The following is a 72,089-nucleotide window of genomic DNA, read 5'->3' as shown; positions in this document are numbered from 1 at the left end:
AGTCCTGAAATAACTACTTCCTGGTTCTATTTTCAGCTGAGGTCAGCGGCGGAGGAGTACGCCACGCTGAGAGGTGTGATGTGGCTCTGTTGGTTTGACCCACACCTGCTGCGTATCCTTCACTCAAACACTGGAGGGTGAGTGTTTCAGTGTGTGTTTGTGTGTGTGTGAGGCTACATGCATATATGCAACACATGTGTCCAAATACAAACAGGTAACTGTTAGAGTGTGTCGACTGAGTGTGTGTGTGTGCGTGTGTGTGTGTGCGTGTGTGTGTGTGTGTGTGTGTGTGTGTGTGTGTGTGTGCGTGTGTGAGTGTGTGTGTGTGTGTGTTTGTTTGTGTGGATGACCTTGACTGGAAGTCCAAACACGCACAGTCGTGCCTCACTGGAAACACACATCTGTTTGTGTTTTGTTTTCTCTTCCACACTCGCAAACACAAAAATACTCTAGTTGCTCTCAAACTGTTTTGGACACATAGCGTTTGGTAAACTGACCACACACACACACACACACACACACACACACACACCTCACACTTTAAACACGTGCTAATAACTTTTGCATCGTTCCACACCTCACACACACACATATGTAAACAGAAATACAGAAATGGTTTAACCTTGCAAACCAACACTAACATATTCTCTTTCTCTCTTTGACAGACACACACACACACACACACACACACACACACACACACAGTGAGGCTTTAGTATAGCATTGAGTCATCACACTGCGTGCGCGAAACCCCTCTTCCCTTCCCTGCTGGGTCTATAGTACTGGAAGTGAAGGTCACACAAACATAAACCTTCATGAAGACGACCATGCTCAAACACAGTGTACATGCACTACATGTGTACTGTACTGTAAACACAAGAATGTGTACACATATGATCATCAATACAAATGGAAGTTAGTTTTTGATATATTTTATATTTTGTATATTTTTGTATGCCAAAGTGTGTGTGTGTGTGTGTGTGTGTGTGTGTGTGTGTGCATCTGACTTTTCAATTGTATGCCGGTAGTATATAACTGTGTGTGTGTGTGTGTGTGTGTGTGGCTGTAAGGGGCCTGGTTTTTCCCCTGCAGGCTGGTTTGAATCGATAGCGCTGGAAAGTGCTGAAATAGCAGCCTGACACACACACACACACATACACACAGGGTGACTCACTGGAGCTGAAAACATGAACAAGAATGCTGACTTCTGAAACAAGGAAAACAGAGAGAGAGAGACGGAGCCATAGAGAAAGAAACAGGGTGACATGGAAAGAAGGAAAGAATGAGAAAGAAAGGAGAGAAGAGACTACAGCGCAGCTTCCACTTCACTCTCATTTATGCTTAGTTGTGCGTAGCGGTGAAATTCAGCATTGCTGCATTCAAAATGCAGTGTACTGTACTGTATGTGTGTGTGTGAGTGAGTGCATGTGTGTGTGTGTGTGTGTGTGTGTGTGTATGAGACAGGGGAAGATGTGTGTGTGTTGGGGAGTAGCCGCACATTATCCTGCTAATCCTTTCGTCCTGTTTTCCATATTCTTCATGCTGCATGTTGCTCTCACCTCTCTCTGTCTTTGACCTTGCCTCAACACTAACAAACATTCATGTGACCTTGGAACCAAAACTTTACATTTATGTAAAATGACTAATGCTGTTGACGGCTAAATGCAACTAATTTTCCCTCTTCCCCATTAATATCTTTGCTATTTATTATATATTTTTTTACTTTTTAGGTATTAGGGCTACGTGCAAGGCAAGATGCATTTTATATTCTTAAAAATGGGTACTCCCAATATCATAAAATTACCATTGCTGGTATTTAATAAATGTAATGTGTATTGATTATTGTGCATTTAAAATAGCACTTTATATTTACTGTAAAATCGGGCAATCTGCAATATAATTATGCACCTAACACTTTAACACTTAAGCACTCTGCACTTTAATCAACCCTTTGATATAATAAACATAGCGTTTAACACTAGTAAAATACGTTTGGTCTCCTGACCCCTGACCCCTGACCTTTGACCCCTGGCCCCTGGCCTGTATGTTCCATGATCCACTATACTTTTCATTGTTCTTGCTTTTTTTTTTCTTTTCTGTTCTATTGTGCTCAAGGACACGTTTTCTCTCCTCCTGCTCATTCTGGCCATGAAGGCCAACGTCCAACTTGTTGTTATCGATGTTTTATTGATTTTATTGTTATAGTTATGGTATTGACATCAACCTGCCAAAGGGACTAAAGATGAAAATTAGCTGTTGGCTATAATCTTGCATATTTACATGTATATGTTCATTAATATGTATTGTCCCTGTTTTAAATAAATAAACTCAAACTCAAAATAAAAAACATGTTTTGTTACCAAATCCTGGACTTCAACTTCAAGCCTAATCTTATTCATTGTAGCTGTAAATTAGTAGATGAAGTTGATCTCTGACCTCAAATCAAATAGAGTTACATAATGTTTACTGAAGCACATATAATAAGGTTAAACAATATGGAAATATATAGGGATAGCAGGCTATCATGCTGTGTTTCAGGTTAACTGTTGAGGCAACCTTTTCTGTATCTGAATGTATGTACTGAGGGATCTTTTAGGTTTTAATATGTTTCCTATACACTGTCAAAAAAAATCTGTTAAATTTACGGTAAAATACCGGCAGCTGTGGTTGCCAGAATTTCACCATAAAAATTACAGTGAGTGGGTTTTCTACTGTAAATTTAAATGTAAATATCATCAAAAACTTTAATTTTGACTGAACAGTCCCTTTATTTTTAGGGTAATTGGGTCCAAGTGAAAATATGGTATTTCTCCTTTAATTTTACATGAAAGAAACTGTAGGTTTTCTACACTTTAAACGTTTTGTACTATTCCTTGATTTACGGTAATTAAAAGCATCTACTACAGTGATATTTAATTTTACGTCTACACTGTGATCTAAAAAAAATCTGTTTAATTTATGGTAAAATACCGGCAGCTATGGTTGCAAGAACTTCACTGTAAAATTACAGTCAGTGAGTTTTCTACTGTTAATGTATATGTGAATATCAGCAAAAACTGTAATTTAGTAGTCACTTTATTTTTAGGGTAATTGTGTCCTTGTGACAATATGGTATTTCTCCATTAATTTTACATGAATTTTTTTATATTTTTACAGTAAAACTGTGTTTTCAAAAGTTTTTATGCTATTCCTTGATTTACGGTAATTAAAAGTGTCTATTATGGTGATTTGCAATTTTTTATTTTAAGCCCTATTTCTCATGCAATTTGACTCATTGTATTTCGAGTGTTATACTGTAATTTCTAAAAAAAAAATTTTACAGTGTATTTTTCAACAGACTGGGCCACAACTTGTTGAAACTAAATTCACCTTGATTGTGCAAATGAACAGGATTTCAGGGAAGTCTTGATGAAAATACAGTAATATAGTTTTATTTGTGAGGAAATTATTTTCTGTAATGTTGAAACAGCATAGTGAAGCTCCACATGTTGATTACAGTATGTGAGAAAGGAAAAGCGGAAATCTGCTGAGATTTCAGATTGTGAAGTCTTTCTTAAATGTGATGTAAACACTAACCACTACGGATGCATGTGTTTATTTGTTGATTCTGTTATTATTCTGGACATGACACCTGTGTATTAAAAGAAAAGAGGAAGGGGGTCATATTTTTTTTTACAGAAATCAAATTAGAACATGCCCATGTAAATAACAACATTGGAAAAGCACATTTTCTGTATAAAAATGTTCTGTTTTTCTATGAATAAACGTTGATTGTTATTGCTATGGAAGCTATTTATTTGTCATTGTATGTTGATAGTGTGTTTTAAAACTACAAATACTGCTATCAAATGTCTTATATATATTGCCCACCCACAGGATCATATGTGAAGTGGTTCTCCAACAGAGAACAATGTCATAAAGCGACAATAATTTCTGGTCTAATTATATGCTTTGTTAATTTCAGTGTAATCACTGTTGTAGTATACATTAGTGATGCTCCGATTGTGAAATAATTCTGTGCCGACTCCGGTGAAAGAAATCATTATCATTATCATTATAAAAAATGTTGGACTGTTTTGTCCAAGTCTGACTGCTAATTACCATTTAGACAGCACAACATTGATGCAACTCATCAGATAAAATCAGCCACAACCATCAGTGAATGTCATCTTATTGCTGATAGGCCGATTGGGGTCAACAAGGTAAACCTCAGCCCATACTGATGTAAGGCCAACACATAGGTGCATCTCCAGGAAACATTTAATGTTTTGGGGTGCTTGTGAACAGAGTCACTTAAAGACAGAACAGGTTGTAGTAAGGCTTGGGTACCATTTACATTTGGACATCCAATGGCCATCTATACTGAGACATCCAATAGCAGTCCAGGCCTAGATGTAGACGTCCAGTAGCTGTCTCTACCTAGAAGTAGACATCCGATAGCCGTCTCTACCTAGACGTAGACGTCCAGTAGCTGTCTCTACTTAGAAATAGACATCCGATAGCCGCCTCTATCTAGATGTAGACGTCCAGTAGCTGTCTCTACCTAGAAATAGACATCCGATAGCCATCTCTACCTAGACGTAGACGTCCAGTAGCTGTCTCTACCTAGAAGTAGACATCCGATAGCCGTCTCTACCTAGATGTAGACGTCCAGTAGCTGTCTCTACCTAGAATTAGACATCCGATAGCCGTCTCTACCTAGACGTAGACGTCCAGTAGCTGTCTCTACCTAGAAGTAGACATCCGATAGCCGTCTCTACCTAGACGTAGACGTCCAGTAGCTGTCTCTACCTAGAAGTAGACATCCGATAGCCGTCTCTACCTAGACGTAGACGTCCAGTAGCTGTCTCTACCTAGAAGTAGACATCCGATAGCCGTCTCTACCTAGACGTAGACGTCCAGTAGCTGTCTCTACCTAGAAGTAGACATCCGATAGCCGTCTCTACCTAGACGTAGACGTCCAGTAGCTGTCTCTACCTAGAAGTAGACATCCGATAGCCGTCTCTACCTAGATGTAGACGTCCAGTAGCTGTCTCTACCTAGAAGTAGACATCCGATAGCCGTCTCTACCTAGATGTAGACGTCCAGTAGCTGTCTCTACCTAGAAGTAGACATCCGATAGCCGTCTCTACCTAGATGTAGACGTCCAGTAGCTGTCTCTACCTAGAAGTAGACATCCGATAGCCGTCTCTACCTAGGTGTAGACGTCCAGTAGCTGTCTCTACCTAGAAGTAGACATCCGATAGCCCTCTCTACCTAGATGTAGACGTCCAGTAGCTGTCTCTACCTAGAAGTAGACATCCGATAGCCGTCTCTACCTAGATGTAGACGTCCAGTAGCTGTCTCTACCTAGAAGTAGACATCCGATAGCCGTCTCTACCTAGACGTAGACGTTCAGTAGCTGTCTCTACCTAGAAGTAGACATCCGATAGCCATCTCTACCTACACGTAGACATCCAGCAACTGTCTCTACTTAGAAATAGGCACCGATAGCCGTCTCTACCTAGACGTAGACATACATCAGCCATATGTATAGAAGTCCAATAGCGGTCTCTACCAATACGTAGACATCCAATAGCCTTTCTAACTAGACGTCCAATAGCCGTTTATATGTAGACATCCAATAGCTATCTCTACCTAGACATAGACGTCCAATAGCAGTCTAGACCTAGATGTAAACATACATACATAGACGGCTTTTGGACCCTTAAAGGTACAGAGTTCGGTACCCAACCAGATGTGTAGTGGCTACTGCAACACTAATGCAGTATTGATGAGAGACTGAACAGCATCCACTCAAGTGCTGCTGCAGGACAGATGAATCCTGTTCATTGATTTCATCAAGGTTGTCAAGGGATTTAAGACATTTTTAATGAATTGGCAAACATTAGAGGACTGAACTTTTGCCAATATCATATTGTGTGTGCGGTTGTAATTTTGTTATTCGCTGAGTTTGTAGCATAGACTGTATAAATGGTTTGTAGCTAATGTATTGCTGATACAGGGTTAATAGGTACTTGCTGTAATGCTGCAGATGGTGGATTGAGTAATTCCACATTGACTATCAGTGTCATGCTGATGCAGAACAGAAAGCATTTTTCTCCGATGGCCGTACTCGCTGTGCATCACCAGTAAATCCAGTGCATGGCTGGACTGTGCTTTTTATTCCGGTTACATAGATAATCACATCAGCGCCACAGTAATTCAACAGGCCTGAGCTGAACTCCAGCAACAAGAGTCCCAGTCAACAGTGTCTGTGTGTGTGTGTGGGGGTGGATGGATCTGTGTGTGTGTGTGTGTGTGTGTGTGTGTGTGTGTGAGCATGTATGTGTGTGTCAGCATGCAAGTGGTTGGCGCTATTAAACATTCACCGGCTCACTCAGCTGCTGCTGCTGTTAGGCTCCCAATCTGGGTCAAGTCTCCCTCCTCTCCTCCCTGAGCTACCTCTATCCCTCCATCCTCTCCTCCTCCTTCTCTCTCTCTCTCTCTCTCTTGCCCACTCACTCCGTCTCTCTCTTTCTACTCAACTCCCTAAGTGCTCTCTCTCCCTCTCTATCTCTCTTTGTCTGTCTCATTTCCTTTTATCCCTCTTTTCTCCTCCCACCTTTTCTCTTTCTATCTCTTCCCCCACCTCTCTGTTTTATCCCCCATTCTTTTTCATTCTCCCCCTCTCTCTCTCTCTCCCTCTCTCTCTGAGTATTTGCTTAGCTACAGAGCTCAGAGGCAGGCCCGTCCTCTCATACAGTGTCCAAGTCAAATAAAGATGCCTATAAATTTTTGAGAGACACGATGAATAATTTCTGTTATTTTTTGCGTTTGTGTGTGTGCGTAATGCAATGACCTTCATGACTCAAACTAAACCTACTAAGTGTTAACATTGTGTTGTTGTCTTTGGCACTTCTTTTCTAATGGAGCGTTGTGTTAGTTTAGGCAGAACAACTGCATGAGCTGATTGGCTCATTCATCAGCTGCTTGGCTACCAGCGGACTAGTAACATCCAATTATACTCATACAGGTGTACCTGGCAGTATCTGCTGCATGCCAACAAGGTTTGGTACGACTCCACTAAGGTTTACTGCTCATGTGTGTGTTTTTTACGGGGGATTAATATGGCTTCGCTCGCTTCGTTTTCCCTATTTTATCCTCTATTTCTGATTCTGCTAACATGAAGAGAATGGCAACAGTGATGGGCTCTATTGAGTAGTGTTTATTTGAACATGGTCTCACAGGAATCCATGAAATAGCCACGGATTTCCTTAACTCAAAATCCGTGGAATAGCCACGGAGTCACTCAAATTTCCGTGAAACTGACACGGATTTCGCTACAATGCAAGTTAATGACAGTCATATCCCGTGGCTATTCCAACATACAAAGTGATTATGTACATTCACTGAGTTAATATTTAGAAAATAAAACATATATTTCTGGCTAGAAATTTAATCAAAATCCTTTTTTATACAAACACTAAGTCAAAATATTGATTTTTTCACTAAAAATGAGAGAACTGTCCGCCATGTTTTTTGTTCTGACCGCCGGAACCTTGAAAGTCACGTGACTTGGAACAAACCAATAGGAACAAATATCCATGGAATAGCCACGGGATATGACTGTCATTAACTTGCATTGTAGCGAAATCTGTGTCAGTTTCACGGAAATTTGAGTGATTCCGTGGCTATTCCACGGATTCCTGTGAGACCAGGTTCAAATAAACAAATTTTTCGCTCATCTTAAACCATTTCAACTCAGCCGAATGTGCATCTACAGTATACGTGTCTCTGCATTGACTTTGTATGAAATGGCACTGCATGAGAAATTTACTTAATTTTTGGTCTAAACAGACCTTAACAAGTGTCACATGCGTTATGTATTATGAATGCATGTTGGGGCTCCTCCCACAGTGCATGCAGCTTAGGGTTAATTGGTGACTCTAAATTGCCCATAGGAGTGAATGAGAGGGTGAAGAGGTTTCTGTGTCTATGTGTGAGCCCTGTGATAGACTGGCGACCTGTCCAGGCTGTACCCCGACTCTCATCATATGCGAGCTGGGATAAGCGGTTAAGGATGAATTACATAAATTTAACAGAATTACTTAATAGATTAGCATCGTTATTTTTATTCAGACAGAAGCAGACTTCTAAAACTGAATGAGACAAAAGCAATAAACCTTTATCTTAATTGATTTGCTCTGAACATACTGTAGTTTGGAACATCAGAGACTATAGATTTTTTTCTTTGTTTGTAGGTTTCTGCAACAGAATGAAGGAAACTTCACAACAGGCCACTAAACAATAAATAAAACACATCAGCATCTTCTGTCACTGTGAGCGCAGGTAGCTCTGCTGCTGACGCTTCAAGTCTGCTGCCTGCAGTGCACTACAGAAGTATCAAATTAGGAGCACAGGTAAATGTGTGTGCATGAGAGATAGAGTCTGTGTGCTTCTTTTTTATCTTAGTCTATCTATATGACTGTCCCCAAAATACCAAAATAACACATGCTTCATAAATGACAAAACTGTTTGCAGGACAAATTATGTGTTTTTGCTTTTTCAACTCGTCTGTTTCCTGGCCCTGCAGCTGGCCTTGGAGCGGCTCTGTCCTCTTGCTCACCTACAGTGACTCATCAGCTCTAGGTGAGCTATATCGCCTTTAGCCAAACTCTGATTAACACACATGGATGCATGCACGCAACGCACACACATTTGAAGAAACACATGCACAGGTGCAATTAGGGTATTCCTACTCATGCTCTCATTCACATCTGTCTATCTTATCGCAGCACTTGTCATCTTGTCATCACGGGTAACAGACTGAAAAGAAAACAGTTTAGAAGCTCCACTATAGAAAGCCTGTTGCTACACAAGTTACATGTGGCTGCTATTTTTATGGTGAGACATAGTGCATAGAGCTTTGACATCTTTTTAATGTGTCATATCCAGAGGAAGGGATTCTATGGCTGTTAGGTTTCTTTGCAACAACTGTGCTATTTTCTCCTGCAAAAACTCTTCTGTAAATGTGAAAACTGTTGCTTTATGACAACACATATTACTGGAATAAATGCCAGCACAGCATGTTAGCTGTCTGGAAAAAAGTAAGTGCTACTGTGTGTATGAAAATAAGAGAAACGAAGAAAGGAATTAATTGTTCTCAAATTGCCGTCTTGTTATTGTGCAGATCAATATCAACTCTTGTACTACATGCATAATTGCACATTGCATATTGAGTAAGTTGTACCAGATGAATGCATTTTGCGGCCGTGCATTTCATTACGAAATGATAAATTGTTAATTGAGAAGACGAGCCACTTGCAAATCTGACTGTTAATCTTCTAGCTCAGGGGTGTCAAACTCAAATACACAATGGGCCAAAATGTAAAACTTGAATAAAATTGCGGGCCAACATTGAACAAATAAACCTTTTAATATATACCAAACATGTTTTGCTTTAACATTAAATATGGAACCAGCAACGCTTTTAAACATACAATATATAACTAAATAGTGCAGACATGCAAAATCAAATTTCAAATAAAAAACACATCAATGTCATTAATTTATTAAATAAAAAATAAATAAAAATCGTATGCCTCTTTTCTATTTGCATCCTTCTGATTTAAATATCAAAATAAACTTTTTCAACAGGTTAATAAATTCTGCCTTTCTTTTCTCCATTTTTGGGAAGGGGTAGCTGGGAGACAGCTCTAGCTTGAGGTTGCTATGACGACTGTCACAGAGGAGCGTTTCTGGGTCCTGTCCTGATTGACGTGCCAAAACAACAGCAGGGCATTGTGGGATTTGTAGTATTAGCTGTAAATGCGCCGTATAATACCGTCGGGTCAGCTTTTATAGTACAATAATAAGATAATAATTTGGTATTGCGGAGCAATATGGAACCAGCAACGCTTATAAACATACAATATATAACTAAATAGTGCAGACATGCAAATTCAAATTTCATATAAAAAACACATCAGTGTCATTAATTTATTAAATAAAAATTAAATAAAAATCGCATGCCTCTTTTCTATTTGCATCCTTCTGATTTAAATATCAAAATAAAGTTTTTCAACAGGTTAATACATTTAAAGACAAAATAACAATAATAAATCTAGTATTAGCGGTAAATGCGCCGTATAATACCGGCGGGTCAGCTTTTATAGTACAATAATAATATAATAATTTGATATTGGCTCACGGGCCAAATAAAATTACACTGCGGGCCAAATTTGGCCCGCGGGCCAGAGTTTGACACCTCTGTTCTAGCTCAACATGTCTCCCCATCATTCCACACCTCCACCTACCAGAGTTGTGAACAGCATTTGTCTTCAGCCCGTTGATGTTTCTGATGACAGCTGCCATCTCTACAAATAGCCTGGGATGTGGTGAGAACATTCACACCCCTGTCCTACACTGCTTCGCTCTCAACATCAAGCACGTCTGGAGTGGGAGTTGAAGATGTGGCTACACTGATACAGATATTTTACCATTCACTGTTCGGCTGCAGATAAACAAGGATACAAGTAAAATATGTACAGTAGATGCACATACTGTTTTATTTACCCGTGGCCTCATGGGATCATGCTGATGCAACATCCCTTTTTTATTATAGGAGTAGCTCTGGGAGGTTTTTGAAAGAATACGTGCTGTCTGTATCTGCACATTCTGTTACTGGAGTGCTGAAGATGCTGTAAAACTTTCCTCCCTTCTTGTCCGTAGTATTTACACTGATGCATGGATATATTATTGTTTTATAGACAGCTTGTGTCTACTTTAAAACTGCAATCATTGATTTTTCAGGCCACTTGTGGCCAACAGAAACAACACTGACATATCACATTTGGAGTTAATATGATATATATATATTGATATAATTCCAGAAGTTACTGAGCAACATTATGAGAGCAGGTAGTGATCTCTGGGTTTTTAGAGGTTTTTCAGTGAAAATAGCTGCCTGCTGCAGCCAGAAACTGTGCTATGAGAGCAGTTAAAATGAACTAAAAGCAGACAGCTAAATAATGAGCTGGAACTCATTTGTAAAGCTCTGTAAAGCCAAAGGAGCTGCAGATTCAAGTGATGATTCTCTGCAGGTTCAGCATTATATGAAAGCCCTTTCCCATTGTCTCTTGATACATTGTTATTATAAAAACATTGGTTAGGTTCCTATATCTACATATCAGCTGTCAACAGTACAAACACGCCTTTTAGGCAAAGAAAAATACACATGTAAACAGTTTTAATTTACCAAAAATTCATGTGGTGTTTGGGAAACAATGATATCTTCTTAATTTGCGAATGCCTATTGTTGTGTGTAATGAGCATCTGTAAGAAACAACAACAATGGTGAATTACCGGAGTAGCAACTCCATCTCGGTCCAGTTTCACCATAGCACCTTGGGGCCGTGTTCCAGAAAGTTGTTTAATGAATAGGTGTTGAATATGTACACTGCAAAAAAGCCAACTCGTGTTTTTTGGACTAAAACAGTGATTTAAATTGGTAAAACTTGGAAATATAAATTACTGACATTTAGGGCAATAATGTAAGTTAGCACAACAAAGGAAGCCAGTTGTCTGCTCAAAAACAAGTTGGTGAGTTGTTGTTACTTATATCTTTACGTTGGGGTTCACAACAAGGGACAATAGTTCTGATAACTCTTATTTCTTTGTTGTGAAATTCGGTCATCAGCGAAAGATAGCGGCTAACTGATGCTAGCGGCTAACTGATGCTAGCGGCTAAGTGATGCTAGCGGCTAACTGATGCTAGCGGCGCTGCTTGTTACAGCTACAAGAGTAGCCATTAGCGTATCAATGCTAACTCAAAATTGTGGTCGCAACATTAGCTAACATTTCATAGCGGCGTTGCAATCGTGCCAATTCAGCACATTGCAGAAGTTAGCAGGAGTAAGGATTAAAAGTTATTACAATGTAAAATTATAAATTAGTACAACTTACAGTTGAGTTGACAAAATTGAATTCAGAGTTGAGCAAACCCAAAAACAAAACTTAAAATATTTAGTTTAATTGTCCAACTTAAAAATGTACCGAAGTTTGTTGCCTTGAAATTTTGAGTTCACCCAACTTTTCTTTTTTTGCAGTGTATATATATATATATTTTCTTTTTTTTAAGTATTTGTAAATACTGCTGAAGGAAACTAAGCTCACAGTGCACGCTCAGAATCTTCTTCTGTGGTATCTGGTGTTTCGTGATGTAGCCACCTAATGGCCCGGTAAGTGTTTTGAAGTAGTTTTTTCTAGTGTGGAAGAAGATATTTTGGAAAGCAAAGCATGTTCAGATTTTTATTGTTTGTTTAATGGAGGAGAAAATATCTGTAAAATTAACTGTATACTCGTAGACAGGGGCTAAAGTTGCTTAAACTACTTTTATTTAAAGAATAAAAAAAGAGTGTATCACATTCCATTGAGTAACATACAATAAGATATAACATACAATATGATGACTTAATATTTTATTAATCCCATGATGGGAAATTGCACAAATACTTGTATGTTTTGGTACAAGAAAATTAAATGCATATTGAACGTACAGTATTAGCTATCTAGCCCACAAGCTGATGTTATCAATGCAATTTTTCCAGGTTATTTTCTTTGTTTGCTCTCTTGTTCAACAAGCTAAAGGCAAAGACAAAATTCTGCTTTACCTATAGTAAAACATTGACTTTACTGCTTTATGCAAGGAAGTGATTGGCTGTATCCAAATAAGATGTTTGCCTGCACACACAGCTAAATTTAACACTTTTTCTGAGTTTCTACAGTTCTCAGATTCTGAGTTAAAATTACACTTTGAAAAGTGTTAATATTCTAACTCTTTAATAGTGTTAAATTTAAAGTTTATGACACCACATTAGTGCACTTTTAACTCCAAATCATGTTATTCCCTTTCACTGAGTGTTAATTGTGTTACTTTGACACATTAAAGTGTATTTCTAACCCATTTCTAACCATGTTATTTCCTTTCACTCATGTGATAATTAACATTCATTGTTTTGTTTTACGACACATTAAAAGAGCACTCTGTCTTTAGCCGAACATACAAGTCACAAAATCTGAAAATCAACTCCAGCTGAAGTGAATCTAACTCAGTTGTTAACATGTAACTCGCTTTTTGATCACTACAAGTTTTAAAACAACTCCAAAATCATCAAATTATTAACACTGAAAAAACAACACTACAGATTTTGCTGTGTAGTCGTACCTAACGTTGCCAACCTATTCAGTTTCATTCTGTGAAATTAATGCACAACTATGGGGCAAGGTTATAATAGTTTGGGATTTTTCATTAGTTTTAGTTTTAATTTCGTTGTGAATTTTTGTCTTCAAATTCAGTTAGTTTTAGTTAGTTTTTAGAGTGAGTTTTCTAGTTTTAGTTTAGTTTTTATTAGTTTTAGTGTTAGTTTTAGTTTTTTTGTAATGGGCTATGTGTTGGCTGCTAGATTTGAAGAGGTCATAATAAATTTTGCGTTTATTTCCTTTGGTTTATCATCTCAGCCCCAATAAGGTTATTAACTCTTACAGTTCTGGGTGTTTTGAATTTTGGTTGTAGTGTAAACATCCCAGTCTCAGTAAACATATTCACCATGTGTTGCATGTTCAAATAAATACACTGAATTATGAATGAAAAAAGCTGACAAAAAGTTTTTAGTTTTGTAACCACAAAATACAGTTTCAGTTAGTTATCGTTTTTTTAAAAACTCTAGTTTTTATTTTTATTTCAGTTAACGAAAATATTTTTTTAAATTCTAGTTTTCGTTATTTCGTTAGTTTTCGTTAACTATAATAACCTTGGTCTCTGCATCATCATCTGGATGTTTTCTCATCAATTTTCAGTCTAATCCCAAACTATAAGATTGTCCAGGCTTTCCTCAGTCTGAAACTATTTCAGATAATTAAGTTACATTGACCTCAGAGAGAGTCAGAGTTTTAGTTAACTATAATAACCTTGCTATGGGGTGCCATCATGTAACCAAAAATGTAAACAATCCCTCCATATTTTTCTCACAGGAGAACAGGACAAGTGGTTCACAGAGCAGATACGTTTGCTGTAGCAGACAAAAAAATGCAATTTAATATTAGTTGGACTTGTCTAAATTGATATGTGCTATCCCAGCACAGCATGGCACGACTTAGTTCATAAAGCACATAATGATGCCTGCTTTGACAGATGACATCATAGATCCCATAGGAAGCTGGACTTATTACTGCTCTGCCTAATATCAGAGAGGCTGGGTGGAGGAGGAGTGACATGAATGAGAGGAGACACAACGAGGGGAGAGGGAACGGGAAGAATGAGAGACACGATGAGTGATGTGCTCATTAAATTTCTGCTTCCTCAACCTGCAAAACATTTCCCACAGCTGATCACAGACACATCTGAGGTCATCATTATCAGCCATGACATCACGTTGTTAAACATCTGCTCTCTGACACCTGATGTGAGCCTGAAAACCCGGTGTGTCACTGGGGACGGCCCGTTTGGCCTGAATGAGCCGGGGAAGTTGCAGAGTTTTGCTTTCTTTAACTCAAGAGGGTTCACAAAATTGGGTCATTTTTGTCGTGAAGACACTTCTACTGTAAGTGTTTATTTATGTCTCAATTACACCTCACTATAATTCTCTGTACACCTGCATCAGCAAAACCTCCAAAACAAGCTTTTACTTACAGCAGCATGCCCACAGTAGTTACATCACTGGTCTTTTAACTCCTTATAAGCTCTTGTGCAGTCTCTGCCAAGGTTATAATAGTTTTGGATTTTTCATTAGTTTTAGTTTTAATTTCGTTGTAATTTTTTGTTTTCAAATTCAGTTAGTTTTAGTTCGTTTTTAGAGTGAGTTTTCTAGTTTTAGTTTAGTTTTTATTTTTTGAAAATGCTTAGTTTTAGTTTAGTTTTAGTGTTAGTTTTAGTTTTTTTGTAATGGGCTATGTGTTGGGTGCCAGATTCAAAGAGGTCATAATAAATGTTTCCTTTATTTCCTTTGGTTTATCCATCTCAGCCCCAATAAGGTTATTAACTCTTACAGTTCCAGTTGTTTTGAATTTTGGTTCTAGTGTAAACATCCCAGTCTCAGTAAACATATTTACCATGTGTTCCTGCATGCTGAAATAGAAACACTGAATTATGAATGAAAAAAGTTGACAAAAACGAAAAACTAAGGACATTTTAACTATAATTTTAGTTAGTTTTAGTTAGTTTTGTAACCACACAATACAGTTTCAGTTAGGTATCGTTTTTTTAAAAACTCTCGTTTTTATTTTTATTTCAGTTAACGAAAATCTTTTTTCAATTCGAGTTTTCGTTATTTCGTTAGTTTTCGTTAACTATAATAACCTTGGTCTCTGCATCATCATCTGGATGTTTTCTCATCAATTTTCAGTCTAATCCCAAACTATAAGATTGTCCAGGCTTTCCTCAGTCTGAAACTATTTCAGATAATTAAGTTACATTGACCTCAGAGATGCCAAATTCTTCAACAGTAAAATCTCACTGCATTCCACTTGCTTTTTAATGAGTACAGAGGTATAAGTTCATCAATCAATTTTACAAGTTTTTCTTTTGAAGTTCTCTTAATTTAGCATAATGCTAAAAATGTTCAAGAAGGATTACATTGTTTCTTTTTTTAAACTCCCCTAGCATATAATATTCTGAGAGGTGGTTTTGACCATTTTTATCAATTGTTGATATTTAAAAAATGGTCTAATTCAGCAGAATATGTGCTGTACAAATGGTATCAAGCCAAAGATTGTTGAATCTATATATGGAGCATGTTTGATTTTGGAAATGGACACCAGAAAGTCATACAGTTATGTTGTCAACCCCTATACATCTTTATAGGTTCAATTAAATTGATTAATTTAGTAATTTTATTGTAAATTTATGAGCAGAAGAACTTGACACATAGTGCTGAGCGTTTCAAATTAATCTAACGTTCACAGCTTTCACATGATTTTATGTGGCGTCTACTGTTGACCTGCTGTCTCCCCCTAAAAACCCACTGCCCACAACCTCCTATTCTCTATGAAGGGGTTAATGCCATCTTTAAAATGTAAGTCATCTACTGAGCTTCATGGTGATACTGTATATATAAGTTAAATTCTTTACATTTTTTTAATTCTGAGGGTTTTTACTGAGGGGTTTCATAGCATCATTCTTAGCCAGATTTATGTAACATTTTATTCCCAATAATTTTTTATGGCTGTGGAGAGTATTTTATGGTTTGTGGAGTAACAAAATTAAATACAAGGTTTCTGGAAATGTATGCAAATTAGCACATATTTAATAAGAATGAATGCCTCATTTGCATATTTAAAAATAACATTTCAGAAAACTTGTAATACATTTAAAAAAACTGTCTTTAAGTAAGTCATCAAGAAGGGGAGTTAAATGGTCATATATGTGGGACCCATCATGTTAATGAACAGTTAAAAGAGTACACCCCCCATTATAATGTTAATGTACTATTCTATTCTCTGAATTTAATTCATTTGTTCCTGATTTTATTTTTGTCATATTTAATTTAATTAACTCATGCACTATGACCTTTCACATTAGAAGCTAGTTTTGATCAGGTAAAGTTAGGGTGTCTATAAATGAAGTTTATACAGGCACTGTGGGCAGCACAGGGGTCCAGGAGAAGAGTCAAGAAGACTGTGCATGTGAGATGAAAATGTAAACAGTTAGCAGCATCATGCTAATGTGCTTGTGTATATGTGCAGAGGAAACCGAACCCAAGTAAACTTTATTTTTTAACTTATGCATGCCTGGAAATCCCTTTTTGTGTCCAAGTGTGCAACATATATATCAGAATAGAGGAAACATGAGAGGAGGACAGGTGGAGCAGATGAATAGGAGACAAAGCTTTCTTTGGGAATATCAAAGCTGATCAAAATTAAAGTCAGCGTGAGGTTAAATAAAGAGTTTTATGTCACAATTGTGACTGTTAAATCACAACTTTTTCCACCGGACACATTCACTAAGAGAAGCCAACCCTTAAGGCTGGTTTGATTTTATTTTGCACTCTCAGCAATCTCTCAATCCCAGTAATGAGTAGTCGTTGATACACACACACGCTCAAACACACACACACACACACACACACACACACACACACACACAATAGCAGTGTTAATTTGACTTGCCAGGAAGGAAATAGTGTGATTCGCCTGAGTAGGTCCCTGGACATGAATCTAAAGACAGTAGGGAGCGTGCAGAGCAATCAAGTGATAAAGCTTATTATCTGAGAGGAGCTATATTCTAAGACTTATTATCTACCAGGAGTTAAATGACTTTCAGGTCCTCAAAGGCCTGATGGCCTGGTTTGACTTGGCAGGAGAAAGAAAGAAGAGGTGGCTGGAGGGAGAGCGGTGGAGGAGGAGGAGGGAAGAGAGATCGGAGGAAGGAGCAGGCAGGTGAAGGAGATGGAGGAGGAGAGGAGAGGAGAGGAGAGGAGAGGAAATCAGAGGTAGAAAGATGAGAGAAAACAGAGAGACGAGGAGAAAAGGACAAATTTGAAGACAGGAGAGAGGAAAAGGTGATTCATAGACGTGGGCAGACACATTTCTGTCTTTTTGCAACTGCTGTGAAACCAATTTTCTGGTTAGGGTTGGGAAATATACTGTACTTCATAAAGCTGCAGAGTGCTGCATTGTGTCTTTGTTGAGGCCGTTCAGATGGTTTACTACTATAGATACTGTAGATAGTTTATTGCCTTGGATACCAAGTGTTGGCATAGCAACAATAGATTTTGACTGTCTGTGCACACAAGGAGCTAAAAGCCAGACTGAACTGTAACTCCACAGCGTGATATGATGTAACAGGTGGTCACACAAACTGATTTCAGAATAAGATAATATACTAGTTATGAATGGCTTCAGTAAAAGTTGGCTTGATGACAACAAAATGAAAAGAAAAGAGACAAAATATGTTGTGTACCCATGCAGAAAGCTGTCAAATTGTCTTGCACTCAATAACTAGCACTACAGCTTTTGCAGTGAGACTTTCCAAATTGCCAATTATACAAAAAGTTGTTGCTTTGAGGCGAGGTCCAGCTGAAACGATGCCTGCTCAGGTCACCTTTAATTCAAAGTCACTGCAAGATAAAGGTTAGTTGGTCAGTGTCCTCTGCTGCATGTCTGCAATGTCACTGGAAGCCCACAGAGCACCTGTGGTATCTTTCTCTACGATTTATCACAAAAACAATGTGACCCTCTGCCAGTGCACAAATACATCATCAGGCCCTTGGTTTTCTATTTCTATTTTTTTATTTTTGAAAAAAAGGTTTTGAATTTCAGTCCAGCAAGTGTTCAATTTCAGCTCTCCTTCTTGTTTAACCCTCTATGGCAGTAGTTCTCAACCTTTTTGAGTCGCGACCCCCAATTTAACATGCATGTTGTCTGCGACCCCCGCTCACTGAACACAATCTCACACGCACAGTTCAGATCACCCAAAAAAGAAACAAAATGACCAAAAGAGACACAAAATGACCACAAAATGATCAAACAAGACACAAAATGACCAAAAAAAGACACAAAATGACCAAAAAAAACACAAAATGGCCAAAAAAAGACACAAAATGACCACAAAATGACCAAACAAGACACAAAATGACAAAAAAAGACACAAAATGACAAAAAAAAACACAAAATGACCAAAAAAAGACACAAAATGACTAAAAAAAACACAAAATGGCCAAAAAAAGACATTAAACGACCAAAAAGACTAAAACACATGAATACTTTAACACAGTGGAGACAGAGCTGACTTCCAAAATGATTTGGCGACCCCCAGAAACCATCTCGCAACCCCAATTGGGGTCGGGACCCCAAGGTTGAGAATAGCTGCTCTATGGTACGCATTATGATGCCAGTTAGGAAAAGAATGTTTGGAGTGGGGTTTTTTTTGTCTAAAAATAGACTAAATAAACATAACCTGAAGAAATGTTATAATTCTTTTTTTTTTGTGGAAGTTTTTGGGGTTTATTGCCCATAGGCAATATTTTACCATAAAGTGAAAAAGAAAGTTTTTAAAATTAATTTTAACATCATTTATTTAATAAACATGTGTAAAAGATTCAGTAGCTTCAACAGGGTACAATACAAAACATTTTAAATTTAAAAACATTATAAAAGGAACTTTTTTAACCGGTTTCTTGTCTGAATGTTGCCTGTAGGCAACATTGTACCATTGAACCAACGATGCATTAAAATGAATGTCTGGAACAGTCTAAGTGTATGAAACTATCAAAAATGAAGGTTTACTCACCTATTAGTAGGACTATTTTTTTTCCAGATGGAAAAGGGCTAGGAAATGATGTTTTGAGTGATTTTTTGTGGCGCAAAATGGCAAAACTGTCCCTATACTCTTTCCTCTTTTTTTAAAGTGGCATTGTAGAAATTTGACAGGCCATAAATAGGACAACACCGTACCATAGAGGGTTAATATTAGGAAAAAATAAAAGGGTCAGGCTTGAAATCACTGAACTGGAAGTGGTTATGGCAATGACCTAGAACATGAGTAACATTTTTCAATGGGACAAGAACAGGACACAAACACTGTAGCTGGATGGAGATTATTGGAAACTTTTAGGAGCTGCTGGTGGCAAAAAAGTGTAGAATTACAGACATCTGTACAACTCATTAATAAAAGATCATCGTGACAGCCAGACGGCTAAAATTTCACTCTCACAAGTGTGTAGTACTCCCCCTCGTCTTACCTTGGTTTATTTAATGGCCATACATACTATCTCCTCCTCTTTTTTTATCTGGCATAGCAGGGATAAACACAGCAGTTCCTCCTTTTGGGTACGGCCAAAAAGGGGATTATTTTCACCCTCTAAAGTCAGCTTTATTAGCAAAGTGCACCGTTACAATTAACAAAAGGGGCAATATAGACATATTACAGAAACTAGAAAATTCCTAAAGAAATTTTGATTGTGTGCTTGCCTCTGGACCGTGACTCTCGTGGCTTATCAAAAGGGGCACGGATTAAACAGGGACTTTCTGCTGAGTACACTCACACCTCATACAAGTCTCTAGGACAAACGGTTCACTAGTTAGTAAAATGGGCGTGGCTTATCAAAAGGGGCGGGGTTATCAATCACCAGTTAAACGGACTCTATGCTGAGTAATCTGACATCTTATACAAGTTTCTAGGACAAACGGTTCATTAGTTAGTAAAAGGGGGCGTGGCTAATAAAAAGGGCGGGAATTTATGAATTATTGTTATGTAGAACTGAAAAGTGATGAACCATCATCATGCATGACAAGTTTGAGGCAGATTGGACAATGTATGGTCAAGTTATAAGGTCTCGTGTTTTATGAAGAAAGCCATGTCTGTTTACTTAGAGTAAACTGACAGTTATCAGTTAGAATGTCTGTGTTGGAGGAGGGGGGGGCTTTGGTAGCTAAGCAACCACGTGGCCAGGTGGAGTCGACCAATCAGAGCAGAGCAATCAACTGAAATTAACTGACGATGGAGACAATTCCATCAAAGTGAGCAGACAGAGGTCGACAAACTTGAAATTCTGGCCTCGAACAGAAAGCATTTTCGGCAAAACCATAATACCTATCATTGATCCGACTTCACTTTGAGCGTCCTGAGTTCTTCCTGAACATCTACATATGTTTTTTTTTAAGAAAAATGAAAAAATAGCTTTGTTAGAGCGATTTTAAAAAACTGTTAATTTTTTTTTTTGAGAAATCTTCCTTCATTTTTAATATGGGAGCCGATGCGGCAGTTGGTGCATTTTGTTTGAGCATCTGTGCGTCCTGCGCCCAAACTATAACTCTGACAGCTTTACCAGAGGATTGTGAGTGAGAGGACAAATTTTCCTACGTTTCTATGTATAAATTATTTCTGTAGAGTGAAATTTGCGGCCTGGAGCGCAGTTTTCAAATTTATTTTTTGACAATTCTTTCTCTCCCTCTACACTCTGTTTGATGACTTCCCCACTCTAGACTCTCCATAGGGTTACATTGGGGGGATTTTTTGACGTGTTTTTGCCCAATAATTTGAAAACCATTTGTCGAAACCCTTATAAAAGTCATAGCACACTTGTCATGGGCGAGCCGGTCGATTTGATACCTTTTTTGTGTATGTGCGACCAAAACTCTGGGAGGAGTAGTCGACCGAAAAATGACACGGAAGAAACGGAAGAATAACTAGAAAATTTCTAAAGAAATTTTGATTGTGTGCTTGCCTTTGGACCGTGACTCTCGTGGCTTATCAAAAGGGGCAGGGATTAAACAGGGACTTTCTGCTGAGTGCACTGACACCTCATACAAGTCTCTAGGACAAACGGTTCACTAGTTAGTAAAAGGGGGCGTGGCTAATAAAAAGGGCGGGAATTTATGAAACATTGTTATGTATAAGTGGTCAGTGATGAACCATCATCATGCTTGACAAGTTTGAGGAAGATTGGACAATGTATGGTCAAGTTATTAGGTCTGTTTACTTAGAGTAAACTGACAGTTATCAGTTAGAATGTCTGTGTTGGAGGAGGGAGGGGGGAGGGGGGAGGCTTTGGTAGCTAAGCAACCACGTGGCCAGGTGGAGTCGACCAATCAGAGCAGAGCAATCAACTGAAATTAACTGCTGCTTCCGCAGACAGAGGTGGACAAACTGAAAATTCTGGCCTCGAACAGAAAGCATTTTTGGCAAAACCATAATACCTATCATTGATCCGACTTCACTTTGAGCGTCCTGAGTTCTTCCTCAACGTCTACATATATTTTTTTTTAAGAAAAATGAAAAAATAGCTTTGTTAGAGCGATTTTAAAAAACTGTTAAATTTTTAATTTTGAGAAATCTTCCTGCATTTTTAATATGGGAGCCAATGAGGCGGTTGGTGCGTTTTGTTTGTGCATCTGTGCGTCCTACGCCCAAACTATAACTCTGACAGCTTTACCAGAGGATTGTGAGTGAAAGGACAAATTTTCCTACGTTTCTATGTATAAATTATTTCTGTAGAGTGAAATTTGCGGCCTGGAGCGCAGTTTTCAAATTTATTTTTTGACAATTCGTTCTCTCCCTCTACACTCTGTTTGATGACTTCTCCACTCTAGACTCTCCATAGGGTAACATTGGGGGGATTTTTTGACGTGTTTTTGCCCAATAATTTGAAAACCGTTTGTCGAAACCCTTATAAAAGTCATAGCACACTTGTCATGGGCGAGCCGGTCGATTTCATACCTTTTTTGTGTATGTGTGACCAAAACTCTGGGAGGAGTAGTCGACCGAAAAAACACCACGGAAGAAACGGAAGATTAAAAATAAGAACTAGAAACAAAATTCCAGGGAAATTTTGGAGTGCCACGGGGCTACTGCCGGATGATTCTCGTGGTTTAAATCAGCAGTTAAACAGGGACTCTGTCCTGAGTTCACAGACACCTCATACAAGTTTGTAGGACAAACGGTTCAGTAGTTAGTAAAAAGGGGCGTGGCTACTCAAAGGGGGCGTGGCTTTAATCACCATTCACACAGGGACTCTGTCCTGAGTTCACAGACACCTCATACGAGTCTGTACGACAAACGGTTCACAAGTTAGTAAAAAGGGGCGTGGCTACTCAAGGGGGCGTGCCTTCAATCACCAGTAAAACAGGGGCTCCATCCTGAGTTCACAGACACCTCATACAAGTCTGTAGCACAAACGGTTCACTAGTTAGTAAAAAGGGGCGTGGCTACTAAAAGGGGCGTGGCTTCAATCACCAGTAAAACAGGGGCTCTGTCCTGAGTTCACAGACATCTCATACAAGTCTGTAGGACAACCGGTTCACAAGTTAGTAAAAGGGGGCGTGGTTACTCAATGGGGGCGTGGCTTCAATCAGCAATTAAACAGGGACTCTGTCCTGAGTTCACAGACACTTCATACAAGTCTGTAGGACAAACGGTTCATTAGTTAGTAAAAGGGGGCGTGGCTAATCAAAAGGGGCGGGAATTTATGAAATATTGTTATGAAGACAATCAGTGATGAGCCATCATCATGTATGACAAGTTTGAGGCAGATTGGACAATGTATGGTCAAGTTAAAAGAGTTAACTGTTTTCAGTTAAAATGTCTGTGTTGGAGGAGGGGAGAGGGAGGGGGGAAGCTTTGGTAGCTAAGCAACCACGTGGCCAGGTGGAGTCGACCAATCAGAGCAGAGCAATCAACAGAAACTAACTGTCACTGACAATGCTTTGCTAAAGTGAGCAGCCAGAGGTGGACAAACTGAAAATTCTGGCCTCGAACAGAAAGCATTTTCGGCAAAACCATAATACCTATCACTGATCCGACTTCACTTTGAGCGTCCTGAGTTCTTCCTGAACATCTACATATATTTTTTTTTAAGAAAAATGAAAAAATAGCTTTGTTAGAGCGATCTAAAAAAACTCTTAAATCTGATTATTTCAAAAATCCGCCTGTGTTTTTAATATGGGACTCAATGGGGCAGTTGTTGCGTTTTGGTGGCACTTCTCTGTGTCCTGCGCCCAAACTAAAACTCTGACAGCTTTACCAGAGGATTGTGAGTGAGACCACAAATTTTCCTACGTTTCTATGTATAAATTATTTCTGTAGAGTGAAATTTGCGGCCTGGAGCGCAGTTTTCAAATTTATTTTGTGACAACTCCTTCTCTGCCTCTACACTCTGCTTGATGACATCACCAGTCTAGATTCTGAACATTCCGCGCAATACACACACATGGGAAAATCGCCGTCCCCATTAGTTTGGAAAAATGGAAATGTTTTCGCACTTCGTGCGAAAACTATACGTGCAATCGCTTTGAAATTTCACAGGACTAGAGTTAAATTCAGGCCCTACAACTTTCTAAATTGGTTCGGAATTTTACGAGCAACGGTTTGCGAATGGTGAGGCCCCAAAGTTTGCGCAATGCGTTCCGGATGGGCCGAAAAGTGCACGTTTGTGCACGTTGTGCGAAAACGTGCACGGCGATCGCTAAAAAAAGTCATTCCACACGATTCCCGATTAGGGCGCAACTTTTGACGTTTTTACTTTTCGCGATTTCTCAAAGCTGCGGGACTAGTTACGCGCCAAAGTTTTTACGGAAGAATAATCTATATATAATAATAATAACTAGAAACAAAATTCCAGGGAAATTTTGGAGTGCCACGGGGCTACTGCCGGATGATTCTCGTGGTTTAAATCAGCAGTTAAACAGGGACTCTGTCCTGAGTTCACAGACACCTCATACAAGTTTGTAGGACAAACGGTTCAGTAGTTAGTAAAAAGGGGCGTGGCTACTCAAAGGGGGCGTGGCTTTAATCACCATTCACACAGGGACTCTGTCCTGAGTTCACAGACACCTCATACGAGTCTGTACGACAAACGGTTCACAAGTTAGTAAAAAGGGGCGTGGCTACTCAAGGGGGCGTGCCTTCAATCACCAGTAAAACAGGGGCTCCATCCTGAGTTCACAGACACCTCATACAAGTCTGTAGCACAAACGGTTCACTAGTTAGTAAAAAGGGGCGTGGCTACTAAAAGGGGCGTGGCTTCAATCACCAGTAAAACAGGGGCTCTGTCCTGAGTTCACAGACATCTCATACAAGTCTGTAGGACAACCGGTTCACAAGTTAGTAAAAGGGGGCGTGGTTACTCAATGGGGGCGTGGCTTCAATCAGCAATTAAACAGGGACTCTGTCCTGAGTTCACAGACACTTCATACAAGTCTGTAGGACAAACGGTTCATTAGTTAGTAAAAGGGGGCGTGGCTAATCAAAAGGGGCGGGAATTTATGAAATATTGTTATGAAGACAATCAGTGATGAGCCATCATCATGTATGACAAGTTTGAGGCAGATTGGACAATGTATGGTCAAGTTAAAAGAGTTAACTGTTTTCAGTTAAAATGTCTGTGTTGGAGGAGGGGAGAGGGAGGGGGGAAGCTTTGGTAGCTAAGCAACCACGTGGCCAGGTGGAGTCGACCAATCAGAGCAGAGCAATCAACAGAAACTAACTGTCACTGACAATGCTTTGCTAAAGTGAGCAGCCAGAGGTGGACAAACTGAAAATTCTGGCCTCGAACAGAAAGCATTTCCGGCAAAACCATAATACCTATCAGTGATCCGACTTCACTTTGAGCGTCCTGAGTTCTTCCTGAACATCTACATATATTTTTTTTTAAGAAAAATGAAAAAATAGCTTTGTTAGAGCGATCTAAAAAAACTCTTAAATCTGATTTTTTCAAAAATCCTCACGTGTTTTTAATATGGGACTCAATGGGGCAGTTGATGCGTTTTGGTGGCACTTCTCTGTGTCCTGCGCCCAAACTAAAACTCTGACAGCTTTACCAGAGGATTGTGAGTGAGACCACAAATTTTCCTACGTTTCTATGTATAAATTATTTCTGTAGAGTGAAATTTGCGGCCTGGAGCGCAGTTTTCAAATTTATTTTGTGACAACTCCTTCTCTGCCTCTACACTCTGCTTGATGACATCACCAGTCTAGATTCTGAACATTCCGCGCAATACACACACATGGGAAAATCGCCGTCCCCATTAGTTTGGAAAAATGGAAATGTTTTCGCACTTCGTGCGAAAACTATACGTGCAATCGCTCTGAAATTTCACAGGACTAGAGTTAAATTCAGGCCCTACAACTTTCTAAATCGGTTCGGAATTTTACGAGCAACGGTTTGCGAATGGTGAGGCCCCAAAGTTTGCGCAATGCGTTCCGGATGGGCCGAAAAGTGCACGTTTGTGCACGTTGTGCGAAAACGTGCGCGCCGATCGCTAATAAAAGTCATTCCACACGATTCCCGATTAGGGCTCAACTTTTGACGTTTTTACTTTTTGCGATTTCTCAAAGCTGTGGGACTAGTTACGCGCCAAAGTTTTTACGGAAGAATAATCTATAATAAATAATAAACATGAGCAATAATAAGAGATGCCTCGTGCTTCGCACGAGGCACTCATCCTCACTGCTTGCAGTGAAGATGAGTGCCTCGCTGCTCAGCCGTGGCACTAACTAGAAAATTCCTAAAGAAATTTTGATTGTGTGCTTGCCTCTGGACTGTGACTCTCGTGGCTTATCAAAAGGGGCACGGATTAAACAGGGACTTTCTGCTGAGTACACTCACACCTCATACAAGTCTCTAGGACAAACGGTTCACTAGTTAGTAAAAGGGGGCGTGGCTAATAAAAAGGGCGGGAATTTATGAATTATTGTTATGTAGAACTGAAAAGTGATGAACCATCATCATGCATGACAAGTTTGAGGCAGATTGGACAATGTATGGTCAAGTTATAAGGTCTTGTGTTTTATGAAGAAAGCCATGTCTGTTTACTTAGAGTAAACTGACAGTTATCAGTTAGAATGTCTGTGTTGGAGGAGGGGGGGGCTTTGGTAGCTAAGCAACCACGTGGCCAGGTGGAGTCGACCAATCAGAGCAGAGCAATCAACTGAAATTAACTGACGATGGAGACAGTTCCGCAGACAGAGGTCGACAAACTTGAAATTCTGGCCTCGAACAGAAAGCATTTTTGGCAAAACCATAATACCTATCATTGATCCGACTTCACTTTGAGCGTCCTGAGTTCTTCCTGAACATCTACATATGTTTTTTTTTAATAAAAATGAAAAAATAGCTTTGTTAGAGCGATTTTAAAAAACTGTTAAATTTTTTTTTTGAGAAATCTTCCTTTATTTTTAATATGGGAGCCGATGCGGCAGTTGGTGCATTTTGTTTGAGCATCTGTGCGTCCTGCGCCCAAACTATAACTCTGACAGCTTTACCAGAGGATTGTGAGTGAGAGGACAAATTTTCCTACGTTTCTATCTATAAATTATTTCTGTAGAGTGAAATTTGCGGCCTGGAGCGCAGTTTTCAAATGTATTTTTTGACAATTCGTTCTCTCCCTCTACACTCTGTTTGATTTCATCACCACTCTAGACTCTCCATAGGGTTACATTGGGGGGATTTTCTGATGTGTTTTTGCCCAATAATTTGAAAACCGTTTGTCGAAACCCTTATAAAAGTCATAGCACACTTGTCATGGACGAGCCGGTCGGTTTGATACCTTTTTTGTGTATGTGCGACCAAAACTCTGGGAGGAGTAGTCGACCGAAAAATGACACGGAAGAAACGGAAGAATAAAAATAAATATAATAAGCCCACGGAATAACAATTAGTGTGCTTTTGCAAGAAAAGCACACAAAACTAGAAACAAAATTCCAGGGAAATTTTGGAGTGCCACGGGACTACTGCCGGATGATTCTCGTGGTTTAAATCAGCAGTTAAACAGGGACTCTGTCCTGAATTCACAGACACCTCATACAAGTCTGTAGGACAAACGGTTCACTAGTTAGTAAAAAGGGGCGTGGCTACTCAAAGGGGGCGTGGCTTCAATGACCAGTCAAACAGGGACTCTGTCCTGAGTTCACAGACACCTCATACAAGTCTGTAGGACAAACGGTTCACTAGTTAGTAAAAGGGGCGTGGCCTATCAAAAGGGGCGGGGTTATCAATCACCAGTTAAACAGGGACGCCATGCTGAGTAATCTGACACCTCATACAAATTTCTAGGACAAACGGTTCATTAGTTAAGAAAGGGGGCGTGGCTAATCAAAAAGGGCGGGAATTTATGAAATATTGTTATGTAGACAATCAGTGATGAGCCATCATCATGTATGACAAGTTTGAGGCAGATTGGACAATGTATGGTCAAGTTAAAAGAGTTAACTGTTTTCAGTTAAAATGTCTGTGTTGGAGGAGGGGAGAGGGAGGGGGAGCGGGCTTTGGTAGCTAAGCAACCACGTGGCCAGGTGGAGTCGACCAATCAGAGCAGAGCAATCAACAGAAACTAACTGTCACTGACAATGCTTTGCTAAAGTGAGCAGCCAGAGGTGGACCAACTGAAAATACTGGCCTCGAACAGAAAGCATTTTCGGAAAAACCATAATACCTATCACTGATATGACTTCACTTTGAGCATCCTGAGTTCTTCCTGAACATCTACATATATTTTTTTTTAAGAAAAATGAAAAAATAGCTTTGTTAGAGCGATCTAAAAAAATGGTAAAATCTGATTATTTCAAAAATCCTCGTGTGTTTTTAATATGGGACTCAATGGGGCTGTTGTTGCGTTTTGGTGGCACTTCTCTGTGTCCTGCGCCCAAACTAAAACACTGACAGCTTTACCAGAGGATTGTGAGTGAGAAGACAAATTTTCCTACGTTTCTATGTATAAATTATTTCTGTAGGGTGGATTTTGCGGCCTGGAGCGCAGTTTTCAAATTTATTTTCTGACAATTCCTTCTCTCCCTCTACACTCTGCGTGATGACATCACCGCTGTAGTTTCTGAACATTCCGCGCAATACACACACATGGGAAAATCGCCGTCCCCATTAGTTTGGAAAAATGGAAATGTTTTCGCACTTCGTGCGAAAACTATACGTGCAATCGCTCTGAAATTTCACAGGACTAGAGTTAAATTCAGGCCCTACAACTTTCTAAATCGGTTCGGAATTTTACGAGCAACGGTTTGCGAATGGTGAGGCCCCAAAGTTTGCGCAATGCGTTCCGGATGGGCCGAAAAGTGCACGTTTGTGCACGTTGTGCGAAAACGTGCGCGCCGATCGCTAATAAAAGTCATTCCACACGATTCCCGATTAGGCCGCAACTTTTGACGTTTTTACTTTTCGCGATTTCTCAAAGCTGCGAGACTAGTTACGCGCCAAAGTTTTTACGGAAGAATAATCTATAACTAGAAAATTTCTAAAGAAATTTTGATTGTGTGCTTGCCTCTGGACCGTCATTCTCGTGGCTCAAATCAACAGTCAAACTGGGACTCTGTCCTGAGTTCACAGACACCTCATACAAGTCTGTAGGACAAACGGTTCACAAGTTAGTAAAAGGGGGCGTGGTCACTCAAAGGGGGCGTGGCTTGAATCAGCAGTTAAAAAGGGACTCTGTCCTGAGTTCACAGACACCTCATACAAGTATCTAGGAGAAACGGTTCATTAGTTATGAAAGGGGGCGTGGCTAATCAAAAGGGGCGGGGTTATCAACCACCAGTTAAACAGGGACTTCATGCCGAGTAATCTGACACCTTATACAAGTTTCTAGGACAAACGGTTCATTAGTTATGAAAGGGGGCGTGGCTAATCAAAAAGGGCGGGAATTTATGAAATATTGTTATGTATAAGTGGTCAGTGATGAACCATCATCATGCTTGGCAAGTTTGAGGAAGATTGGACAATGTATGGTCAAGTTATTAGGTCTGTTCACTTAGAGTAAACTGACAGTTATCAGTTAGAATGTCTGTGTTGGAGGAGGGAGGGTGAGCATAGATATATATATAAACACTAGATGGCTCACGCTCGCTGTTAGCCAACGGAGACCGACGTCCGTACACGGCGGCCATCTTACCACAGGCAGCTCGCCCACTCTTAACATCAGTCATGGTGCACGTAGCATTTAAATAACCATAGTTTGCTTAATTTGAACCGATTTTCAAACGGTTTGGTTTGTTATAAACCTCAGAGTTGTGGTTATGTGCCTGCATACTGAAGAATAATTTTAACCATGGACTTTCATAAAAAAACATTAAGCAGATAGGTAGAGTAATAGCTATAGGCCTACACACACAAGGGAGTTAGCCTATATTAAATCATTTATAAAACATTTAATCATTCCATGTATATTATGTTAGTAATATTTCTTTTATAATAACAATAATGACACATAAAATTAACATATATGTATTTATTTTCATTATAAATATGTCTTATGCCTTCCTGTATATCCATATACATAAACACACACATACATATATATGTATACACACACACACACACACACACACACACACACATATATATCTCACAGAACGGATATAAAGAAAGGTACATGTATATCCGTATCCAGGGCCGGAGTGGGGCCACTTTTCAGCCCGGGAACCACTTTTTCCATGGTAGTGGAAATTGGATAAATGAAGCAACAGTTCAGCTCTTACTATCCTGTAGTTTTTTTTTTATTAATACCATGGTTCAACAGATAATGTAAAGGTTAAATAATAATCCACTTAAGATGAGAAGTTAACAAAAAATATTTCACTATTCCACAAGGATACAGTAGGTTGATAAATTAACAAAAGCATAAAATAAATAAAGCATTTGAAACATATCCCACTCTTCAATAAAGATGCATATTGAACTACTGTTTACAGTTCAACTCACAGTAGCTACACTATTTCTTACATTAAATAACTTTAATTCATATTGTTTACTCTGTTATCTTCTCTACCTGTCCCTGTAGTCATGGCCTCCTCATTGCAGCAGGAGACTGGCTTATCTGCTGCTCAGAAGCTACAAAGAAAAAATCATTTCACTGCATAGCCTACACAGATCAAGTTTGAGTTTTGTTATCAATATTTTCATAATATTTGCAAAGTCTATGAATCGCCATATATCAGGTGATATAAAAAGGCGTATATTTTAATTCAATTCAATATTTTGCTTGCGAATAGGTTGACAACGCTTCAACGATATTAACCACGTTAGCCGAACAGTTACGTTGCATTAAGCCTATGTCTCTCTTTACCAGTTGCCACTTGTGTTTGTCCTCTCGAAAATAAATGTGTAAGCTTGGCACATTTGGCAGCATCCTCCTCCAATGCCTTTCTTTTCTTCAACCTGGTTTTTTCAGCCCTCCTGGCCTCTTCCTCCCATCCATCCTCCCCGACGTGTATCGTTGAGATAGGGCTGGCCCAGCTATCGGTAGCCTACCTGAGAAAACTTTTTTTGGAAAGACGGCTATGGACCCAACCAACTTTATTTGGGAGGGGAGAACTCCCTCGCATGGTACAACCCATGCTGAGGCTGCGGTGTCAGAATGCAAAACGTGTTTAGCGTACTTTAAGAGGAGATGGACTAACGTGAAAAATGTCAAATAAATAAATAAATAAATTATCGGCCGGCCCAAAAGTGAAGCGGCCCACCGGGAACTCTCCCGATTCTCCCGATTACCCACCCCGGCCTGTCCGTATCCAGACATGTGTGTGTGTGTGTGTGTGTGTTTATGTATATGGATATACAGGAAGGCATATTTACACACATTTATTTAGACATATTTATATTGAAAATAACAACTCTGAGGTTTATAACAAACCAAACCGTTTGAAAATCGGTTCAAATTAAGCAAACTATGGTTATTTAAATGCTACGTGCACCATGACTGATGTTAAGAGTGGGCGAGCTGCCTGTGGTAAGATGGCCGCCGTGTACGGACGCTGGTGACTCCGCCTCGAGCCATCTAGCCTTTCTTATATATATCTATGAGGGTGAGGGGGGAGGCTTTGGTAGCTAAGCAACCACGTGGCCAGGTGGAGTCGACCAATAAGAGCAGAGCAATCAACTGAAATTAACTGCTGTTGAGACAGTTCTGTAGACAGAGGTGGACAAACTGAAAATTCTGGCCTCGAACAGAAAGCATTTTTGGCAAAACCATAATACCTATCATTGATCCGACTTCACTTTGAGCGTCCTGAGTTCTTCCTCAACATCTACATATGTTTTTTTTTAAGAAAGATGAAAAAATAGCTTTGTTAGAGCGATTTAAAAAAACTGTTAAATTTTTTTTTTGAGAAATCTTCCTTCATTTTTAATATGGGAGCCGATGCGGCAGTTGGTGCATTTTGTTTGAGCATCTGTGCGTCCTGCGCCCAAACTATAACTCTGACAGCTTTACCAGAGGATTGTGAGTGAGAGGACAAATTTTCCTACGTTTCTATGTATAAATTATTTCTGTAGAGTGAAATTTGCGGCCTGGAGCGCAGTTTTCAAATTTATTTTTTGACAATTCTTTCTCTCCCTCTACACTCTGTTTGATGACTTCCCCACTCTAGACTCTCCATAGGGTTACATTGGGGGGATTTTTTGACGTGTTTTTGCCCAATAATTTGAAAACCGTTTCTCGAAACCCTTCTAAAAGTCATAGCACACTTGTCATGGGCGAGCCGGTCGATTTGATACCTTTTTTGTGTATGTGCGGCCAAAACTCTGGGAGGAGTAGTCGACCGAAAAATGACACGGAAGAAACGTAAGAATAAAAATAAGAACTAGAAACAAAATTCCAGGGAAATTTTGGAGTGCCACGGGACTACTGCCGGATGATTGTGATGACATACTTGATAGAGGATTGTGTTTGTTTTCTTGAAGAGTTCATGCACACTGTTAGAGTTCGTTTTTTTGCAGAACAGATGAGAGGAGAGTAAAATCCTTTTGACTATTTATTTAAGACAATAATGAAAGAGTAAATGATGTACATCGACCATCTCTGTTCAGAAATCACAGGTTAGTTGTAACCACCTCCCAGAAAAGGATGCCTAACTTACTTTTACACAGAGTTTTATAATATGAATGTGCAACTTTCTGATTGGGCAAAAACTGTTGGGGCAGCACCATGGTTTAGACTCAGCCCGCCCATTACGTTGGCACGCAGGCTAGTCCTAGCCTCTTGGTGCTTCAGCTTCCGGTCTCTGCCCTGTGGAAGGAAACTACTGTATCTTGTCTAGTGTTTGTCAGTATCAGTCTCCACCTGGGCCCCTGGCCTTGAATTGGTACATACAAGTCATGTGTGTGTGAGAGAGAGAGAGAGAGAGAGAGAGAGAGAGAGAGAGAGAGAGAGAGAGAGAGAGAGAGAGAGACTATGCATGTCCTATACATGTCGAGTAAAAACTGTGGGAGTATGATGTTAATGTATGGAGGAAAGTGGATAAATCTCGAAGGCTTGGAGCTAAAGTGGGTGATGACATGGCTGGGACAGTGGATGACAGGCACAAGGGTTTATCCACACAGTGGTGGACCTGATGCTGTGTCTCTGGGGCCCACTGCGGCTCCGAGATCCCCTGCGGTTTAGCCTGGGACCGTGAGGTACCCAGTTCCCGTGTGTGGCCCCGGGGAGGCACTGCAGGAGTCTTGGTAGTGGAGAGGCTTTGTACTGGCAGGAGGAAGCTAACAAAGTCAGCTTCTTCTTTTCACCCTCCATTCAGAAGGCTAGCCAGCGGCAGAAGCAGTAAGCAGAGAGCAGCACAATGCAGCAACAATGCACTAGCTCTAAGCACTGCACTACTGCACTAGACGCTTCACACATACCCTGTGTTAGCACACAACAGTGTGTACAAACACACACACACACACACACACACACTAGTCTCACGGACACACACAATCACAGACAGACACTCTCACACACACTTGCTCACACACACACACTCAGACAGACACAGACTCACTCTCACTCAGACACACAATCACAGACAGAAACAGTCACTCACACACAGACAGACACACAGACAGAAACAGTCACTCACACATACAGACAGACACACACACACACACACACACACTCAGACAGACAGACACAGACTCACTCTCACTCAGACACACAATCACAGACAGAAACAGTCACTCACACATAGACAGACACACAGACAGAAACAGTCACTCACACACACACACACACACACACACACACACACACACTCAGACAGACAGACACACACACTCTCACACAGACACACAATCACAGACACACTCACTCACACACACCCAGACACAGACGCACTCGCTCACACACACACCCTGACAGACGCACACGCTCTCACACACACACACACACACACACAAGTCTCACAGACACACACACACACACACACTAGTCTCACAGACACACACAATCACAGACAGACACTCTCACACACACTTGCTCTCACACACACACACACACACACACACACACACACACTCAGACAGACAGACACAGACTCACTCTCACTCAGACACACAATCACAGACAGAAACTGTCACTCACACACAGACAGACACACAGACAGAAACAGTCACTCACTCACACACACAGACAGACACACATACTCTCACACAGACACACAATCACAGACACACTCACACACACACACCCAGACAGACGCACTCGCTCTCACACACACACACACACACACACACACACTCAGACAGACAGACAGACACAGACTCACTCTCACTCAGACACACAATCACAGACAGAAACAGTCACTCACACACAGACAGACACACAGACAGAAACAGTCACTCACACACACAGACAGACACACATACTCTCACACAGACACACAATCACAGACACACTCACTCACACACACACCCAGACAGACGCACTCGCTCTCTCACACACACACACACACACACACACAGACAGACAGACACAGACTCACTCTCACTCAGACACACAATCACAGACAGAAACAGTCACTCACACACAGACAGACACACTCTCACACAGACACACAATCAGAGACACACTCACTCACACACACCCAGACAGACGCACTCGCTCTCACACACACACACACAGACAAAAACAGATGACAGATATACACACAGACCGATAACAGAGAGTGGGTGCTCGGGAGATGAAAATACTTACCATATACCTACTGTATACCTACCTTTTCATCTGGGCTGGTCACCTTTTCAGAATGCAACAACATACCTACAAGGACTATTTTACACAATAAAGACCACAAGAGGAAACCTTTCTCAACCAAAACCACCATGAGTTGGACCCCAGGCCATATTCACCATTGGCATCCAGATACCAAGGACGACATTCCAATGAAAATACTTACCATATACCTACCGTATACCTTCCTTTTCATCTAGGCTGGTCACCTTTTCCAGAGCAACAACATACCTACCAGGACTCTTTTACACAATAAAGACCACAAGAGTAAAATCTTTCTCAACCAAAACCACCATGAGTTGGACCCCAGGCCATATTCACCATAGGCATCCAGATACCAAGGACGACATTTCAATGAAAATACTTACCATATACCTACCGTATACCTACCTTTTCATCTGGGCTGGTCACCTTTTCCGATTGCAACAACATACCTACAAGGACTCTTTTACACAATAAAGACCACAAGAAGAAACCTTTCTCAAGCAAAACCACCATGAGTTGGACCCCAGGCCATATTCACCATAGGCATCCAGATACCAAGGACGACATTTCAATGAAAATACTTACCATATACCTACCGTATACCTACCTTTTCATCTGGGCTGGTCACCTTTTCAGAATGCAACAACATACCTACCAGGACTCTTACACAATAAAGACCACAAGAGGAAACTTTTCTCAACCAAAACCACAATGAGTTGGACCCCAGGCCATATTCACCATAGGCATCCAGATACCAAGGACGACATTTCAATGAAAATACTTACCATATACCTACCTTTTCATCTGGGCTGGCCACCTTTTACCGAATGCAACAACATACCTACCAGGACTCTTTTACACAATAAAGACCACAAGAGGAAACCTTTCTCAACCAAAACCACCATGAGTTGGACCCTAGGCCATATTCACCATAGGCATCCAGATATCAAGGACGACATTTCAATGAAAATACTTACCATATACCTACCTTTTCATCTGGGCTGGCCACCTTTTCCGAATGCAACAACATACCTACCGCTTAAGGTGAAGTCAAAACGCAGTACACTGGATCATGATAACTGTAATACGATTGCAGCACACCTGATTGAAGGCAACATTCTGGTTGCGATATGTAAATATGATCAATCAGTGTCTGCTTTTCGGTCGTTGCAGTGGAAACAAGCTGGCTATAGCCTCTGGACAGAAACAACTCCTGTATGGCTTTCTTCCCTTTGGAAAGCAAGTCTTCATTAAAGTCTCCACAAACCACTACAGGCTGGCAACCCATCATCTCTAAAGAGTCCAAGAGGCTTTGCATGTTTTGAAGAAACATGTCAAGATGGATATTTGGTGGTCTGTACACAGTGGCTATCAATGCTCTGACAGGGCCCTCAACCTTGACGACGGCGAATTCAAGGTCGGGCACATTTTGAAAGTACCTCCTGGACTCTGCTTGCAGACTGTTCCTGTAATACACCGCAACTCCACCTCCATCTTTCATAGCCATATCCGCTCTGTTTGAATATGAGACATTTCTGTTGCGCGCAAACATCTCATATCCCTCCAGCTGGAAGTCTGGAGAAACAAATGATCCCGACAGATGGGATTCAGTGATGCACAGGACATCGGCAAGTCTGAATTCATGGTGGGTCCTGATGTCATCCATGTGCGACGGAAGTCCCTGACAATTATGATGGACTATTTTTAAAGTTGGACCGGTGTGGTCTGCGGTTTTGACATAGTGCAACAGCGGTCTTGCACTCTCGAACGAGGCGTGACTCATAGTCTCCATTGCTGTGGTGATTTTAGGGTCGGCATAGATCTTCTGTTCTTCATAGTTTATGATCCTTAGTCCTTGAAGTGAGGTCGTCCTGCTCAGGGCGACATAGGCCATTCCGGGTTCAAAAATGCGCTTTAAGGACACCACAGCAGAATCCACAGTCATTCCTTGCACTTTATGAGCTGTACAGCCGAAGGCCAGCTTCATTGGAAACTGCCGTCGAACCACCCCTCTTCTGCTCATGCTTTCCTCGAACCTTTCCACGTACACCAAGTTATCCTCTGCCCCTTGAATCTTCTTGCGGAATTTCTGGCCTGCCTTGTGATTATCCAATTCGAGTCCGATGACCTTGACCACGGTCTGTCCGTGTTCGGTGGTGGTGACAATATTGCCGATTGTTCCAAAAGTGCCGTTTACCATCCCGTCCTCAATATCGAGATTCCTGATCACCATGACTCGTGCTCCTTGTGCTGCTTGCAGGTTGTCAGGTAAATCCCTTTTATTGCCTTTCATGAGACCAGTCGCCAATTCCATTTCTCCGGTTCGCAGATCTTTTGTGTAGTCCTGTGCTGGAATGTTTACAACTTGTAACTTTAAGGCGGTTAAAGTTGCAACGTTGTGCTCGTCGACCTCTTTGTTGGTGGCAAAGATATGAAGGGCGTCGGACGGACAATCTCCAACTTCCACGACGGCCTGTGCGAGCAGAGCTTCATCATCTGCGCTGAGAGGATCCTTCTTATTCCTGGTTCTAATCCTGTTCAAGAGCTCTGCAAAAGTGCGATCGTCTTTCTGCCGCATTATCTCCGTCAGGTTGACCAACTTGAAATCTTGCCAGAGGTTGAGCACATCATCCTCCAAGACGCATAGTGGTTTGGCTCTACCAAGGGGCGGCAATTGATAGAAGTCTCCAACTGCAAGGACAGACATCCCTCCAAATGGTCTCCTGTTTCCTTTGATTTGCTGGAATCTCCAGTGGACATAAGAAAAGAGCTCCTTAGATACCATGGATATTTCGTCGATGATCAAGATCTCCGCATTGGACAGTGCTGCCCTCACGTCATCCAGTGTGTTTCCGAGTCCTTGATACGGAGGTTTCAGACTTCTCGGCAGCTTCAACAGTGAGTGCAGTGTTTTGCCAGAGATGTTAAAAGCGGCGGTGCCAGTAAACGCTGCCAACAGCACTGAAGGCTGAGACATGTCGCCTTCATTGCGGAACCTGGGAAGTTGGCGCAGAATCTTGGTGGCCTCTTGATACGCACACTTGATCAGATGGGACTTGCCACAACCAGCTCCCCCAGAGATGAAGTAAAAAAATGGTTCAGGATACTTACCCCAGACGCGTTTCCAACACCATTCGCGGATGGCGTAGAAGGCAGACGATTGCGTCTCGTTGAGGCTTCGAAACATGTTCCTCACGAAGTCGGGGCTCAATTCCGGCGCCTGGATTCCTGGCATGGCTCCACTGCTCCCACCTTGGAGTTGAAAATCTGGAAGCTGCTCTTGTTCCTCCTCGTCACGGCTTATGGCTTCTCGCTGGGCGACACACTCCAAACGATCCAATTCAACCTCCGGTGCAAAACTGTTCCACGCGTTGATGACGGGTCCCTCCTTTTGAAGCCGTTCGATGGCTTTGTCGATTTTCTTCCCTTCTCCTTCATAGCGCTTCCTGTTAAAGTCGACGTACCCTTTCACTGGCAATTGCCCCAGACAGCCACTTTTATAATATGCTTCGTAGGTCGGGTGGCGTTCCGTCTTCAGATCGGCATCTTCTCTGTGTGGGCAGTACAGTTTTAGGAGCCGTCTGTAAAACTTTTCGGGATGTTTCTTCTCTGAGAAACGAGTAAATCGGATGATGGCAGGTTTTCCCGATGTCCTCTTCTGGATAAATCCGTGGTCCTTCTGGAGGGGAATGGCATTAGCTGATTCACGTTGCCGGCCGTAGAGGACCCTGTACTCCGACGCAAATTCAGCCAGACACATGTACTCAAACTGGCGTGCATCAGGCCTCATCGCGTATTTCTCCGGCAATCCTGACATCCATACGTCCTCTTCGTCTGCAGCCATGTTCTGCAGCCTGCTCATCGGGTGACTCATTCTCATACCGTCCTCATCAGTCTGTATGAAAATAACCGAACGTGAGCACTTTTTCAGTGGTAGGCTGCATACCCTTGCCACAGACTCCTGAGCGCTGACCTCTCGATGTTTTGCGTACGCCTGCATAATCTGGTTCATCTCATCCTGTTTGTTGACGTCCGATTTCCGTACTTCCTGAACGACAGAGTTAAGGAACTCTGTCATCTCATGCTCCGGCTTGGAGACATATGACATCATGTACATGATGCAACTGAAATCGTCAATAACGTACTGGATGTCCATGTTGGCGTTCCACGCTCGCAGCAGATCGGGGTTGTATCCATTGACCCAGCAGTCCTTGGGGTCACGCTTGTTGACGACCACCATTCCAGTGGTGAGGCATCCAACGTTGTATCTGTATTCTTCATGGAGCATGTTACATTTCTCCAACAATTCCGTCAGGTCCTTAAAAGAGGCATTTGGGTCCATGAGAAGGTCTCTCACCGGTTTCAGCTTTTCCTTGGCGATCCGTTGCTGCTTTGCTATGAATTTCTTCTGTGACTTCTTCTGACTCTTCCTGGAATCCTTGGATTTTTCCCCACATTTTTTCTGTCCATCAACATCGTTTTTTCCACAGTCTTGGTCTTTTTTCTTGGCATCATCTTTCTTCTCATCATCATCATCATCATCATCAGCCTCCCAGGGTGCACAGGCGATTATCGTTTTTTCCATGGGCAGTTTTGGAAAACCAAATCGGCATGATACATTACCTTTCCTGCATGTTTTGGAGTGGTTGCGGCTGTGAACTTGAACCTCAGACACTATTTTGTGGAGCTCTGGGTCCGATTCCTCATCAGGCATCTGGCAGCATATGTAACGGTCGATGAAGTTGACGACTTCTGGGCAGCACTCAGGATCCTCTATCTCGGGGGCATCTTTTATCCAAACTAGCATATGAATATGTGGACTTCCTCTGGCTTGAAACTCCACCCGATAAAAGTAATCTTCCACTGGACCGATGGGTTGTGCAGGTGACAGGAGCAGATCTGTCATGAGCGCGTCCACTCGCTTCTCAAACAGGCGCATCACAGTTACAGGATTGCTGTGGAGAATCTCGCATTTCTCATTCCAGTCCAGCTGTGAGAAGTCCCCTTCCTCTCCTTGTTGAGCTTTGATTATGTTAATGACTTCAGGCCATCTCATTTCCGCGGCGGAAAAGGTGATGAAAAACGTCGGCTTGCCCAACTGTCTGACCATGGCGTGAAGATCTCGTAGCGTTTTCTCCCAGTACGCTGGAGTGCCTCTGAGGGGTTGCATGAAACGGGTCGCCTCCTTCGTTTGGATTAGTTGTTCCAGCTCGTCTTTGTCCTGAAGCATCTTGTTAGAAATTTTCCTCCCATCTTTGGTGAATTTTTTCCCCTTGCGCGTTTGAATGGACATGCTGTTCCTAGCCATGTGGGTTTCCGTTACAAATTGTGAAAAAAACAGGTAACTCTGGTCCCTTGCAAACCGGATATCCACACAGAGAAGCCTTGTGTTGAAGTAAGCGCTTGGGGACAGAAGGATTCTTCTGCGCTCATCCAAGGTGTTCTCTCCAGTTGGGAACTGAACAGGAAAGGCCATGGCTTCAAGCTTCGGAATGGCAAAGAAACCGACGGGTTTGTTTCCTTGGGCAGGAGCAATGCTAAATATGCCATCCCCATATGACAGAACCTCCTGCGCTATGTCAGGAGGCTGCATGCACGTGTCCAAGGCCAGACCAGGCCTGAGGTCCTCCTTTTCCTTATCCTTGTCCACATCCTTGGGCTGCTTTTCACGAGATGTGCCTGCAACGGGTTCCATGTCTTCTTCTCCTCTTCTGCTCTTCTGCTCCTCGGGCTGTGCAGCATCTGGGGCTTCCTGTGGTTCCTCTTCGTCAACTGGCAGGTCTTCGAGACTTTCAAATTCAGCGCAGTCATCTATCTCAATGTTGGTGTATTCTGAGTGAGTCTCTTTCAGTATCCTTAGCCCTGCTAGCACATTCTTCATGTTGACTGTGAAGAAGTGCTGATAGCCCTTGTATTTGATGTTGCGCTTCAACTTTACTTGTAACAGCTGGGCTTCGGCGCTCGGCCTCGGAAGAGCATTGACTGTGGCTTCCAGCTCTGATGGTACACACACAACTGCTCCGTGTACTGCTCTTTGACGTCCTTTGGGCAAGGCAACTATCTTCGCAAACGGTAAAATCTTTGCAATCAATTGTCTCTCCAGCACATTCAGGTCTTCGAGCTCCGGGGGAATGGGTGCAAGCTCCAGGTTGTTCGCAGCTGCCATGGACGGCATTCTTCCTCTAGACAAGTGGCTGTGACAGGTGTGGCAGATCCATTCACGCATCCTGTCTTGTGGAACGGTGCATGGGGCTGAGCATTCAGTGTCACATACGTGGACATACTTACCTGTCAAGCAAGCAGCCACCACGCAAATGTTTTTGACATATTTGGCTCTGTTGCAATGCCTTACCTGATTGGGGAACAGAGCTCTGTGACACACTGTGCAGACATGTGTGGGCCCATGTCGAATCCTTTCCCGGAATGTAGATATGGCTTCTTCCATCACAGGGTTGACCACAGGGTGTGGAGTTTCCTGGCGGTGGTTTACGATGTCCATGTATTTCCTCTTGATCCTGAGTGCACACTGCAACTTGTAGCGAATACGAAGTGCAGCATTTTTAGCCAGTCTGTCCCTTCTGTTGCGACTGCAGTGTTGTAGGTGATGCAGTCTGAAGTCTGGGTTGTTGCGATATTTTTCTCTCACATACTTTTTCTGTTGACTCTGAAAATCCAGATCAGTGCTGTACCTGTCCTTGACGTAGTCCTTTTGTTTGCATTTGAAATCCAGATCAGCACGGTACCTGTCCTTGATGTAGTCCTTCATGTAGTCCTTTTGTTTGCATTTGAAATCCAGATCAGCACGGTACCTGTCCTTCATGTAGTCCTTTTGTTTGCATTTGAAATTCGAATCGGTGCTGTACCTGTCCCTCAAGTACTTTTGCATTTGAATTTTCCGTTTGCTTCTTAAATCAGGATTGCTGCTGCACCTCTCCTTCAGGTACTGTTTTTGTTTTCTCTGAAAATCAGGATCCATGTTGTATCTTCTTTTGATGTACTGCTTCTTTAGTTTGCGGTGATGACGTTCTTTCGCATACTTATTCTTCATTGCCTGCACTTTTGTCAGCCGAAACTTTAAACTGCTGGCATATTTCTCCTTTTCATGTTGCACTCTTTTAGTGCTGCTTGTGTCATCTCCTAGTGGTACATTTTGCTTTTTGCCCCCAGTTTCTCTACGCATAGCCTTTCTTCGCCTCTCTTTGGTCAGTCTGGAAAAATCCGTCTCCGTTTTTGTTGTGCACTTTGTTGTGTTGACTCGCTGACTCAAGTCCAGATTTTTTGGCTGTCTGTTATAGGCTTCCTCAAAGATTTTCACTTCTGGTACTGCTGTTGTAGGTTGCCTGATGGTCACATCCTCTGACTGCCCAGGCATCTCACTGACACTGTGGTCACTTACAAAGGAAACTGGCATGAACTCATAGCTGCCATAAGAACCACGGTCTTTAAAAAGCACAAGCAAATGATCAACCATGTCACTCAAATTAGAGAAAGTCAGCATGATCGCCTTTCCATCATGGTGAGGCAAACCTCTTGCAGACCTTGAGTGGGAATCAAACAACCCGTAGTGTCCGAACCTGTCACGAAACACTGCAATGCACTCAGGAGTGACAATGAGAAAAGCACAGCTGACACCTTGAGAGAGGCTCTCCAGTTGTTCAGCAAGGCACATTCCTCTTCTGCTTCGAGGACTTCCATCGACGACATTCAAGAAACCAACTCTCAAGTCCGACATGTCCAAGAGAACATCGTAGGTGTTTGAAACAGTAAAAACCTGTTTTGGCATCTCCTCTATGGTCAAGTGGTTGCTTTGGAACCTTTTGTCCAACAGAAGCTGCTGTTTGATACCTTCATAGAGTGCATTCCCCTGTTGAAGTACTCTATCAAGTGAGACCCTGTCAAAATCAACCCCCTCATGGTGGTAGGCAAGAAAGGTGAGAGCCATGCAAGTACATTGGTGATTGCGAGAAAAGGTTCCATACCTCTTATCCTTCTGGGAATGCGACGCCCTCACCGATTGAGTGCGATGGCTCGGACCGACGGCAGGATCCTGAAATTATTTTAAGGAATGTTGTCATTTTTATCATGATATATCATTTTTCTTTATAAGTGACAGTTCAATCATTATCAATCTCATCATTAATCAATTCGTTTCATTCATCATCATCATTAATCTTATATTCTTTAACATACCTTACATGCCTCCAACATATAGCAGTGTGTGGAGAAAGTATTAACATCCAAGTACCAAGACAACAATGTAAAAATGCTCCATTACAAGTAAAAGTCCTGCATGGCAAATACTGAATAAATAAAAAAGGCACATAAGTATTAGCAGCAAAATATATTTAAGTATTAAAAATAAAACTACTGAGTCCAGTGGTTCACAACCCTGGGTCAGAAAGTGTGTGTGTGAGAGAGTGAGTGCAGACAGAGGTGCAGCAGTTAAATGATGCAAATTACCTGGCTGGGACGTTCCTGGAAGGTGGACTCCTGTGGCTGGGCAGGGCCAGACGCACCAGGCTCCTCAGTCACCACCGCTCTCCTAGGACTGCGAGGCGCTGGCTTGGAGGACTCCTCCACGGGCGGTGCCTCCACCTACAACAAGAAATAAATAACTGTGTGAACTGCATTAACAAAATTATAACATGTATTTTAATACTGTGTAACAATTATTCACTAAATATGACATACATGTAAAAATGTTTTTGTCTACTAGTGTGTCTACTCTAAATACACAACAAACAAATCCAAATAAGTCAAGTATTACTCAAATAATCAGACATAATATGACAAACCTGCTGCTTCTGCGGTGTCCTCTTGGAGGCATCACGTCTCTCCTGGCGCTCCACGGTCGACTTCTGGTGGAACAAAAATCATACAGACTTTCTTCACACCATATTTGTGGCTTAGCTCAAAGACAATATAAACAGGAAGAGGGAAACACTTTTTAAAGACGCCTCAATGAAAAGATGACATTTGCATCAACATTACCTTCCTGCCGTCCGGACGAGCTGCGCACTCCACAGCACTGGGAAGGTGGGCTGGAACGGCCTTCTCCATCACATCCAAGATCGCCGGACTAAACCACACAGGATTTAGCGGGATTGGATGCACCCCCACGTCCACCTGTGAAGACAGCATACAGAAAGAGTCGTTGACCATCAAATCATAGACCTCAATAATCATCTGTTAATTGTTTAACATGAAGCAAATTATAAACAGGACGAACATGCTGTGCAGGCTCCGCTGGCTGGTCCATCTGTAATGAGAAATGCCAGTTTTTTTTTTTAATTGATACTATTTAACAGAAACAAATGCAAAATGTTTACAGAACATCCCTTTTGACAATGTTTCAACCATACAGGTACAGGGTGCAATCTATTACCTTCTTGGTCTGCCCAACACATGTCCACTCAAAAGGGCTGGATGGACGTGGCGCGGTGACCACGCCCTTCACAACCACTTTTGGTGAGACACGTCTGGCAGGAGGCGGCGTCCTGGGAGGTGTCTGGGCCCTCGGGACTGTGGACTCCAGCAGCTGCTGGTAAGGGGCCCACCGCAGCAACTCCGCAAGCCTCACCATCCCGTCGTCACTGAGGTGGACCTGACAAACATGATCAAAAGTGATTTAGCAGACAATTTCACAGTAAACCTGTACCTGAACTTTTCCTATCATCTACCAAAAATATGCACATCACATTTTTTCACATCTTAGAGTGTAACATATTGTACTTACACCGTCAGGACACCACAGGTCAAGTTGTGTCAGCGGAAAGCGGTCGGTGGCAGAGACGTACCTGACACCTAAAGTAAAATACAAAAAAAAACAACATCATGACTTATTGAATTATTGACTCATTGATACATACATATTTTGAGCCAAATCAATTAGGAGTGAAATTTGGCACTGCCACTTTTATATCAACAAACACTGTTATACATGTTACTGTCCCTTTTTTTTGTTTACATACCCATACGTGCAGCCACACGGTGGTACTCCTGGCGCAGAAGGTCCTGCAGGGCCAGCTCCACGGTCAGACGGGGAGGGAAGTCCAGAACACAGACCTATAGAGAGAGAAACATGTTATTTCTCAGAAATTACATTGTCCCTTTCAAAATGTCAAAGAAATTAAAGTTACACTCACAAAACCAAGTATATATTCAAACATATTATCAAGATAATAACAATATAAAAATACTCACGTTGGGCCAGATAGCACAGGCAGTCAGCAGGAGCTTACCAAACGCGACCCCTGCCTCAGTGATGGTCCTGCTGGCAGTCAAGTCGTTACTGGGTGCTAAAATGCAGACTGCCTCGGGTGAGCGAGGCAGCACAGCATTCAGTACCTCAGTACGCAACTCAACTGCCGACGCCCCAGGGACGGACAGGACGCCAAAGGACAGCAGTTGGTCTGGCATCCTCACAAACCCGTCGGCGATGGCCCGAAGGTGGGAGTCACCAACAAGCAGGACGAACTGCATAAGACATTTTTTTTTTTTTTTTTTTTTTTTTTAAAATCAACTTGCAAAGATCTCCCATTACTACAACAATCAGATTTTACTCAATGGAATCCAAGAGTATTATACCTTCTTGTCGGGTGACTCTGCTGGGATGACCAACTTCCGGAATCGGCCAGTAAATGTGGACTTCTCCCACAGCAGCATGCGATGGCGACGACCCGTACCGCGGCCTAGGTGCAAGCACAGACACAAAAACTGTCAAAGCTGCTTAAAACAAAGTCAACACCTTTACATTATAAAACCTGTAAAAAGCTCAGGGATAACCTGTTTACAATTAAACAACAAGAATATACAATTTACATGTAATGAAAAACAAACAGTGGGCTACATACCTGGACGGAAGTCAGAGGGGGGCAGACGCACCTGGTGGTGGGACAGAGACAAAGTATTACATCACTACTCACACTTGTGGTACACTGAGAACTTGTGTAGTTGTGGAGCACTGTACTGCAAATACCCTGTGTGTGTGTGTGTGTGTGTGTGTGTGTTAGTTGTAAAAGAAATAAAAATACCTGTCCAGGCTGGTAAGGGGAGCAGGAGGGTGAGGTCGGCAGAGGGATGTGGAGCTTGGCCATCTGACACACAGAAATCAAGTTACTAAAACTGAACACTTTGAATTACACAGTGTATTTCAATACTAATTGATAATAAGCATGGAGTGAGCACTATACCTTCTGAGCAGGAGACTGGGAGGGGCTGGGTCCATCCTTCTGGGTCCAGAAAGGCTGGGCTGGCGGCGGCGTCTCCAGCTGGGTCACCTCAAAACACAAAACCAATCAAATGCAGTCAATAAGTGACACATTGCAGTCACTTGACAGAAGAAGCACTAATTTTCCTCACGTCTACTTTAATGGTTTGCAGCCTGTTGTAACATATAGCCCTAAAGCTATCTATTATGTAGTTTGCTTGTTGGGTGACAGTGGATGGGCTGAGCTGCAGTGTCTACCTGGTCCGGCTTGCTCCATCGCTGCTTCTGGGCCCTGCAACGCTTCCCCTTCCGCGGCATCTCGTCCTACACCAAGCTGTAAACACTCAAGAAGAAATACTCCAAAACACGGTTATCTCACAGACGTACACAATGCAGTGTAAAAGTGTGAAATTTGAACAAACACAATATCAACAATCACTGGAACAATAAACAATGCAAAGAGTGTGTGTGTGTGTGTGTGTGTGTGTGTGTGTGTGTGTGTGTGTGTCTGTGAGAATTAATTTATGGTCAGTATAGGTCTATGTATTTTATGTTGTGTGCTGTGTTTGTGTTCTATGTGATTCTCAGTATGTGATTCTCAATTTAAGATCAAGAATGAATGAAGTGTGGTGTGTGTGGGGTCTTGCTCTCAGAAGCCTCTGAGTGGGAAGCTGCAAAAAAGAAAACAATAGTTTTAGACTGTGGTTTATATGAAATTACAGAAAAGAGAAAAGAATACAGACTGGGAAGAGTGATGTCATTCTTGACAGACACACACAGAAACACACACACATAACACACTGACAAACATACAGACAAAAGCACAGAAACATACATATGACAGAAATGGAGGCAGACAGAAACACAGAGAGACAGACAGAAACAGAGACAGCCAAACACATACAGGGATGCAATAGGTATGGTGAAAAAAGAGAGAGCCTCCGAAGCACCAATAAACAATAAGCAGAATCATCTGCTCTGAAATGCTGGAGGTGTGCTGGAGATACTGAACTCTGTCCAGCTGCCTGCAGAACTCCCTTATAAAAAATACACTATTCACAACAACCCTTGTTTAGAGGAGTTTAGGATAAACATGGATGATATTGAGAAAACACTCATTTAGCCACTTCAATGTAATTTGGCACACATTTTGTAGATAAAATTGGACTCATTTCAGTAACAATGTAAAATGTTAAACAATGTTAAATGACCAGTTACCAGGTGATCCGTCACAATCATCGTTGTGTAAATTAGAAGGTTTTTTTCAATGGAGGTCAGTATTAACGTTACTCACTTGAAACAAAATTCACATCAAACTATCAAACTAGTCAGTGCTGATCAAATCACAGCGGGGGCTACAGCCCGACCTGTCCGCAGAGAGACAGGCGCACAGACAGGTTGAGACAGGTAGCCCATCCCCCCCACATGTCGCCCTTGCCAGCCTGTGCCGTGCGGATGTGCAGTCACAAAACAGAGCACACATCTAAAAAGGCATAAATACTGCAGCGACATTATTGATTATACACAGATATCCATGTCACTTTAACATTATAAACTGACCGGATATAAGAAGTTTTGAGAGGCGAAAATAAAGATTAATTCATGTTTTCAGTCCCCAAACGTTTCTAAAACAAACTCCCGTTGCTCATAAACGTCCCCCCCAAAAAATAAAACTCATCGGATCTACACAATTTGCACAAGTCACCCAAACACCCGTGAAAAAAGCGAGAATCGCCGAAAAGCGACTTGTTTGCATCCCTGCACATACAGACAGTAAGAGAGACAGACAGCAAAAACACATACAGACAGAAACACACAGAGACAGACAGAAACACAGAATCACACACACACAGTACAGTAGCCACGGCGGGCGATGATGTCACAATAAACAGCTTAATCAGTCAACTGAAAACCATATTCACATATCTGATAACAGTGAGCTATAAGTGATCAATACACACTGCAACACTCTAACATAAGCCAACATGCAGACAGCCACGGCGGGCCACGAGGTCACATGACAAACATAGACAGACACACACAGAAACACAAACATGATAGACAGGCAGACTCTTCTACACACTCACTATCAGACAGACACACAGAAACACAAATGACAGACAAACAGACACACACTCCCACACACACAGTAGCCACAGCGGGCGGTGATGTCACAATAAACAGCTTTTTCAGTTAACTGAAAACCATATTCACACATCTGATAATAGCTGATCAATAGTGGCATATACAAAGTGCATTACACCAACATCAGCTTTAACATCCATAGAGAATATATATCCAGTAACACACAATAGCATACATGTAATTCAAGTTATTTTTTGTACCAACAAATAACAAATGTTATTTATGATTAAATAATAATAAAATAATGATGAAATTAAATGGTCAATAAATGATTAAATAAATAATTGTATAAAAATAATAATATAAAATGCTTTTGTGCGTCCTCAGTAAATTCATATGCATCTATAATCATATATGTACACAATGGTCGTACATTCAGCAGTTTTCTCTGTCTGTCTCTATGTACTGCATGTATTTAGGCACTCACAGACAAGTGTGTCAGTTTCTGCCCAGCGACAGATGACATCACTACCTGTGGCGCGAAACTTGACAATGGGGTTGAATTGAGGCATCTCAACCTAGCTTCTGTCTCCTCTCATGCTCAACATGTCATGTTTAGCTATTTATCTGCCTCCTTTACTAATAATGGTACATTTAATAAATGTAGTTTATTTGTTGTGAATGGAGGCAGGCTAAATTACTAGCACAGCTCCAAAGCTATTTTTAGCACAGCCGGACTTTAGCCTACAGCTAATACAGCTATGATGTTACACCCCCACACACCAGTGTACACAAACACAATGCTCTGATTAAAATTATCTTTCTTAATTCATTAAAATATCATTTAATGTTCAGCATTATTACCGAATGTTTGCCTAGGTAGCTAGGCCTTTTGCCTGGTTGAGACACTGCACAAGGGCCTTATTGTTTGCCTAGCTAGCTAATGTTGCTACTTGAGTTCCGGCCCTGCTAACCAGCTATTCCCCGCCCACCAGTGTAGACACACAATGCTGTTATTAAAATTATCTTTCTTAATTCATTAAAATATAATTTATAGGTCAGCATTATTACTGAGTGTTAGGCTAGGTAGCTTATGTTGCTAGGTTGAGACACTGCACACAAGACATACTGTTTAATTTTTTTCTTGATGAAACACAGCGCAGAGAGCATAAAAAGCATGAAATTTAATATATCTTACCTTTGAAAACAAGTCCACGTAGATCCGCCAAGCAGGTAGTCCAACAGGTAATCCAAAAGTAATCCAAATGGTTGTCCAAAAGCAGGTTAAAGCCAAGCAAAAGTCCGTATTTCTCTCACTCACTGTGCGTCCGCTCAGTGTGGGTGTGTCTGAAACACGGGAAGGAGGAAAGCCCGCGAAAGAACTTTATAGTGCCAAGTCAAGTGATGTCTGGTCCAATAGAATTGCGTGATCAATCTGCCTGTCTGCCTGTCACTCAAACACACGTGGGGCTGTTTCTGATTTTGTGTGTGTGTGTGTGTGTGTGTGTGCGTGTGCGTGTGCGTGTGCGTGTGTGTGTGAGAAAGTGAATTTAATTTTTAAAGTGTCTTTTTGAGTTACAAGGTGCAATGCAGTAAAATCATTGAATGAGGAATAAAAGTTAAAAATAAAACAGATAAAATATAAAATAACTTGTATAAGGGTTATTTAAATACATACATATCCCATTGATTCATTATATTAATTTCATTATTCATTATTATAATATTCATGATTAAATGCTTAAATAATTATACAATCAAATGTTCATATGAATGGTTAAATAAATACATAATGCAATGCGATTTGGCTAAACCAAAGGAGGGGGGGGGGGTGTAATCTGACACCTTATACAAATTTCTAGGTCAAACGGTTCATTAGTTAAGAAAGGGGGCGTGGCTAATCAAAAAGGGCGGGAATTTACTAAGTATTGTTATTTAGAACTGGTCAGCCAATACAGCCAGAGGTGGAGAGACTGGAATTTCTGGCCTCGAACAGAAAGCATTTTCGGCAAAACCATAATACCTATCACTGATCTGACTTCACTTTGAGCGTCCTGAGTTCTTCCTGAACGTCTACATATATTTTTTTTTAAGAAAAATGAAAAAATAGCTTTGTTAGAGCGATCTAAAAAAACGGTAAAATCTGATTATTTCAAAAATCCTCCTGTGTTTTTAATATGGGACTCAATGGGGCAGTTGTTGCGTTTTGGTGGCACTTCTCTGTGTCCTGCGCCCAAACTAAAACTCTGACAGCTTTACCAGAGGATTGTGAGTGAGACTACAAATTTTCCTACGTTTCTATGTATAAATTATTACTGTAGAGTGAAATTTGCGGCCTGGAGCGCAGTTTTCAAATTTATTTTGTGACAACTCCTTCTCTGCCTCTACACTCTGCTTGATGACATCACCAGTCTAGATTCTGAACATTCCGCGCAATACACACACATGGGAAAATCACCGTCCCCATTAGTTTGGAAAAATGGAAATGTTTTCGCACTTCGTGCGAAAACTATACGTGCAATCGCTCTGAAATTTCACAGGACTAGAGTTAAATTCAGGCCCTACAACTTTCTAAATCGGTTCGGAATTTTACGAGCAACGGTTTGCGAATGGTGAGGCCCCAAAGTTTGCGCAATGCGTTCCGGATGGGCCAAAAAGTGCACGTTTGTGCACGTTGTGCGAAAACGTGCACGCCGATCGCTAATAAAAGTCATTCCACACGATTCCCGATTAGGGCGAAACTTTTGACGTTTTTACTTTTTGCGATTTCTCAAAGCTGTGGGACTAGTTACGCGCCAAAGTTTTTACGGAAGAATAATCTATAATATATAATAATAAACATGAGCAATAATAAGAGATGCCTCGTGCTTCGCACGAGGCACTCATCCTCACTGCTTGCAGTGAAGATGAGTGCCTCGCTGCTCAGCCGTGGCACTAAATAGTCCCGGTGAATAGTAGTTAGTGTGCTTTTGCAAGCAAGCACACAAAATAACTAGAAACAAAATTCCAGGGAAATTTTGGAGTGCCACGGGACTACTGCCGGATGATTCTCGTGGTTTAAATCACCAGTCAAACAGGGACTCTGTCCTGAGTCCACAGACACCTCATACAAGGCTATAGGACAAACGGTTCACTAGTTAGTAAAAAGGGGCGTGGCTACTCAAAGGGGGCGTGGCTTCAATCACCAGTAAAACAAGGGCTCTGTCCTGAGTTAGCAGACACCTCATACAAGTTTCTAGGACAAACGGTTCATTAGTTAGTAAAAGGGGCGTGGCTAATCAAAAGGGGCGGGGTTATCAATCAACAGTTAGACAGGGACGCTATGCTGAGTAATCTGACACCTCATACAAGTTTCTAGGACAAACGGTTCATTAGTTAAGAAAGGGGGCGTGGCTAATCAAAAAGGGCGGGAATTTATGAAATATAGTTATGTACAACTGGTCAGTGATGAGCCATCATCATGCATGACAAGTTTGAAGCAGATTGGACAATGTACGGTCAAGTTATAAGGTCTCGTGTTTAATGAAAGAACGCCATGTCTGTTCAGTGAGAATGTCTGTGTTGGAGGAGGGGGGGGGGGGGGGGGGGTAGGAGGTTGGGGGAGGCTTTGGTAGCTAAGCAACCACGTGGCCAGGTGGAGTCGACCAATCAGAGCAGAGCAATCAACTGAAATTAACTGAAGGTGGAGACAGTTCTGCCACACTGAGCAGCCAGAGGTGGACAAACTGAAAATTCTGGCCTCGAACAGAAAGCATTTTCGGCAAAACCATAATACCTATCACTGATCCGACTTCACTTTGAGCGTCCTGAGTTCTTCCTGAACGTCTACATATATTTTTTTTTAACAAAAATGAAAAAATAGCTTTGTTAGAGCGATCTAAAAAAACGGTAAAATCTGATTATTTCAAAAATCCTTGTGTGTTTTTAATATGGGACTCAATGGGGCAGTTGATGCGTTTTGGTGGCACTTCTCTGTGTCCTGCGCCCAAACTAAAACTCTGACAGCTTTACCAGAGGATTGTGAGTGAGACCACAAATTTTCCTACGTTTCTATGTATAAATTATTTCTGTAGAGTGAAATTTGCGGCCTGGAGCGCAGTTTTCAACTTTATTTTTTGACAATTCCTTCTCTCCCTCTACACTCTGCTTGATGACATCACCAGTCTAGAGTCTGAACATTCCGCGCAATACACACACATGGGAAAATCTCCCTCCCCATTAGTTTGGAAAAATGGAAATGTTTTCGCACTTCGTGCGAAAACTATACGTGCAATCGCTTTGAAATTTCACAGGACTAGAGTTAAATTCAGGCCCTACAACTTTCTAAATCGTTTCGGAATTTTACGAGCAACGGTTTGCAAATGGTGAGGCCCCAAAGTTGGCACAATGCGTTCCGGATGGGCCAAAAAGTGCACGTTTGTGCACGTTGTGCGAAAACGTGCGCGCCGATCGCTAAAAAAAGTCATTCCACACGATTCCCGATTAGGGCGCAACTTTTGACGTTTTTACTTTTCGCGATTTCTCAAAGCTGCGAGACTAGTTACGCGCCAAAGTTTTTACGGAAGAATAATCTATAATAATAAACATGAGCAATAATAAGAGATGCCTCGAGCTTCGCTCGAGGCACTCATCCTCACTGCTTGCAGTGAAGATGAGTGCCTCGCTGCTCAGCCGTGGCACTAATAATAATAAACATGAGCAATAATAAGAGATGCCTCGTGCTTCGCACGAGGCACTCATCCTCACTGCTTGCAGTGAAGATGAGTGCCTCGATGCTCAGCCGTGGCACTAATAAGCCCACGGAATAACAATTAGTGTGCTTTTGCAAGCAAGCACACAAAATAATAAAAATAGTCCCGGTGAATAGTAGTTAGTGTGCTTTTGCAAGCAAGCACACAAAATAAGCAGCGACGGAGGTTTATGAAATAAAAGTACTTATAGTTATAAACTCAAACAAGTCCAGTGATTATTTTACATTTGGAGCACGGACTTAGAAGTTTTCAGCTTTTTGGTTGAAGGAGGTAAACAATGTTTTAAAGTCAGTTTTAATTCTAAAAGAAGAGGAATTTCTCAGAGTCAGAAAGTGAAACGCTGACGTCCAACAGCTGCAACACAACAAACTGGTTTTGTTTGGCAGCATAAAAAGTGAAAAAGAAGGAAATCAGTGGTGCTGTCAGCAGAGTAGCGGACTATTAAACTCCCGGCGAGGTTTGAGTAATTACATCGTGATATATAGTCTATATAATATCCGAATGTTGCTATTATTATGATGGAGATATATTATTAACCTCTTTACATTTACTAATAATGATGTCCTAGTGAGAGGAGCGTGTGGCAGCGCTGATTGGAAATGTTTCTATTCGGGCAGCACCGCTGGTAAAAGAGAGGCTGACGGAGCTGGATAATAATAATAATAATAATAATAATTAACAGTAAACAGCAGAAGACAACAACATTTAATATCCTCAGCTGGTATTCTGTTTAAAGAATTTCACGATCGCAGGGTGTATTTATTTTTGGATTATGTTTTAATGATAAATTATGTAGTCTAAACATGTTTTGCTTTGTCACTACTAAAAATCAAAACACCACAGAGTTTTATCAGCTCCAGGCATCGATACAATAGTCTAAGATCAATTCTCCGACTCAGCAGACGTGAGATCTGATCGTACCGTCCACTCACGTCCAAATTGATAAATGCCGAGGCTTGCGTAGAAATGATTGTACGCCCACTTTACATTCACTTTCTCACGTACGCTCGTTTGATAAATGAGGGCCAATGTGTCCTCATAACGATTGGGTCCCACCAGAAAGCATGGGGCTTGAAATCAATGCAGTGTTTCACTTTATTACACTGAAAGCTCAAAATTAAGATAAACACTTCATAGAGCTGAGTTATATATCTTCTATTCATTTCTATCGTTATGTAACAGGCATATTGCATTATGTTCCTGCAGTTATTCACAGTTGACAACTTTTTCAAACAGCAACCCCTAAAAATTCTGTATTTATTTGTGTCACTGTGTCTGTGTGTGTCTGTGTAATAGGAAACTATCATCTTAGTGTTTTTTTATTGAGCAGTAGCTAAAATATCAATGATGGCATCAGGCCTAGATTTTGATCTTTGTATTTGTAATAAACAACCTGAAAAAGATAAGAGGTAAATAAATACTTTAGCTTCCAAACTTTAACTGTGATTGTTCCATATTTAAGGTTGTAGAGAATACTAAATATTTGAAACAAAGTTTGCTTTAAGTGATACTTAACCACTGCTAAATGTCCAAATATGGAATTAACAAACTGCAGTATTTAGCCATCCACGCAGCCCATTACTGGTAGATAGCTTCCAGCTTAAAGAGTGCTAATGAGCACACTGTGCACCAGTGTTAGCCTAGTCCCTCTTTAAACATACAATATTGACAAAGCTAATACAAAGTATGGGCTGTGGAGTGCAGAGTTGAGTGTTATTTTATGTAAATGAACAATCCTCAAACTTAAAGGAAAACGTACTTTATTTGCATGAATTGCTTTAAAAGCTACTTAAACAGAAGATAAATTATAAGGGTCAAAAGAGTTTAAAAGGAATGAAAAAAACAATATTCCTCACCACTCCATGCTGCATAGCAACTACTGTTCCCAGTTTCTATGTTGTGCATATTCATTATGATTGACTGGAGACTTAAAACAAGACGAGACACAAGACTACGACACCCTGGTTGGTTAAGATTATTCTTTATTATGAAGTGCCACAAAATGCTTTGTGTTCATTGTGCTTACATTGTCTGAATTCTGGCTCAAAAAAACCCAGGAGATTCTCTCTCTGCAGCAGAGAGCCAAATCTCCTGAGATAAGGTGTGTTAGATATCACTATACAGCAGTAAAAATGTCTCAATCCAAAGGATTCTTTACAAACCCTCTTGCAATAAATGATTATTTAGGTTATCATCATTCTTTAACTTGGAAATACAAAAAAGAAGAGAGGTCAAGCTAGTACAAGGTTTTTAATTCTTCTCTACCTGAATTCTAGTTAGTTTCATTGTGCTACTTTCTTTAAGGTGGAGATGACTAGAATGGAAGTGCTTAGAGAGTACAGACCTGGAGCTCGCCCAGAGACAGACGCACAGTCAGACAGACGCTTTCTGCCTCAAAACCACTAAACAGCCAACCACAACTTTAGCCAAATACCTTTAAGACCTTTAAACTGCAGTGCAAAGTTGCAACGAGTTTTAATTCACAATAATACAATTGGTGATACGTAAAAAACACTGCTGCCAGAGAGACTCTCAGTGGTTCATTTAGCAACTTTCTACCCTTCATAGTAGCATATTGTCATTTATATCTCTACCAGGGATCCATGTATCAAGAAATGTGAAGGAAATGCATTTCTTTTATTTATATATTGCCTGTTAGCCAAACTTGTGCTTTTAATTTGGAGCTGTATTTCTGTAATACTTGTGTTTAAGCACCTCATTTATTGTTTATTATCTACTTGTGTTGTGAGTATTTTGACCAAGGCTTTAAAATCACTGATAAAAAAGACAAAGACAAAAAAATTCATCCCTAAGAAGTTGAAGCTCTATGACTAATCGTCTGATACAATTCAAGTAATTGCAGCTCCAATCTTTTTCACACATCAGGGAGAGAGATAAGACCTGTAATTTGCTGACTCACATACTGATGGCTCGAGTCACAACAGAAACTGCCTCTTTCTTATTGATTTGGGAGCTACAGTTTTCACCAAAAAAAGCCTCTTTGTAAAAGACTTAAAGATTGTATCGTCTCCTGCAACGCTAGACTTTCATTACGAAATGTTGACTTTTTGACTTCAGAACAGATCTGACCGCCTTTGATGTCATACAGGTCCTATCTCTTTATCTCTGAGATGTAAAAGAAAATAGGTAATGGGTAAATGTATCAGTGCAGACTCGCCTTTTGTCCCTAAACCCTAAATGGTGTTGGATATCAGTCAACCCCATCTCTAATTGAGTAATCTCATGCCTGAGGAAGCACTGCAATTATCAAAACTTCTTTTGTTGGAGATTCAAATCTGAATAATAGACCCATTTCTATTCAATTGTTGGAAGCTTGACTGTAGACACAGATTCTTCCTGTGTGTCTTCCACAGCAGCTCATGCACCCATGCACTTGTGCACAGGTCTTTCTATTCAAGGTTACAATTAATACATATGGCATATAAACAAGCACTTCATGTTTTGTGCAGATCTTTATGTCTGCAGTCTGTCTCTCAGGAAGCTCCATGAATCTGTAGAAAAGGTTTTTGAGCTGCAGAGAACTGGGTTCAGCAACACTGGTATTGGCCACCTAGATCAAAGGTTAAACCATCTACTGTATGACTTGGGGTTGATGAGAGTAAGCCTGTCTGCCGGTATATCACTCATAGAGTTAGCCCATGGTCGGCCCAGAAGGGTTAGATGGGGCCTACTGCAGAATAATCAGGACTCGGCCTAATGTATCTATTGGACTGTAACAGTTAAGCTGCAACCGGACCATCCAGCTAAAGTGCTGGAAGCTTTTTCTGTGGTTTAAGAATGCACGCTTTATGGTTTGGAAGTGCACTGGAAGGGTGGTTGAATAATGCATTGCATTTAAAGTTGACATCAGTCCAACTTCAACATTGCACCAAACATAGACATAGAATAAGAGTAGAATGGACATTCCCCTTCAAATCAAAAACGTCAGGATGGTTAGAGTGGCGGCCATTTTTATTTGTACCGTTGACTTTGCAAAGAACTGTGACCATTGTAGCTGATGGTTAAGTTCAGTATAAAGTTCTGTATAAAACAACTCAGACAAGTCGCGGACTCACTGAGGTGAGGTTTAAAATTTACCAACTTCATGCTTCCTCCACACACAGCGTAGGAAAGCACATTGCTGACGCCAGATGAGTGACAATTAATGCCCATTTTCTGTAACAAGTATAGCATTAAGCATAGTAGAATTACCAGGCTAGCTAGCGAGCCAGGTGTCTGATAGCTGTGGCTGACAGACTTAGGGAAAGTTGCAGACAGTAGCAGCAGTAACGACCAAATGAGCAGTGGATTAGAAGCATGAGAGCCAGTCGCAAAATTACTCAAATTTAACTACTTAATGCATCATCAGTAGTAAAGCTCATTGCTGTCGCTGGATGAGTAACAACTTTTTCAGCTAAGATTCTGTAAATAATGTAGCATGAAAGAACGGTGGAATAAGAAAGCTAGTTAATTAGCCAGCCGTCCGCTAGCTAGCTGGCTAATTCCAACATGCTTTCATGCTACACTGGTTACAGAAAACGAGCGGTCCTTCTGCCTCACTTCCTGTTGCTACTTCGCTGGAAGAGGGACAGACAAGCTAGCTAGATAACTAGCCAGCTGTCTGCTTGAAACTAGCAGGCGTCACGTGTTATGTTACAATGATAACTAACAACAATCACCATTCTTTTACCAAACAAGTCAAATTACCACTGTGTTCTGAATTTTCCACTCTTATTCTATTTCCATGTCACCAACTCTTCATTATTTTGGGTTTGTACACATTTCGTTGTTGTATTAACCTTGTTTTATTGTGTCTCTGTATCTGGAAACAGATCTGTTTTTATGGCTATTGAAATGCCTGTTAAAGGCCTGTTGTTATTTTGCTGCTTGACACAGAGAATATGTTTTTAACACATTTAAGTGCCACTTTTTCACCGCAGAACCTTTATAAAACCAGTGAAGTATTGTGAATGGCCAGTGATCGAATCTGAGCAAAATGTTGAGAAGTCTAATCCAAAGTTAATCCTCCCCTGGTTATGGTTAGCAGGCTTATTTCATGCTAGAGTTAGCCAAGCACAGTTGTGTCAGGGTTATAGTTATCCTACAATAGGCCTCACACCCAGCAGGCAGCTGATCCCAGCCTCTCTAGCCTACATCCTACATTAGTTCTACTCACTAAGAGGCAGGCAGTGCATAACAAGAGAGGAAAGACTGGACTTTTCTTTTTGTTACTCTAACACTACATTGGCATGTTCCCTGATGTCTGTAATATTAGTATTTTTCTGTTTATGACTATAGGTGAAGTAAAACATACCTGATTTTTAAACTGCTATACAGTAGTAGGTAATACTTCATAACTTCATCATAAAATACCATGCATTAGGTGATTATTGCTTTTAAAGAGTCCTACGGAGGTTCCAAGAGAAAAATATTGCCCTCAGGTTCTATCTATAGGAATTTGGCAAAAATCATAAGCTTTTTATGATGTTGGCATAGATTTCATTATTATTTTTTTGCATGCAATAACGTTAATAAGAAAAAAGGTAAACAACATAATAGGAAAAAATATTACTCAAAAAAGTGACATATGCTTTGGCCTGTAGTGATAGAAAGAGGTTGGCAAATATCCTACATACATACAGAAATTAAAGTGCAACAAATAAGTTAACTTCATTGTTATCAAATCAAGTATAAACATACAATAAATAAAAAAGAAAAAAAAATGTTAAAATAAATAAGTAAATAAATAAATAAATAGTATTTTTTTACCTCATTAGTGGAGAGAATATGGTCACTTGGTGCAGCAAAACATTATTATTATCAGTATTATTACTATTATTATTACTATAATTCCCCAAAAAAGAAAATCAGAAGGGAAAACTCTTTCACTGCATTTCAGTGCAGGGAGGAACCCAATAGCTATAGGCTTAGTATTGTCTTTGTCGTCATCCTCATCATCATCAGTGTCCCAAAATATATGATGCCATACTGTATCTAGATGCCAGAAGGAAGCCGTGTTAGTATTATTGTCTCCATCCAGAACAGACGGAGGAAGAGGAGGTGAAGAGTTTTTGAGGAAGTGCATGCGTAGATCAGTTAAATCCTTAAGTGGGCAAATCTCAAGGAGAAAAAATTGTGCTATCTTCATCATCATGAATAGGCTCCAAGGAAAGCAAGGTGTGGGGAAAGTGATAGAAGGGGGGGGAGGGAAAGCAAGGTCATATTCTGACCAAAAATAGATAGTTTGTGTCTGCAGTTCAGTTCAGTGTGTAGGATTATGGTAATTTATGTCTGCAGTTTTGTCCGTTGTTTTATCTATGCAGGGGGTCATGCATCTAGGGGGCCGAGAGGAGAGAAGGGGCCTTTGAAACAGGCAGACTCGTAGTGCTTGTTCAGGTAACTCTTGAGCGCGAAGGTCTTGTTGCAGCGTTTACACTTGAAGTGCTTGAAGGCCGAGTGGGTCTGCATGTGAGCGCGCAGGTTCGAGCGGTCAGCGAAGGCCTTCCCGCAGTGGGCGCATCCAAACGGCTTCTCGCCTGTGTGAGAGCGCATGTGGCCCTGTAAAAGCCAGGGGCGACTGAACGCTTTCCCACACACGTCACACTTGTGCTTGAGGTCGTGAGTGAGCAGGTGCATGGCCATGGCGGGCATGGAAACGTACACCTTACCGCAGGTTGGACATTTCTTTGCCAGCTTACTGTCCAGCGAGCGGTGTGTCTGTTTGTGCCGGCTCAGGTTGGAAGACGTGGCGTAGGTTTTGCCGCACTCGTTGCAGGTGTGCCTCTGGATGGTCCTGGGACTGCTGATAGCTTTCCTCCTCGAGCGGCCATCGGTGATGAAGAAGGCGTCGACTGTGTAACCCTCGCTCACAGCAGCATCTCCGTTGATGTAGCCGTCAGTGATTTCTGAGCCGGGACTGTCCGGAGACTCAGAGTCAGGGGCCCCGTAGTCACTGTGGATGCCATCGTAGAGGGGGTCGGGGGAGGGTATCTTGATCCCACCGTCACTCTCGCCATCGTACACAACAGGGCTGATGTAGTCACTGATGTAACCAGCTGGGATGGAAAAAGAAAACAGTGTTAGGTTGAAGAAGAATGAGGCAGAAGTTTGTTTAAAAATGTGTTTACACTAAAGTCTCGCATAGGAATCAAAATTAGACAGACTCAGACTATTTATCACTGATATAGCCATGACTTAACTTGATAGGTAGTAAGTTAGCTATATTAAAACTATCTTAGAGTGACAGTACACACAAAAATGACGTGATGATGAAAATGAAAATGAAAATGATGATGTTTTTTTTCTCTCTCCCCTCAGCAAGGTGATATGGTTGGAAGGTGTATTTTGGTAGAAAGGAATAGCTCCTTAACCCATTGAAGCCTGGAAAGCGGATACGTCGTTTTGTAGTATTTGTATAAGCTCTCAAATACTTTTTGAATTTCATTTCTATCTGCTACAGAGGCTGAAAAATCTATAATGTAGTAGAAGCGTTGAATTTCCAGAAAAACTTCAGGTTTTAGGGGCTGATTTTAAAATCACCCAGAGGTTTTACAGGCGTTTTAGGCGTTTTAGGCCCCTAATGGGTTAATGGAACTTGTCCCAACAACATCTGTCAATTTTGAGTAACTGAGTCATGATTTCTGGAAAGACACATTGATGTTGAGTTTTTCAAATTTTTCGGTGCTTTGGTGCATTCCAAGAGAAGTGCCATTAATTTCCATTATATTTTCGAGGAAAGGCAGGCATTTCTATAGCTGATATCTTCAAAACTTTGCAACTCGCACCAAAACAATCCAGATTAATAAAAGACGAAATATGTATATGTGTGGATTTGGAGGCGAACTGTCCCTTTAAGAGGCACAGAAGGGCACAGGTGCAAAACAAATGATCTCCCACCACATCAGAGACCATGGTCCATGTACCAGTAGTAAATGTAATAGGCATTCTTTACTGCACATGTCCATCTAACAGAGACCCAACTGGGGAAAAAGTTTGGATTACCGCCATTAAACTGCTGTAGCCAGCTGGACAGGCAGAACAGAGTGAAATCAGATAGGCCTCTTTTCTCAAGCTTATCCCTCCTCACAGAGACAGTAAAGCAGAGATTCAGTGTAGTGACCAGCAGTAGACAGTCTAAATTGAATACATGCTCACATAGTGATGTAAACAGCTAAACCATTAGTGATATACAGCTCGCCTCATATAGCTGCATGCTTTTTTTCTGCTTCTGCATCCCACTTGAGTGCATTCATTATAACACAAAACATAGAGACGATGGGTTGACATAAATATTCCAAAATGTGTGTTCATTCAACCAGTAACACATGACTGTATGTTGAATGTAGAAACACCATTTAGCTGTTCCCTAAGTGCTATGCATGGACATAAATGCTGACATGACAGACAGTGCATTTCTGTATGTGTTAAGAAACTGGATGCATTTTTCAACAACAGAACAAGAAGTTTCTATTTAAGATGTGGTCCTAGGTCAGCGATTTTATGAAGATCATCTGCTGTTATGTATAGTATTCTTGTATCATGCTGTTTTTTTCAGGCGCCCAGTGTTATAGCCCTCCTCTCACTTTAAAAGTACTGATAAAAAATGTAATAAACTGCCACCTGCCAGGTGTAAAAGTACACAGAACTACTGGGACTACAGTCCATTAAAGCAGTAGTTCTCAACCTTTTTGAATCGTGACCCCCAATTTAACATGCATGTTGTCCACGACCCCCGCTCACTTTATATTTTATTGTTACTTTTAATCTAAGTCCTTTGCTATCAGTTTAAAGGTCCATTCTGACCTCCTGAGTGTGTAACAGTCAGCTTCAAGCCAGAGACTCCTTTGGGATTTGTCAGAAAAGACACAAAATTCCACAAAAAGTGATCAAATTGACCACAAAATGATCAAAAAAAGACACAAAATTACCAAAAGATTACATAAAATTAAGCAAAAAGGACTCAAATTGACCACAAAATGACAAAAAATGACCACAAATTGACCAAAAAAGACTCAAATTGACCACAAAATGACAAAAAATGACCAAAAAAAGAAACAAAATGACCAAAAAAGAAACAAAATGACCAAAAAAGACACAAAATGACCAAAAAAAGACACAAATTGACCAGAAAAGACACAAAATGACCAGAAAAGACACAAAATGACCCAAAGGAGGAACAAAATAACCAAAAACAAGACACAAAATGACCAAAAAAGACACAACATGACCAAAAAAAGACAAAATGACCAAAAAAGACACAAAATGACAAAAAAAAAGACATTAAATAACCTAAAGGACTAAAACGCCAAAATGATTTGGCCACCCCCAGATCATCTCGAGACCCCAATTGGGGTCGGGACCCCAAGGTTGAGAATAGCTGCATTAAAGGACTGTGACTACTGTGGTAGTCTGCATAAGTAGTATGAGATCATTCTCAACTCACAATCAATAAAGCAGCAGCAGCAGCTGTAACTACTTTTAACAACTTTAAACATATGTGAAAGCCTGAAATGGCATATTGTAACACAGAACATCTGTCTCTCTCCTGCACACCTGTGGCCAGCAATGGAGTGTGGAGAAAGGCTGCAGTATTAGTACTGAGATAATTCAGCAGTATACTTCGTCTTAGTTCTCAAAGGTTGCAGTTTAAACACTTCCTCTGAGAAAGATAAATGCACACAGGCCGACCCTGAACTTGAGAAAGCTGATTTAGGCTGTGAAAATGAGCATCAGCACCACGGACAGATCCAGTGCGGTGCAGGTCGATGGCACAGTGACAGCGAGGCTGCTGCACTGGCTCAGTCAGAGCAGTGGTTTTTCTACAGATCAGGGGGTTTAAGAGTTGCATTGCAAGCCTTTTGGGCAAAGCACACTTACTGAAACTCATTCTAAAACAGTGTAGGCATACAGTATATGAGCTGGGCGGATAATGCTATAACTCCTTCTGGATCATCACAAATACGTGAAAATATCTACATGCTATATGTCTAAATATAGAAATGCATAATCACAAACAGCACTCTACTCACAGTACATGAATACATACTAACTAGCATATTTACACACATTATAAAATACCTTTGGATTTGGTTCCCCCAGTGATTTTTAGTGTGAATCTACAAGTGTGTCATTTCACACATGTTGTTTTCTGCTCTTTCACAATTTGTTTTGTTAACACTGGGACATTGATCATACAGCATATTTTGCTAACTACTGTATTTGAGTCTATTATTATTGTGACAGCATAGGTTCGGTTTGTGGTTTAGATAACTTATGAGGTAGGTCAATTGCTTAAATGAAGACTAAACTGAACACAGGCCTCCATAAACACAACTGCATACATAATAGTAGTATCATTGGCTATTTGTTCTACATTTTCTCTTTGTGAATATATAGTTATAGACATAATATATACCCAATCTATCTACACCTATCATATAACTTGCTAAGAAGTTACAACTTGGTTGAGCCAACCTAAAGCAAAAAAGTAACTATACCTACGTATATCAAGACTGAGATCATTTTTGGAGGGGATATTTTAAGCATGTGTCAGTAAAATATTTGTAGAATGTAAAGAAAACTTGTGATCAATTTGACACAAGAAAAAGTGGTTCTTCATATGAATCATCAAAAAGTGCATTCTTGGGGGGGGAAAAAGTATGTAGTTTACTTTTTTCTCCTTTCAGAAATTCATGTTGTTATTATTAAACCCATCTCTCGGAGGGTTTAGGTGCAGAAGCAACATGCTCTATGTGACACCACATAGCTGGCTGCATATGATAACAGCGGCTACGAATCTGCCACGGTGTCCCATCTGAATACACAGTCCCATCACACACAACGCACAGAACACGGGTGGGATATAAATTATTCTAGAAGCAAGTTCATTCAAGCAGAGAGTTGTTCCTAACGTGGTGTTGTGGGTAGAGCCTGTGCTGTGCTGTGCTGTATGTAGAAGCTGCATTAAGCTGTTACTATCAGATGTTAGGGAAGGAGACAAAAGGTAGCCGGGACAGGCAGCGCTGCACGCTGCTGCTGAGGTGGCAGATCGCGTGTCAAGCCGAGCAGGGCTTGTTAACCTCAACATTATAAATACACCACTGACAGCTTTGTGCTTTACGAGCAGAGAAAGGCAGGCAAGAATGCGCACGGGATACACATGTTGATGTGCAACAACGTGTCAATGACACTGGGGCGGAAGCAGTGCAGTGGCTGCATTTACATGGCAAAGACATCTCTGGGTTTTTTCATGTAAAATGTGACGCACACAGTTAGAGGGTGTGGGGAAGTTCACTGCTTCAGGAGCAAAGAGGCTGCACGAAACCATGAATCACACTGTCTCCGGGATTATTACAATGAGGCTGTGCATTGTTATATATATTATATGAGATTAAAAAAAAAATCAACAGTTCATAATCATGAATCCACTTGAATACAAATGTAACTCTCATTTAGAATATGTCCCCATTAACTTATATTCAACAGTTCTTCGATGACTGTAAAGTGAGATAAGATTAGTCAAGAAGATCACTTCTCTTTTTGTGATATTCTGATGATGTTTCCTTGCGATAGCTGATGCATTTATTTAAAAAATGTTCAGTCTGAAGGAAGGATATCATCATGCAAAAATCTGTGGACACTGCAAAAAACGGACAGGCATACCTGGACACGGAGAACACACAAAACGATCAGAATGCTGTGAGCCTGAGATGAGGATAACTTCATAATCAAAATACTGTATTGGACCACTAGTGGAGCTTCTGGCCACAGAATTGTTGCATAAAGGAGAAATAAGCTGTTGCTTATTTGTTCTGCACCTTATCAAATAGAGTCACTATGTTCCATCAGTTTATTTCCTATATAAAACACCCACACCCAACCTAGAGGCTACAAGGCAGTACTGTAGGTTTTATGCAACATCTTAAACATCAGAGGCATCACACTGAGCTTGCACAAGCATGTCCAGACAAGGACATGGCTTTTCTTAATTCCCCCAAACCTAGTGAAAATAGACCAGATATTAATAACCACAGTCTTTATCTCTTTTAACCTCACTGCACCTGCAAATGGGGGGGATAAAGTCCCAGCTGACTATGAGCAAAAATCAATGAAACATGGGATGCGCTGGATTTAGTTGATTTCACAAGTGACCTTTCTGCTCCACTGGTAACTCCTACAAGCCAACAAACACATAAAACCAAGCCTGCTTTGGCTTCCCAGTAAATAAAGTGTTAGATTGTGTGGTGTGCTAACACTCACTGAGCAGGGTGTAGTGGTTATTGAGATTGGCATTCTTTAGTGTTTCGCCTTGTCCATCTCATCTCATCATTCTTTGAAGGCATGTGGAATTACTTATTTTGCAGTGGACTGCTTAGTGCAGGGCTTTGAAGCTTTTATTAGCCATCAGGAAGGTAATAACTGTAAGATAGCTCTGTGCTGTCTGTAATCAATGATTATAGGCTACTTATCTGCCTGGAGTACACCCACATCAGCCTACAGGTAGCAACAACACTGGAATGAAATCAAAAGGCTACAGATAAAACAGAAACATTGCAAGATATATAAGAACAGGTCGGGCTCATTATAAATATATTAATAACTATCGACTCCCTGCATGTGTGCATTTTATAGTTATCTTTTGCAACATCGATTATTGGAGTTAAATGTTAAAGAACAATCACAGGGAATCCCTCCAGGACACAACAGGTAAATCCAGCTCTTACTCACACAGCGAAAGTGTTATTTTTGGAAACAGCATTGTTAGGCTCCCTGCCTGCCTGCCTGTCCTCCTCCTCCTCCTCCTCCACTGTCAGACCGGCTTGTTTTTGAGACACCTGTTAGTGTTCGCTGCTGTGTAGGCAGCCTGACCTACCTTTGTCATGGAGCCGCAGGCTGAGGTCTGTCCGGTGCCGGTAGACGTTCTCCAAATCCGCTCCGTTGGAGAGATCATCCAGTTTCACCTTTTTCACCAGGAAAGACCTTGGCATGGTGGTGCGACACACACACGCACGCACACACACACACACACACACACACACACACACACACACACACACACACACTCACAAACACAACGACACACACTCACAAACACAGCCGTTTGCCGACGGCCTGGCCAGCGTGCTGACTCGTCCGTTACACACCAACAAGACAGGAGAACCGGAGGAAGATTGTCTTGAGATTTTTCCTTTTTTTTAAGGGAAGCGCAAACCGTGAGCCGGTAAAACAGTTCAACCAGCGCTTTACTTCTTATTTCTTTCTGTCTCTCTGACTGTCCTCCCTGCTTTAGTCCTCTTGCAGAGAGAGAGAGAGAGGCTGAGAAATGCAACTTCAGCACCGGACAGCTCCCTCCGGGGGGGGCCGCGCGCTCTGTGCTCGCGGGCAGAGGGGCAGAGGCTCGTGAGCAGTCAGAAAACAAAAAAAAAACAAAAATAACAGGCGGTGGAAGGCACCCTGCAGCGCGTGCAGCGGCTCCCTTTAAAGAAGAAGAGATGGAAGAGGAGGAAGAGGAGGAGGAGGAGGGGGGAGGGATGCGAAGAAAATAAGAGGAGGGAAAATGAGAGGACGATTTTTGGAAGCTTTTTTAAAAAAAATGTCGGACACCTTGTCCTCTCCTCTTTGCCACAGAAATAGTCCTTAATTCCAGTTAATGACGACAACTGAAGTAAAAAGAAAAAAAAAACACAGTTAGACTCCCTGCGGCCGAATGGATCAACAGCGTCCCCTCTTTCTCTTTCTGTATCCCTCTCTCTTCTCTCTCTCTTCCCCTCAGTCTCTCTCTTTCTGCAGCGTCCGCGAGGTGTTCCCGTGAGTGTGGCGTCTCGCGATCAGCTGTTGGCATTTATACGGCGCAGAGAGAGAGAGAGAGAGAGAGAGGGAGAGAGAGAGAGAGAGGATGGAGGGATGGATAGACACACGGGTAGAGGGAGTGCTTAATTTAATCCATCCCACATCCCCGGGGAGCGGCGACTGGCCCGGATGATTTATTGAAGCTGTTATCACCCCCCTCTTTCTCTTTCTTTCTCTGTCTTTCATTCTCCTTCTCCCTCCTTCCTCTCTCTCTCTCTTCATTTTTTGAGGGCGCGTGTGTGCGTGCTCGTGTACGTGTGTGTGTGTGTGTGTGAGGCGAGGCGCCATGTTTTGGGGAGATAAGAATGGAAATTGTTATGTTTTTTGTGTGTTGTTTTTTCTAGCACTCATCGATTTGATTCAGCTATCGCAGCGTGGAACACGAATTTTAAATATTGTCCCATTGTGCATGGTTTTTGGGAGTCCATATACTTTTTGCTCTTCTTTTATCACCTGCTAAGCATATTCTATCTTTGCTTTTTTTCGCGATGACATGGATTATATGGAGGGGGATATTAACTAGCATGCTGAGAGCCTCGTAATTATCATTAATGTGGCCCCGAAGGCAAATGGGGTTTAGACCAAATGGAGTGTTTTACAGTGAGTGCCGGATTAATATGGGAGCAGAGTAATATCTGCTCCAGGGTCACACTGGGTTCACCGGCAACTTTTACTGCAAGATCGAGGATTGTCTCTGCTCGGAGTCCATATTATGTAACGACAACAAAGATAATTTGAGAAATTAATTAATCATTTCCTGTGCAGATTTATTTTTTTATAATGCAGCCTCACTTTTTTGTTCGTTCAGTCTCCTTAAGTATGGTTTAATAATATTCAAATCAAATCAAATATGCTTCTGATATGTTTTTTCAAAATGCATAACTTTAATTAAAGCATCCTAGTGATTTAATTTTAAAAGTCATGGATGATCTAAAACCTTGTTGTGAAGTTTGATATTTACGTAAACTGCAGCCTGGGAGCTTAAAATGAGTACTGGCAGGTTTTAAGTGCTTCATAATCTTACTTTATCAGTTAGAGACCCAGAATGGCAGTGTATAAATATGTTTTAATTAGTCCCAGGGTGTGAAAGTAGTATTTCTGTGTTTTAATGAGGCAGGTGTAGGGTATAGGACACACTGACTCAGGTTTGTGGGCTGTTAGAAAGTTGCTGAACATCTGTTAAAGGTTAGGGGAAGCTCAGTGGATGACTCACATCCACACATATAAACCACATATTCACAGTAATGGGAGAGTTTGTTGCACTGGCAACTCTGGCATCAAAGTTTATTGGAACTAATAGGGTCTGTTGCTGCAGAAACTTGCTCTCACTGAGTTGTTAAGTTCATACTCGAGACCTAAATATGTGGAAAATGAGACAATGGGAAAGTTATAGCAAAATAAAAATATGTAATCAACTGTTAACTTTATTGTAAATTATTTATTTAATAAATTATTTATTAAATATATATTACATTTATAATGTATTCATTTCATGATATAAATGTGTACATTCACTGTTTTTATCTAATTATTAATTTATTGCAGAGTTTTAAAGGGACAGTTCATCCCAAAATCAATAATACATTTATTTTCTCTTATCTGTAGTGCGATTTATCAATCAAACATCAAGAGATTTTTTTGGGTGTGAGTTGCTGATTGTTGGAGAGATGTTTCCTTCTTGCAACTATAAACAAACACGATGGAACTTTGCTTGTGAGGTTTAAAGCGCCAGAAAGTAAATTTGAAAAGCTTAACAGCATTGTGTATTTCTAGAAATCATGAACTAGTAATTTAAGGTAATCCACAGAATTTGTTGTGAGCAGATTGATGTAGGAACTATTTTCTTTCTGGTATAGTTCTATAAGCACTCTGCAACTCATGCCAAAAAAATCTAGATTGATAAATATCGCTACAGTTTAGAGAAAAAAATATGCATTTTGGATTTTGTGGTAAAACTGTCTCTTTAAGGCATGTATTTGATAATGGTACAAGCAGTATGTCAATATTCTCTATCAAGGATAAAAAAGGAAAGCGTGTCTTCTGTCTTTATTCTGTTTGTCTTTCCTTCTTTCTATAAAATCGGTGCTAACAGTAATACCACACTAGAGGTTATGGGCCTCAAAGATGTGAGTTTGTCTCAGTCTGCTGGTGGTGAGTCAACAGGGCGAGAGTACAAATATGCATGAATTAAATATGAAGTTTATTTAGAAAGTCATCGTCAAATATGAGCCATTTTGCAAAAAAAAGGCGATTTCTATGCCAGTCACATTGTCAGTTATTCGTGCCGTCTTTCTTTTTAATCTTACTGGGTCTTGCCGGTTGAATAAATGAACTTTTGTAATCTCTGTCAGTCAAACAGATGGAGAAGGACAGTGGAGATGTTAGAAGGATGGGTTTTCTTGTGTAGTTGACAGTGATAATGAGAAGGGTGGAGGTGATGAAGACATAACTGACGTCTGGGTCACTTGAGCCTGATGTATGGACATCTACTGTACAGGCAGTTATACTTCCACTCTGTGTGTGTTTAGTATTGATTACAGGCTACATGACTTGTAAAATATGTGTGTGTTCAATGTGTTTGATGATGACTCATGACTGGGGAAGTATTTGTGTGTGTGTGTGTGTGTGTGTGTGTGTGTGTGTGTGTGCGTGTGTGTGTTGTGAAACCAGTCCATCTGTTGTCCTTAATCAGGGGAAGAGCAGATGAGTTCCATCACCTGGAGACTGGCTCAGGGACGTCCAATTAAACACACACGCACAACTGGCTTAACACAAACACACAATATGCAACCACCTCTACAACAACTGTCAGTCGCCAGAAATAACCTACAACATCAACAAAATATTTCATCATCAGTAGAGGTCATGTGAACACACACACACACACACACACACACAGAATGCATCAAATCTGTACATTTTCAGAGACAAAACTTTACTAGTCTAGACGGATTTCAGAATAAAGGCCTTCTATAAGAAGTGAGGAGCATTTATGGGTACAAGTCAGGAACCGGTCTACCTTACATATCTCAAGGGTGCTGAGTCCAAAAAAAATGGTTCCCAAGCGAAATTTTGAGTTTTTGACCTTCTCATTTGTATCAAATGTCCATCAAATTGCCCATCTTGCACAGTCATTGGACCATTTCCCCTTAGTTTTTTTGTAAGTAGGCAATCAAGATGAGGAAATTAAGTTTCTGGATCTATAGTCTAGGGTCAGAGCAAGGATATAGTGCAGGCTCAGTGCCTTTTTTATGTATATATATATATATATATGCAAAATACCAACTGGAACATTTAAAAGTGATATTGATTGAATATTTATGTCGGCCTTAAAAAATGACACAAATAATGCTTAATTTCACCATAAAAGTTGGTATTTTGTATATATAAATATACATAAAAAAAGACACTGAGCCTCCACTATATCCTTGCTCTGACCCTAGACTATAGATCCAGAAACTTAAAAAAAAACTAAGGGGAAAATGGTCCAACGACTGAGCAAGATGGGTAATTTGGCCGCCATTTTGATATGCAAATGAGAAGGTCAAAAACTAATGTATGTAAAGTATGTAAAGTAGGCCAGTTCCTGACTTGTACCCATAAATGCTCCTCACTTTCGCTTTTTGGACAATTCCGTCTAGACTATTAGTTTGAACATAAAATGTTCTGTAGTAAATTATCACATTCTGTTTTATTTAGACAACATCACAACTTTTTTTGAATCAAGGTTGTGGATGTTGACAGATCTCAGCACATTGTTGATGAAGAATGAAATTAAGACTTCTGCCAGTCGACAAGGTTTTTATTTTCTCTGCAAAGAAAAGGTCAATCAACACGCAAGTGGTCAAGATGAAGAAAGACCCCCAACCAAGGTTATTATAGTTAATTAAAACTAAATAACGAAATAACAAAAACTAGAATTGAAAAAACATTTTCTTTAACTGAAATAAAAATAAAAGCTAGAGTTTTTAAAAAACGATAACTAACTGAAACTGTATTGCGTGGTTACAAAACTAACTAAAATTATAGTGAAAATGTCCTTAGTTTTCGTTTTTGTCAACTTTTTTCATTCATAATTCAGTGTTTCTATTTCAACATGCAACACATGGTGAATATGTTTACTGAGACTGGGATGTTTACACTAGAACCAAAATTCAAAACACCAGAACTGTAAGAGTTAATAACCTTATTGGGGCTGAGATGATAAAATGAAGGCAAAATTTATTATGACCTGTTTGAATCTGGCACCCAACACATAGCCCATTACAAAAAAACTAAAACTAACACTAAAACTAATAGAAACTAAACTAAAACTAGCAAACTCACTCTAAAAACTAACTAAAACTAACTGAATTTGAAAACAAAAATTCACAACGAAATTAAAACTAAAACTAATGAAAAATCAAAAACTATTATAACCTTGCCCCCAACATGAGGAAACCTCTGTGTTTTATACCTGGTGTGGTTCACATCCCTCTGTCCACTGGAGACCCCCAGGGTGTGGGCATCCTGCAGGGTCTTGCATTTAGGTACAAAATTGAGTCTTTAAAACACAAAAAGGAGCCTGATGTCTAGTGGTAGAAAGAAGATTGACATCTCACAGTGGCTGAGATTAAAAGTATGATTACAACATACTTGCACATGCACAAACATTGATGTCATCGACTAAAAAGTAAGGCATTTACTGATTTTGATTAATTATTCGCACACTCAAAAAAATAACTCATTGGATGAACTCGATTCAATTGTGGGCAGAATTTCCATCCAACAAATATATGTAGCCCAAACTCAAAACAAGTGCATCAATGCAATATAATGTATTTGAGTTAATGTAGCTGACTTTTTTACATTTGGTCGAACTCAAATTAAAAACATGTATGTATTGTATTTAAATTGAGTTACGTCAACTCATTTATGTCAAGGAGAGCTAAAATAACCTAAAAACATAGAATTGGAAAACTGAAAGTCATTCTTTTTGGGTTGAAGGGAAGGACAGGGGAGTACATTAATACATTTTAGGTTACACGTCTTAAACTACTTTTGATTTGATTTTAATTGATATATTTTCATTAGACAAACAATACATTAATGTGTCACATCTAAGAAGGGCTTGAATCATTTTTTTGAGTGCATCTGGCATTTTTTTCAAACATAGATCAACTGCATATACAGCAGCAAGTCTCTCATTGTGTCTGTTTCGTACTGAGGATGTGAGAGTCATTTCTAAAGATGGTAGGGACAATATTTCGCTGCAGCTCACATGACTGTAAATTGCAGCCAAAAGTGGAAAGCTCTGGCTGTTCTCTCGTCGGTGTCATCCTCACACTTCGCTAACAGCACCTCATTTTATTTTTGGGACAAACAGGAATTTTTGCTTTTTTTTTTTTAAGGGTTGTAATACAAATACAGAATTGCCAGTGGTATTATTAAATCTGGTCAATTTATCAAAGTTTGATTAAATATGATAGATAACATGTCATTAAAATATTCTGATACACACATTCAGCTTTTTGCTTTCTGTCAGCTGCAGCTCTAGTCATTTTTGAACAAATAACTGAGTAATTACATATTTTGTTATCATTTTATCTGCCTATAATAAATGGATAGTTTTTTTCAATGGGGCTATATGAGGTTATTATTCATAGGCAATGTAATATATACAGTAGATCAGGGGTGTCAAACTCTGGCCCGCGGGCCAAATTTGAGGCAATACCAAATTATTATATTATTATTGTACTATAAAAGCT

General features: G+C 40.8%; 3 protein-coding genes and 1 long non-coding RNA gene across 5 annotated transcripts; all 4 read right to left on the bottom strand.

Moving 5' to 3' along the window:
* Window positions 1-32,066: 32,066 nt before the first annotated feature.
* On the bottom strand, window positions 32,067-45,545 carry LOC131976211 (uncharacterized). Its single transcript, XM_059339133.1, has 13 exons — window positions 45,483-45,545; window positions 45,303-45,333; window positions 45,037-45,140; window positions 44,653-44,925; window positions 44,421-44,514; window positions 44,186-44,253; window positions 43,835-44,053; window positions 43,679-43,708; window positions 43,441-43,575; window positions 43,245-43,307; window positions 42,910-43,044; window positions 42,429-42,496; window positions 32,067-32,487 (listed from the first exon to the last, which is right to left on the bottom strand). The coding sequence occupies exons 1-13, from the start codon at window positions 45,543-45,545 to the stop codon at window positions 32,469-32,471; spliced, it is 1,302 nt and encodes a 433-aa protein (XP_059195116.1). The 3' UTR covers window positions 32,067-32,468.
* LOC131975807 (uncharacterized) lies at window positions 33,681-42,389 on the bottom strand. Of its 2 annotated transcripts, none has more exons than XR_009394756.1 (2): window positions 35,291-42,389; window positions 33,681-35,100 (listed from the first exon to the last, which is right to left on the bottom strand). XR_009394756.1 is itself a non-coding variant. In XM_059338578.1 (2 exons), the coding sequence occupies exon 1, from the start codon at window positions 42,230-42,232 to the stop codon at window positions 35,489-35,491; it is 6,744 nt and encodes a 2,247-aa protein (XP_059194561.1). In that variant the 5' UTR covers window positions 42,233-42,389; the 3' UTR covers window positions 33,681-35,266; window positions 35,459-35,488. The 2 variants fall into 2 exon arrangements, 1 of the variants encoding a protein (XP_059194561.1); XM_059338578.1 differs by having other exon boundaries at window positions 33,681-35,266; window positions 35,459-42,389.
* Window positions 45,546-45,642: 97 nt separating the features above from the next.
* Window positions 45,643-49,081, bottom strand: LOC131975819 (uncharacterized). The gene is made up of 3 exons (XR_009394757.1): window positions 48,942-49,081; window positions 45,917-46,329; window positions 45,643-45,728 (listed from the first exon to the last, which is right to left on the bottom strand). It is a non-coding gene; the product is annotated as an uncharacterized LOC131975819 (long non-coding RNA).
* A 9,013-nt stretch (window positions 49,082-58,094) lies between these two features.
* LOC131975815 (transcriptional repressor scratch 1-like) lies at window positions 58,095-66,253 on the bottom strand. The gene is made up of 2 exons (XM_059338590.1): window positions 65,366-66,253; window positions 58,095-59,549 (listed from the first exon to the last, which is right to left on the bottom strand). Exons 1-2 carry the CDS (start codon window positions 65,478-65,480, stop codon window positions 58,822-58,824), a joined length of 843 nt encoding a protein of 280 aa, XP_059194573.1. The 5' UTR covers window positions 65,481-66,253; the 3' UTR covers window positions 58,095-58,821.
* Between the last annotated feature and the right edge of the window lie 5,836 nt (window positions 66,254-72,089).

This window comes from Centropristis striata, chromosome 8 (genome assembly GCF_030273125.1).
Source record: "Centropristis striata isolate RG_2023a ecotype Rhode Island chromosome 8, C.striata_1.0, whole genome shotgun sequence".
Taxonomy (NCBI): Eukaryota; Metazoa; Chordata; class Actinopteri; order Perciformes; family Serranidae; genus Centropristis; species Centropristis striata.
The sequence above is the reverse complement of the archived record's forward strand: the minus strand, read 5'-3'. Positions and strand labels throughout refer to the sequence as shown.

Excerpts from the sequence above, each read along its gene's own strand:
- LOC131975807 (XM_059338578.1), bottom strand. The coding sequence starts at position 42,232 with ATGCCAAAACAGGTTTTTACTGTTTCAAACACCTACGATGTTCTCTTG.
- LOC131976211 (XM_059339133.1), bottom strand. The coding sequence starts at position 45,545 with ATGGCCAAGCTCCACATCCCTCTGCCGACCTCACCCTCCTGCTCCCCT. Across the intron at positions 44,515-44,652 it reads CCTGTGCTATCTGGCCCAAC|GTCTGTGTTCTGGACTTCCC; the intron begins GTGAGTATTTTT and ends CTCTCTCTATAG. Across the intron at positions 43,709-43,834 it reads GTGTTGGGCAGACCAAGAAG|ATGGACCAGCCAGCGGAGCC; the intron begins GTAATAGATTGC and ends TTCTCATTACAG.
- LOC131975815 (XM_059338590.1), bottom strand. The coding sequence starts at position 65,480 with ATGCCAAGGTCTTTCCTGGTGAAAAAGGTGAAACTGGATGATCTCTCC. Across the intron at positions 59,550-65,365 it reads CCTGCGGCTCCATGACAAAG|CTGGTTACATCAGTGACTAC; the intron begins GTAGGTCAGGCT and ends TTTCCATCCCAG.